Source organism: Delphinus delphis, chromosome 15 (genome assembly GCF_949987515.2).
Source record: "Delphinus delphis chromosome 15, mDelDel1.2, whole genome shotgun sequence".
Lineage (NCBI taxonomy): Eukaryota > Metazoa > Chordata > Mammalia > Artiodactyla > Delphinidae > Delphinus > Delphinus delphis.
This window is the reverse complement of record NC_082697.1, coordinates 4,089,756-4,158,541: the sequence shown is the minus strand read 5'-3', so window position 1 is coordinate 4,158,541 and position 68,786 is coordinate 4,089,756. Positions and strand designations below refer to the sequence as shown.

Sequence of the window (68,786 nt, the reverse complement as noted above, 5' to 3'; positions counted from 1 at the left end):
GGTGGATATGTAATTATAATTTGTCCAATTTGTCCTATAGAGTATACAATAGTACAAGTCAACCTAAGGTAAATTATGGACTTTGGATGATAATGATGTGTCTATGTAGGATCATTAGTTTTAACAAAGTACCACTTTAATGGGGAATGTTGATATTGGGGGAGTCTACAAAAGGTAGTAATTTTAGGGACTTTCCTGATGGTTCAGTGGCTAAGACTCTGTGCTCCCAGTGGAAGGGGCCTGGGTTCGATCCCTGGTCAGGGAACTAGATCTCACATGCTGCAACTAAGAGTTTGCATGTTGCAACTAAAGATCCCGCGTGCTGCAACTAAAAATATCCTGTGTGCTGCAACTAAGACCTGGTGTAGCCAAATAAATAAATTAATTAATTTTTTAAAAAATTCTGGGAAAAAAAAAGGTAGTACTTTAAAAAAAAAAGAAAATGTTGTCAGTGACCAGACCGTGAAAAGCCTTATAAACCTTTAAGGAGACTGGATCTTATCCTAACAGCATTAGGAAATGGCTGGTGAATGTTGTATTAGTTTCCTATAACTTCTGTAACGAATTATCACAAACTGGGGACTTAAAACAAGAGGAATTTATCCTCTCATAGTTCTAGAGGCTAAAAGTCCAAAATCGGGACTTCCCTGGTGGTCCAGTGGGTAAGACTCCGCGCTCCCAATGCAGGGGGCCCAGGTTTGATCCCCGGTTGGGGAACTAGATCCCGCATGCTGCAACGAATTTCCCGAGTGCAGCAACTAAGACACGGGGCAGCCAAAATAAATAAATTAATTAATTTAAAAAAATAAAAAAATAAAAGTCCAAAATCAAGGTGTCAGCAGTCCCCTGCTTCCTTTGAAAGCTCTAGGGGATTTTTTTTTTTTTCCTCTTCTGTCTTCACCTGGCTCCAATGTTCCTTGGCTGTGTCTGCCAAGGAATCCCTCCAATCTCTGCTTCTATCTTCACAGGGCCTTCTTCTCTGTGTATAAGGAGACTGGCCATTGGATTTAGGGCCCACCCAGCTAATCCAGGATGATCTCCTGGATTAAGTTAAGATCCTTAACTTAGTTATATCTGCAAAGACCTCTTTTGCAAATAGGGTCACATTCACAGATTCCAGGGATTAGAACATGGACATAGCTTTTTGGGGACCACCATTCAACCTACTGCGATATTAAACTACGTAACACACATCCGTAGGGTTGCTGAGTTAGTTAAGACTCTTTAAGTGATGTTTGAAACCTCCTCTGGCTAAACCAAGCAAAGAAAGGGGGTAGGGGAAAGAGGGTTACTGGAATATTACTGGGAAGGTCACAGAATTGAAGAAAAGTGAACAAGCTGGCCTTAGAGAGGCCCAGGGCAGCGCCAAGGATCTCATCAGTGAGAATTCATGAATTATGCTTTAGATCAGGCATTGGCAAGCATTACTTTCTATGAATGACCATGGTCTATGTTAATATTTTCGGCTTTGCAGGCTATACAGTCTCTGTTGCAATTCCTCAACTCTGCTGTTGTTTGTGAAAGCAGCCATAGAGAAGATGTAGGTGAACGAGGATGGCTGTTTTCCAATATTTATTCCATGTTCATTAACAAAATTTTCCAACTTGATTTTTAAAAACAGGAAACGGTCTGATTAGTCTACTGCAAGCCATATGCCCACAGTACTGCGATAGAGGCACCCACCAAGACCAGATGAAATGCAGTTGTTGCCCACAGGAAAATCAAGATGCCCCTACCAAAAAGAGAGGGGAAGATACTTCCCTGTATCCTTGTATCTGGATCAGCAAATGAGTGTAGGGATGTGCCAGGCATGGAGGACCCCATAAGAGTGAGAACCACCATAGTTGCAGCTCTCATGAGGCTCACAGTCAAACTGAGATGTACACCAATCAAAGATGTATACCGTGAGTGTACAGTAATAACTGAGACACACACTCCAAAGGAGAGAACATAGGTTGACATTAGGGTTTCTCAACCTCAGCACTATTGACATTTGGGACTGGATAATTCTTTGTTTTGGGGGCTGTCCTGTGCCTTGTAGGATGTCAAGTAGCGCCTTGGACTATATCCACTAGATGCCAGGATCAAGCCCCACCCTACTTTTCAGTTGTGACAACTAAAAATATCTCAAGACACTACCAAATGTCCCCTCAGTCCCCTCAGAAGGGCATAATTGCTCCTGGTAGAGAACCACTGGTCTACAAGGAAATGCGGTAGGGCAACCTACCTTCTTCTGGCGAATCAGGAGGGCTACTCCAGGGGAATGATGTATGAGTTGAGGTCTGAAGCGTGAATAAAGGTCACCTAAACAAAGGAGAGGAGACAATCACAAACCAGATGAGACAACAGCAAGTGCAAAGGTGTCTGTGGCTGGAGAGAGCATATGGCGTGCTGAGGAATTCAAAGAAGGGTTACAAGAGTGGACCCGAGCATGTGTAGTTTGGAGTTCTGTGAAGCCACTGAGAGGTTTTAGCAGAGCAGTGACAGTAACATAGCTAAAACAAACAAAACGAGAGAGCTGAAAGCAACAAAAAAACAAAACACTTGTGGCAGTGGAACCAAAGAGAAGAAGAGAAGATATTTGGGAGGCTATAGCTACAAACTTGGTGAGAGGTGAAGACAGAGAAAAGTAAAAAGATTCAATATTAGAGGCATTAGGTGATGGATTGGAAATGAGCTAAAGGGGACAAGTTTCAGATGTGACTTTCAGGTTTCTGACTTGGGCAGAACTGGTGGTACCATCCACCAAGGTCAAGAGCATAGAAAAAGGACCAGGGATGGGTAAGGATGGGTGAGGGAGCCAATGATATCAACCTTGCACAGGTTGTGTCTGAAATGCCTTCAAGACAGACAAGGGGAATTGTCGATTGGGAGGTGGCTATAAAGACCTTGAGCCCAGAGGAGAAATCACGGCTGGGGGAGATATACTTGGGAGTCCTCAGGACAAAATGATCACTAAATCTGTGGGTGCAAATATAGAGTGAGAGAGAAGGTCTAGAACCAAGCCCTAAGATCTCCAACATTTAATGGCCAAGAGGAGGAGACAGCACTGGCGAGAGAGACCAGAGACCAAGGAGTGAGACAGAAGGGCAGCCAGCGGAGCATGGGGAAGCGTGTGTCCTATGAAGGAAGGCATGGTCAACAATATCAAAGGCTGCTGATGTCAGAGAAGAGGCAAAAGACTGAGAATGGACCCCTGGTCAGTGACCTTAGAGGCCTGGGTGACCTCAGCAAGAGCTTTTCCGTGAGTGATGAGAGTAAAAGCCAGACTGGAGGTGACTGAGGAACGAAGGGGAGGTGAGCCAGTGTAGACTTCACTGGGGAGGAAAGAGAGGTGGAGAGAGAGATTAGTGCTGGGGCTGCTGGTGGGAATGTAAACTGGGGCAGCCTCTGTGGAGAACAGTATGGAGGTTCCTCAGAAAACTAGAAATAGAACTGCCATGTGACCCAGCAATTCCACTCCTGGGTAGAGATCCAAAAAAACCCAAAAACACTAATTCAGAAAGATATTAATACCTGCACCTCAGTGTTCACTGCAGCATTATTTACAATAGCCAAGATATGGAAGCAACCTAAGTGTCCATCAACAGATGAATGGATAAAGATGACATGGTATATATATATATCTGTGTGTGTGTGTGTGTGTGTGTGTGTGTGTGTGTGTGTGTGTAATGGAATACTACTCAGCCATAAAAAAGAACAAAAATTCTGGTGGGGGAGATAAATTAGGAGTTTGGGATTAGCAGATACACACTACTATATATAAAATAGTTATACAACAAGGACCTACAGTTTGCACGGGGAACTACATTCAATATCTTGTAATAACCTATAATGGAAAAGAACCTGAAAATGAACATAGATCTATCTATCTAGATATGTATATTCTTTACACATATATATGTATAAATATATACATCCCATTGCTGTATGCTTGAAACTAACACAACACTGTAAATTAACTATACTTCAATTTAAAACTATTTTTTGAAAAAGGACAGAATTTTGCCATTTGCAGCAACATGGTTGGATTTGGAGGGTGTTATGCTAAGTGAAATAAGTCACACAGAGAAAAGACAAATACTGTATATCACTTATACGGTGAATCTGAAAAATACAACAAACGTTCGAATATAACAAAAAAGAAGCAGACTCACAGACACAGAGGACAAACTAGTGGTTCCCTGTGGGGAGAGGGAAGTGGGGAAGGGCAATATAGAGGTAGAGATTTAAGTCATACAAACTATCATGTATAAAATAAGCTACAAGGATGTATTGTACAACACAGGGAATACAGCCAATATTCGATAACAACTATAAATGGAGTATAACTTTAAAAAATTGTATATAAATAAAGTTAAGTGCTGAAGTTGGGTGAGGCTGGGGAGGGTTGGGGAGTTCAAGTCGTGGGTATTGGGGCATTTAGAAATGTCAGTGGGAAGGATCCAGCTGAGAGGCAGAAAATGATCATGAAGAAGGGAGGGGTACGGTGGATGGTGTGAGACCTCTGAGAAGGAAGGAGGCCATGGAACCCAAAGTTCTGCTGGAGGAATTCTCGTGAGACAGGGGAGCTCCCTCTCGGATAACGGGTGAAAGGAGAGAACAATAGTGAGGCTGGCCTGGTTGGCAGGAAGTTAATGAGAAGAAAAGGATGGGTAGACAGGGGTGGAATACAGTGGACCCATTTTGGGGAATGGCTACTCAGTCTCTTTTTTTCCCCTCTGGAAATTGCCCCTTCTTCAGGTCTACATGGGAAACAAAAATGGCGGAAAGCTGAATGCCACTTTGTCCAACACAATACTGTCCCCTGGCCACTTTTGATTAGTCCAGGAATAGACACTGCATGCAAACTGGGTCAATCAGAATCCCTGTAAACATGGTGGGACCCTGGCAGCCAGTTTGCATCATACCATAGCCATCTCTTGGCCCAGGCAAAATAATTTTCTTGATTCACGGATAGACACCTCATCCAGTCCATGAAATTGGACGTGAAGCTAGGATATTCAGTCTTATCCCGGACAAATTTTTGCATAGTGGGGATGGAAATTTAGGAGATTTTGATGGTTGCAGTTTCTCATATGTAATGCACAGGGCATGGAAATGCATACGGCATTATTTTGTTGAGAGGGAGATCGAAGCAGAGGCAGAGGAGAAGCATTTATGAGAAGGAGGGTCCTGAGAGCTCTCCAGACCCTAGTTCCAGTCTTTCCCTGCCTATATGTTCTTGCTTCCACAAGACTTCTCATAGCCTTATGATAAATTCCCTCTCTTTCTTAAGCTACCTTCTAGTTCTTGCATCCAAGTGTCCTTACCAATTCAGCAGGGGAGTAACAAGTTGAAAATTTTATTTGAAGGAGTCCCTGAGTCATTTAGTCATATGTATCCATAAGATTAGGGAAAACTCAAATAGCGTGAAATTATGAATAATTCATTTCCGCCAACAAAGCTGAATGTAAGGGTAATATACCTTGACATGATAATATTAAGAATAAAATAACTGGGCTTTTTCTAAAAGTTTCTTAGGCTCTTAGGGTACATTTGATCATAAGGAGGCACTCGTTCAAGCTAAGTCAAGCAAAAAGAGGAATTCATTGGAAGGACACAGAGATGGGGACCTCATAGCAGCAATGGTTGCAAGTACAGCTGGTACTTGTGAAGAATCGGGGCTGGTCCATCAGAAGTAGAGCGTACTGTCTCTCAGGAGCCGAAGCCACTAGCTGGATCCCTCACCTCTGCTGTTCCCCTGTATCTGATTCCCCAGCTCTAGCCCTACACCACCTCTTGCCTGCAGCAACCAACACCCTTGAACTAGTGTCTCTGGTCCTAGTTCCAACACCTGGAAAACAGAATTAATGGCCCCATCTTGGCGCGTGTCTACTCCACTCCAATCTACCGTGGACAGGTGAAATTGGGGCTAACACAGAAGCTGCCACTGTCCCTTCAGAAAGGGCTAGGGGGATGAGCAGTTCTCAGCGAGGGCATGAGCTGGGCCGTTCCCCCAAGAGGGACCCTCTGCACCCACGTGCAGCACGTGGCAGCACCCACGTGCAGAAACTCTAGGGGCTGCCATGCCCAAGTCTCCCTTCAGAGCGACACTTCTCGGGGTGCTTTTGTCCAGAGAAGCTGCCTTACTTTCTGTTGTGTGACCCTCGCTCCCAAACCACACCTGATTGGAGCAAAAGGTGGTCCCTGTGATGGTCAGGACAGTGGCAAGAAATTCAAACGACCCGAAGCAAAAGAGACAAAGGGCGACTGGGAGGAAATTAACAAGCTCACTCAATGAGGAAGGACAGAAGTCATGGTGGCCTTGAGGACAAGTGGACCCAGGGACTCGGGGTACTCTGTCTGGACCTCTGTCTCTCCACCTGTCCCTTTTGCTTCTTCCTATGGGGTGTTTTCATTCTTACCTACGGCAGACGTCATCTGTGTTCACACAGGGAGCACGGTAGCCGGTTCCACCAGCCCCACAACTACGAAATAGCAGCCTTTCTCCAATTTGAGCTTGAAAAATCTTCCATAAGGACCCACTGTAGTGTACACCACATTCTGTTTATCCAGCCATCCATCAGTGGACACTTGGGCTGCGTGCACTTCTATTCTTTACTATTGTGAATAACGCTGCTATGAACATGAGTGTACAAATATCTCTTTGAGACCCTGTTTTCAATTCTTTCAGATATATACTCAGAAGTGGAACTGCTGAATCATATGGTAATTCTATTTTTAATTTTTTGAGGAACTGCCATACTGTTTTCCATACTGTGCTCCATTTGACAATCCTACTTTTGCTGACTTTTTCTGTCCAGTAGTCCATCAATTGTCAAGAGTGAGGTACTGAATTTTCCAACAATTGTTGTCAAATTGTCTATTTTTCCTTTCAATTCAGTCGATCTTTCCTTCACTCACTTTGGGTTAACCAACAGAGGTTGACACGTACATATATACATTTATAATTGTTATATCTAACTTTTCTATTGACCCATTTATCATTACGATTTATCTTTTGACCCATTTATCATTATGATTTACCTTTAAGTCTTAAAGTCTCTTTGTCTGATATTGATAAAGAAACCCTAGCTCTCTTATGGTTGCTGTTTGCATGGTGTATTTTTTTTCTATCCTTTTGCTTTCAACCTATTTGCGTCTTCGAATCTAGGGTGTTTCTGTTAAAGACAGCACACAGCTGGGTCTGACGTTTTGATCCAGTCTGACAGTCCCTGTCTTTTGAAGTTTTTAGTCTTTGCACATTTAATGACATTCCTGATATGGCTGGATTTATGCCTATAATTTTGCTATTTGTTTTCTGTTTGTCTTATGTCTCTTTTGTTCTCCTTTCCTGGGTATTTGACATTAAATATGTTTTCATAAACCACTTTAATTTATCTGTTGATTTTTTCTACGTTTTAAAAGTTATTTTATTAGTGATTGCTATGAGGGATTACAATATGCATCTTAATTTAGCACCATCTGCTTCAAAATGATATCAACTTAATTTCAGTAAAATCCGGAAACTTTGCTCCATTATGGTCTCATCCCCCCCACCAATCCTTTGTGCTATTACAAACCCAACCAGACAGTGTTACAATTATCACTTTGTCCAATCTTATATATTTTTTAAAAGGCAAGAGAAGAAATGGGACTTCCCTGGTGGCGCAGTGGTTAAGAATCCACCTTCCAATGCAGGGGACACGGGTTTGATCCCTGGTCTGGGAAGATCCCATGTGCCACAGAGTGGCTGGGCCCGTGAGCCATGGCCGCTGGGCCTGCGCGTCCGGAGCCTGCGCTCCGCAACGGGAGAGGCCACAACAGTGAGAGGCCCGCGTACCGCAAAAAAAAAAGAAAAAAAAAAGAAGGCCAGAGCTGCCTGTGCATTTACTCTCGACAGATCAAACAGACTGAAGACCCAGCGGTGTTCTTTGGGTACAAAAGAAAGGTTGACATTGGCAAGTGTAGTTCAGTGGCATGAAGGAGACGGAAGACAGAGAGGAGTGGGCTGAAGCACGACTAGAAACTAACTATATGATGAGGAATTTAAATATTGGTGTGTTTATTATACACTCACCGGATAAGACCCTTCAGACTCTATCTGTCCAGCCTCCTAAGCCTCTCCCAAATGTACTCACCTCATCCCCACACCTGCCTCAGTCTCAGTTACCATCAAGTCTCACCTGGATGTCTCATCCACAGCATCCTAACTGGTCTCCCAACCTCCACTTTGCACCCTTCAAACCCTTTCTCTATGGCGGCCAGAATGACCTTCCGAAGACCCTACATCTGACATGTCACTCTTGTGTTTAGAAGCTTTCAACGCTACCCATTACCCCAGGGATAAAGTCCAAACCACTTGTAAGTTTCTAGGGCATAGGGTTCCTGCTTGGATCTCTGTCTCTCTGTCTCTCCCTCCCCATTTCATCTTTGCTCTCCAGTCATTTTCTTTCACTGTCATCTTGGATTTTCTCTACTGTGCCCTCTTTGTATTGTTGTCCTCCAGGTTCAAGTCTGAAGTCTCAGATTAAACATCATTTCCCTAGAAAGGCTTCCCTTGACCTCTCTCTCTGAGGTCAAGCCCTCTCCTCTCCGCACTTTCCCTATCATCAGAGACATTTCTTTTCTCTTTTCTGCCATCAGCACTAGATAAACAGCGTCTATGGTTTACAGCCCATAACCCCGAGTAGGCACCCAGTAAGTATTTCTTGAACGGATTAAGTGAAACCAACTTCTCATTTCCAAGGAAATTCTCCACCAGAATTTTTCTGAAATAGGAAAATATCTTAAAAGACTTTAGAGTCCTTGTTTTCAGTAATGCAAGCTAATTTGGACATTTTAGATGAGGCTTTTCAAAAACAACAGGTCAATGATATCTCAGGAGGCAAGACCTATAGATTCAATTATTCTCAATCATTGCTACTTACAGACGGAATGTAATGCTTTCACTAGGGATTGTTTGTTAATCCATTTAATAATAAGTAACTTTTTGGTTGAGAGAGAGGTGAGTTAAATAATCCCTGATTCCATAGAAGCAATTAGTTATACATACATTAATTTGCCTGCTTTCAATTCAGGTACTGTTAAAAAAAAATTCCAAGAGGAAAAGTAGTGGGAGTTTAACAGCCATCCATTCTTTGCAACATTTTCAGAAAGCAAATGAAAATGAACCCTGAAACAAGCCAACAGCAGGGACACTCATTAACTTAATACACTTTAATCTCGTGAACAGAAGCTGGAGCCGAGTCACTTAATCCAGAGCCGCGGACTCCCACCTCTGGACACCTGCAAGACATCCAGGCATGGGTGTTCCCATGGCACCTCCAATCAGCACGACCCAATCTGAACTCATTATCGAACTCATTAGGGTCCCGTGCAGAAACCAGCCCGCCCCCTGGGCTCTCCGTCTCCGTGGTGCTCCACCCCTGGCACACAGGCTGCAAGTCTCAGGAACATCTTCCCGGGCTGTCTCCCTAGCCGTCCCCAAGTCTGCTGCATCCTCGGGACTTAACCTCAATCTCGCAGCAGCCGCCCCGGCCCCTTCTTAGCCCCCGTTAACTCTCACCGAGGCCTCTTCACTTGCATTCCCAACTCCAAGTTCCCTCATCCTTATCATAATGACTAATACTTGCTGAGCACCTACTGTGTGCAAGCTCCGCGCTTGGTGCTCTACCTATGTTAATGCATTACATCTTTCCGAAGAGTCCTCAGTGAAAAACCCAACTCCCCACCACCACCTCCCCAAGCCTACCTCTCCCACTTCATCCAGGATTCTCGCTGGCCTGCCAGGTGCCAGTCTCAGTGGCCTTTGGGTTCCAAGGACACACGCCCAGCCTCTGTCCAGCAGCTCTGTTCTGCTGGTGTTCTCTCCTTGGTCCGGCTTGCTTTGCTCCTTTTGCCATATGGCTCTCAGCTCAAATATAAGTTTCTTAGAGACTGTCAAAGTTGGGCTCTCCTATTATCACAGAATACCAACCGGCACTTGTCACGCTCTGTTATTGTCTCATTTGTTTGTTCCCTCAAGTGAATACAGGCTCCCCCAGGGCGAGGGTGATGTTCGATTTGTTCACCAATGAGCTCCAGGAGTAGCATAGTGCCAGGCACTTAGGGACACACAATAAGCAGTAGTCAGATGAGGAAAGAAGGGATGCATGAAAGCACAGTGCTGATGAGCCCTCTGTAAGTGGTGGCTGCGATCTATATATCTATACCTGTATATACATATATATTCTTTTTCAGATCCAGAATATATATATACTTTTTCAGATTCTTTTCCATTATAGGTTATTACAAGATATTGAATATAGTTCCCTGTGCTGTACAGTAGTAGGTCCTTGTTGGTTGTCTATTTTATATACAGTGGTGTGTATCTGTTAATCCCAACTCCTAATTTATTCCTCCCCCTTCCCTTTTGGTAACCATAAGTTTGTTTTCCATGTCTGTGAGTCTATATATATTTTTTTTTTTTGTAAATAAGTTCATTTGTATTATTATTTTAGATTCCACATATAAGTGATATCATAAACCCCGTGCCCAATAAGTTGGCCCTGCCCTTGTGCCCAGGTGTCAGATGAGGAAACTGATGCTCAGAGGACCAAAATTCCCAGTGAAAAAGACCCAGAGCTGGCACCGGAAACCAGGCCACGTGTGAGTCTAGTTCCAAACTTCTATCCCGATCCAATATCCCTGGGGCCCAAACAGGTTGCGCTTCTGGATCAGTACGGGTGGTTCCCTCTGCCGCGTGCAGGCTGCCCGCTGCGCCCCACCCCTCCGCGCCGGCCCCGCCCCTCCGCCCCGGCCCTGCTCTTCCCGCCTGGGATGAGGCGCGCGTCCGCAGGGGGCGGGGCCGCGGGGCCGCGCGCGCGCTCGCCCGTCCGCCGTGCGCATGCGCCGTGCTCGCGCGCGCGCTCGCGGGAGAGGATGGCGGGGGCCGCGCCGGGCGCCATCATGGACGAGGACTACTTCGGGAGCGCGGCCGAGTGGGGCGACGAGGCGGACGGCGGCCAGGTGAGGGGGGCACCGGGCGCCCCCGACGAGGACTGCTGGTCTCCGTCGCCGGCGGGCCGGCCCCGCCCCCGCCGCGTGGCCCAAGCACAGCTCGCCCCGCCCCCTCCCGCCGCTCGACCACCCCCCCCCGGGCGCGCGGCCTCTCGGGGGGCACTGGACGGTGATGCGTGGCGAGGACCCGGTCCCCCCCAGTGACGGTCTCCGGCCGCAGGGGCACCGCCTCCCAGTCGTGACCCGATCTGACCTTCCGATCACCCTGGGGCGGCCTCGGGGCCGGGTCCTGGGACTTCCTAGCCCCGCCGGGAGGGTCAGACAGCACCTCGAAGGTGGAGGATTGGGCCCAGACACACACTGCGAAAAGTAGCCATAATCTTTAAAACAATCCAACTCAGCATCATGAGGGCGGAAAAGTGGAAGTTGGACTTCCGCACATGTGCTTTACTGTTTGTAAACCATACTCTTGGGCGCTCTGGCTGATGTAATCAGTCCTTGGCCTGAGTGAGGAGGAAAGGATCGTCCACCCTTGACCTTCAAGGGTTTGCTGTGGAAGCTGAGGGAGGCTCAGAACCTTCTCCCCAGAAGCCAGGGGTTGCACAGTAGGAACTGGGCGCAGTCGCTCGGCCAGGGGACCCCAACCTGATTCTCATCTGAAGACCCACCCGCAGTGATGTTTGAAACCCAGCTTCCCGGGCTCCTCCCCTGGGGCCTGGGAGGAGTTGGTCTGGAGCGGAGCCTAGGAACCTGCCTTTTAACAAGAGTCAAGGTTAGGTGTTTTGGGAACATACTGAAGTGATATTTTGAAGGAAGAAAGCCTGGAGTGGGGCGTGCCCCGTTGAAAGGGGCTGGCGGGGCACTGAGGGCATTGAAGCCGGGGTACAGGGATGCAAAGGTGGGCGCTGTGTTCCAGGAGCTGAAAGGAGGCCTGTGTGGTTAGTTGCCTGGTGGAAGCAGTGGGTTCTGAAGGGCCTTTGAGAGCTGCTGAAAAGCATGACTTGTTCAAGAGTTGGGGGCAGGGAGTGACACTCTAAGCTTCACGTGTTGGATCATTCCAGGGTGTTGGAGGCTTAGAGTGGAGAGATAGAGTCAGATGTAGCTGATTGAAAATCTGTGCCGACTAGGTGCTTTCATGCATCATCTCATTCCACACTCAAGATACTGAGTTGGGTGTTAACTCTGCTCATGTTGAAAATGAAGAAAGTGGGACGGGAGGACCGAGTGACCTGCCCAAGGTCATGAAACTCATACATGAAGGAATGGGGATCCCACTTAGGTCTTGTCTCCATCTCCACTCGAGCAAACAGCCGGACCACCGAAGCCTTCCGGTCACAGCGCGCTACAACTAGGGCATATCTAAGGGCCGTCTAGTCACTTAACCCCATGGTGGGTGGATCTGGGGGAGGCCGGAAGATGTGTAAGGAGGCTGCTGTGACATTCAGTCCAGACGACAGAAGCTAAGGGGTACTGAAGTGCAGAGAGATCTAGGCTACATTCGCATTTTATAAACTGAGCACTCCAGTTGTTGGCCTTTGCTTAAGCAGTTAGGGATGGCAGAGCCAGGCCTAGACGCCCACAGACAGGAGGCTGGGGAGTCTCAGGTTTGCGGAACTTTAAGCATGATCCCGATTTGGCCCACTGACTCTGATAGGCTCTCCCTGATGAGAGGGGTGGACTAGATGTTCATTTCACGTTCATTCTAACTCTGACTTCATGGAGGAAAGAAAGTCAAGAAAGGTAACAGGAAGGGTGGCATGAGCTGGATTTTGAGACAGTGGAAGATCAATTTCTGTGACCCAAATTCTGTTCACTTAACCCCATGGTGGGTGGATCTGGGGGAGGCCGGAAGATGTGTAAGGAGGCTGCTGTGACATTCAGTCCAGACGACAGAAGCTAAGGGTACTGAAGTGCAGAGAGCTTACTCCGGCTGCGGCTTGCCAGTGGGGAGTGCCGAGGGACGACACTGCGGAGGCAAGCGAGTGGGAGGGTGAAGTCCTGCTGTCTTTTCTGAGGGAGATAGGAAACTTTAAGCAAGAAAGAGACATCAGATTTGTGGCTTATTAAGGTCATGGTGGCATCAGTGTGAAAGGTGACTGAAAGGAAGGAATGAGACCACGCCACTGGGGGACCATTGCAACTGCGAGCGTGCCCCAAATAAGGAAGGGCAGAGGGAAAGAGGGAAGGAAGGGCCAAGCTGGTTAGACATGTGGGAGGGAGAATTGATGGGTCTTTGGGCAGGATGTGGGAGCAGAAATTGAAGACCTCTTCTAGGTTTTTGAGTTTAAGGTAACAGGTAGAGATGATGGAGTCCTTTACAAAAACATGGGTTGTGGGAAGCAGATATGTTTAGAGGGAAAAGAGGAGGTCAGTTTGGAATCTCATGAGTTTGCCGTACTAGTGGGACATGTGAATGGAAGTGAGAATAGACAGTTGAATGCTTGAGTCTAGAGCTTGAGAGAGAGAGAGATCTAGGCTAGATTCTAGATTCATGAGCAGGGAAGTGGCACGACCCAGGAGAAGATGTAGTAGAGAAGATGAGTGCCCAGGGCAGAAGCCCGAGAATCCAGACACCCAAGGATGCCTCTTGGGGCAAAGGCCGGCCTTCCTTCAGAAGCCTTGCTCGAGGCTCCCACTCAAATAAGGTCCAAGAGAAGACTCCCCGGTCTCCATAGTGAAGGAATCGTGTTCCTTCTCCCAGAGCACTGCTTTCAGGATGTAAGTCTGCATCAGGGGTGGGCAAGCTTTTCTGGAAAGGGCCAGACAGTAAATATTGTTGGCTCTGCAGGTCTCTGTCACAGCTCCACTCTGCCCATTTTATAGGGGAGAAGCAGGCATAGACAATATGTTTTTAAAAAGGGGGCTGTGTGGCTGTGTTCCAATAAAGCTTTATTTACAAAGACAAAAGGAGGATGGATTTGGCCCTGGGCGTAGTTTGCTGATCTCTGGCCTAGCTCTTACCCCATTATGTTAGGGGCAGTTACTGGTTTGTAAACTCCTTCAGCAGAAAAAGCCATCTCTTGTCTTACAGTTTCTTGGGTTTCCTGTACAGTGCTCAGTATAGTGAGTGTTCAAAGACCATCTGCTTGTTGGTAACAGCGTTAAAGCTGGACAGACCCTGGGGTCATTCAGTCCTCTGTCATCACATCATCATCCTGTTGTGCCCTTAGATTCAGCGACTTGCCTGAGGTCGCTGCCGTGTAGGACAGGGACTAGTATCCAGGCAGGCCTGCTGATCGGAGGCGAGCCAGTGAGCTTCACTTTCTGACAGCAAACGGACAGCAAATGGCCTTCGAGAATCACTTCCTCAGTCTTTGTTGGAAAGCCTTCCATGCGTGGCACATATGAAATAGTAATAGTGAAGACAGTAGCTAACACCTACTGAACTCATACCAAATGTCAGGTGCTGTGCTTGGCTCTTCTGAAAATTAGCTCCTGGAATCCTCACAGCAGCCAAATGGGAGTAGGTCCCGTTGTTGTCCTTGTTCAGTAGAACAGAAATGGATGCCCAGGTGAGGTGTCTTGCATGAGATGCGGTAACTTGTATGACTGCATACACAAGTTTGCCAGCGTGGAGTCGCCATACAATCTCACTTGGTATGATTCTGGATTCCGTTTTCTTAGCCACTCGTTACTTGTCCAGCGTACTTCATGAGATTGTCATGAAAGTCAAATGAAATGACATACGTTAAACTTTTTTAAAAAATTAATTAATTTTTGGCTGCATTGGGTCTTTGTTGCTGTGTGTGGGCTTTCTCTAGTTGCAGCGAGTGGGGGCTACTCTTCGTTGTGGTGCGCGGGTTTCTCATTGTGGTGGCTTCTCTTGTTGTGGAGCATGGGCTTCAGTAGTTGTGGCCTGTGGGCTCTAGAGCGCAGGCTCAGTAGTTGTGGCGCACGGGCTCAGTTGCTCCGCGGCATGTGGGATCTTCCCGGACCGGGGCACGAACCCGTGTCCCCTGCATTGGCAGGCGGATTCTTAACCACTGCGCCACCAGGGAAGTCCGTGGAACACTTTTGACATGGACAGCGTTATACGGGTTTAAGGTGAGATAGCAGGATATTTGTAGTAATGAAGAATAGCCTGGCTCTTTTTGCCAACAGCAGGAGGATGATTATGGAGAGGGAGAAGATGATGCCGAGGTCCAGCAAGAATGCCTACATAAATTTTCTACCCGGGATTATATAATGGAACCCTCCATCTTTAACACTCTAAAGAGGTATGTGAGAAAAGTTGTTTGCACTGGGAGGAGAAAGTTGTGTAATAGACCCAAAAGCTGATACGTGAAATTCAGAAGAATGCGGTACGGGAATGGAAGGCCTCTAGGGGTCCCCCCACTTTAGAAGCCTGAATAACCTGTCTTCCCCCTCACCCTGCCACGGCTGTCCATCCCCATGCCCATCTGCGTCCATTTGAGTGTCACAGCTTGTTTGTTCCTCTTTTCTAGGTATTTTCAGGCGGGAGGGTCTCCAGAGAACGTTATCCAGCTCTTGTCAGAGAACTACACTGCTGTGGCCCAGACCGTCAACCTGCTGGCCGAGTGGCTCATTCAGACAGGTGCCCTGTGGGGGTGGGGTCCTGGCCCTTCCCCCAACACAGTACAGAGCCGCTGGGTCATCATCATGCTGATACACTGGAAAGGCCTTCTTTGTCTTCCTGGTTCTTTCTGTTTGTTTGTTTTCCTGGTTTTTAACACCTCTGTCAGTAAGAAGTGAACTTCTTACCCATTTTCATCGGCTTGGTTTTTATCTTTGACTTAACAATTGAGGTTCACAGATAACCCGCAAATGTGATTCTCATTGAGCTGTTTTCCCTACCGTGTTGTAGAAGTAGAGGATTATATGGCGTATGTTCAGTGTGTCATCCTTAAGAGGTCTATTATAGCAAGCAGAAATCATGGCTAATTTAGGACTGGGCATGATTATGGCTTTTAGCTACTATGATCCAAGTAGCGCCTCACTGTAAATCCTCTGTGCTGAGTACAGATGGCATCGTGGGGTGGGTGCTGCCCGTAAACGAGTTGACTCCCTGCTGTCACAGTCATCACACACGAGTGTGCCCCCTGGCTGGCATCTGCTCTGTTCTACCGTGGGGGAGGGGGGTGTTTTTCCATTTTGGCAATTTGTCCTTGTTCCTAGTGAGGCTTCGAAGATGTCACTGTCCTTTCCACGTAAACAAGCATCCTTGTGTGTTTCGCCCTGGACTCTTTTTTGGGTCTTACCATCGAATATGAGTAATATTAATTTTTATAAGAGGCCCCAGATCCTAAGTGGTCAGAAGCAGTTCTGTGATATCTGATTTGCACGTAAACTTTTGATCTGTCGACTTTTTCTAAAATAACACAGTGAATTGAGAGATTGCCATTTTCCATCTCGTGGCTTGCATTTTCTTTCAGGTGTTGAACCAGTGCAGGTTCAGGAAACTGTGGAAAATCATCTGAAGAGTTTACTGATCAAACATTTCGACCCCCGCAAAGCAGATTCTATCTTTACTGAAGAAGGAGAGGTGAGGAACCTTTTTCCCTTTTTTAATTCCAGCTCCTAGAGTCCTCTGCTGATTCCACCTCACGGTGGAGTGTGGCGCGTTGTGTCAGTCAGGGCTGGAGCTTCCACACGCTGCGGGGGTGTTCGGGGCTTGGGCTCGGCCGCCCGGCCACCAAGCAGCCTCAGCAGCCCGCGGCCTGCTTCTTCCTGTGTCGGGGACCGCGGCAGAGCCAGGAGCCCAGGGGCTCTTGCTGTGTCTGCTGCCACGACGTCACCTTCACTTAGGCGAAAGCTAGGCCTCTTACCTTGCTTTTTGTTTGTTTGCTTGTTGTCAGACCCCCGCTTGGCTTGAACAAATGATCGCACACACCACGTGGAGAGACCTTTTCTACAAACTGGCTGAAGCCCACCCAGACTGCTTGATGCTCAACTTCACTGTTAAGGTAGGAGGAGTCCTAGAGTCTGAGAAAAGATGAAAGTATTTATGAATGAGGGTGATTCTGCCCTGGTTGGTTGTTGGTCTGTGTCCTTTGAAAGACCCCACGTGCTTTCTTTGTAAAGGTTTTCGTCATTTCCCTTTAGTAAGTCATAAACATCGAGAAAGAGAAGCATAGACTTTGTATGTTTGGGGATCGAGTGGACTGTGTTTTAGGATTGGGCAGGAACAGGGGACAGAGCCTTGCGTTCGGAGAGGAGCCTCTAACAGCGCCTGGTCCATCGCCTCCGTCTCACACACGAAGACTCAAGGGTGGGGGGCTTGACTGGGACCACCAACCTAGTTAGTGGTGAAGCGGGGACCCGAGCAGAAGTTTGAGACCCGCGCCCAGCGCCCGTCCCTCCTCACCCCGGGCTCGGCCAGCGGCCGCCTTCCTGTGGGCGCCGGGCACGGCTCGCCAGCACCGTGTGCGCTTACTTCCGTGTTGCAGCTTATCTCCGACGCAGGGTACCAAGGGGAGATCACCAGCGTGTCCACAGCCTGCCAGCAGCTGGAGGTGTTTTCTAGAGTGCTTCGTACCTCTCTAGCTACGATTTTGGACGGAGGCGAAGAAAACCTCGAAAAAAATCTCCCCGAGTTTGCTGTAAGCGCTTTACTTGACGTGGCTCAGATCAGGAGGAGGCCGTTCGCATGGGGCCATGCATCTTCTAACGGGAAATGCTCTTTACTGTGGAGAGTGTGTGGGGCGCAGGGCACCTTCCCAGCTGGGGACTTGCGTGCAGAACTGTCGGAGTCCGACTCTTCTGTCTGCCTTTGTCATTGCTGTGGTCCTGAAACCCCACACACTGTCTCCCTGCCGTCTTCCAGAAGATGGTGTGTCACGGGGAGCACACGTATCTGTTCGCCCAGGCCCTGATGTCCGTGCTGGCCCAGGAGGAGCAGGGGGGCTCGGCCGTGCGCAGGGCCGCACAGGAGGTCCAGCGCTTCGCCCAGGAGAGGTGAGAGGCTGCCTGTCAGCTCGCTCTCGCCCCTACCACATTGCCCTGTGTCCACAACCGAAGACTCTAGGTCCTCCTGTTTTTGACAGATAGGTAAACTTGCTTTTATGCAGTAGAGCTGAAAAAGTCGGGCTAATATTAAATACGTGAAGAGAGCTTGCTTCGTAAAGTTTTGCTTCGATGAATATTTGGTAAACGATTTGCTTATCGTTGAATTCACTGTACTTATGAACCTAAGTGTATTTATGAACCTAAATTCCCAATATATTGGGATTCATCAGTGGCACATGGCAGCAGTCCTGAAATAGCTCTTCAGTAGTCTGATGGTTAGATCGTGGTCCATATCTTACAGAACAAAACTAGCCCCTGTTAGCTTCATTGCCTGCTAATGGAGGCTTAAGATACTTACGAAGTGCGTGGTTCCTTTTAGGAAGCCTCTGAGCTGTACTGAACCATTCTTCCCCAGTTAGCTCTAAATGTTGCTTTCATGGGTCAGTTAGTAAACGTACCAGTGGATGAGAGAAATATGAAAAAACAAAGGGACCTCAACAGTTCAAAGCATAAATCTGAAAGAAGGAAGGAAGGAAAAGGAGAGAGAAGGAAGGAGAGGGCAGGACAGGGCGCCACCTCATCAATGATGGGATGTACGATTTTTTTTCATCAAGAGGCCATGACGCCAGTCAGATCACGCTCGCACTGGGCACAGCTGCCTCCTACCCCCGGGCGTGTCAGGCCCTTGGGGCTATGTTGTCCAAGGGAGCCCTGAATCCGGCCGACATCACAGTCCTGTTCAAGATGTTTACAAGCATGGACCCGCCTCCTGTTGAACTCGTGAGTTGCTTTTCATTTTAACCTTAAGATGGGACACCCTCAGTGCCTATCGGAAGTATATTCCTTTGGAAAGTTGTTCCTTTTAATTCTCTGAAGTCAGCGAGTGCACATTCCTATTGAAATGTTTCTGTCCTCTCCCTGGTCCTTCCTCATCACATCCTCGGCCCTCACACACCCTGAAGCACATGCAGTGGTGGACGTGAGTGGGCCCTCCTGCCATGGGTGCGTGTGGACTTACCTGCCATCTCACTCCTGTGTTCCTTTTCAGTGTGTTTGTGTGTTTCTCTTCAGATCCGGGTGCCGGCCTTCCTGGACCTGTTCATGCAGTCACTCTTTAAACCAGGGGCCAGGATCAACCAGGACCACAAGCATAAGTACATCCACATCTTAGCATATGCAGCGAGCGTGGTGGAGACCTGGAAGAAGGTACTGTCAGTTCTGAGAACTCATGGACTTTTTTACGGAGCCAGAAACCTCCTCTCTGTGGTGTAATTTGGGAATTTTGGCTGCAGGGAATCACGGGCCCAACTAGTGTCAGAAATGTCTTTTCTAGTGTTTCTGCATAAAATAAGTCAAAGTGCTAAATGTCTCAAGGAAAGGTGCACAGCATCTACGATACTAATTTAAACTGTAATTTGAAGTGTGGCTAAAGATACGAAACCGATTCCCTAAGCCACTGACGGACGCCGGTCTCCCTGGCGGACGGTCTCACTGTGTGACGGGGACACTTCAGAGACAGGGACGGGGGTTTGCAGAGAGAAGGGCTGAGGCCAGGTTACCCCAACTGCAAGGACGCGGGCACCGTCGGGATTCACCGCCTTCATGTGTTTTCAGAACAAGCGAGTCAGCATCAATAAAGACGAGCTGAAGTCAACATCGAAAGCTGTTGAGACTGTTCACAACTTGTGTTGCAATGAGAACAAAGGGGCGTCTGAGCTTGTGGCCGAGCTGAGCACCCTCTACCAGTGTATCAGGTGAGCACGTGGAGCTTCTAACCCTGACTCTCCGGGGAGGACGGGTTTGAGCTTTCATATTAAAAGCTCAAAAAATAAAACAGATTCAGAGATACTTATTCATCGTATTTATTTTCTCTTTCGTAAATAGAGGGAGAGCACTTTCAACTGTTCTAGCAGCATGAGTAATTTTCAGGTGTTTACTTGCCAGAAGTCTGTTTGCAAATTAGACTCAGAAAAAGGAAGACCAACCAGAATTACAACAATTGACTTGAAGAAGAGGCTCTATTTACAGTAAAAGTTAGACCAACAAAGTATCACCTAGACAGAAATGGTGGGTGTCATGCCAATTATTTAAATAAGCATTCACTAGAAAAGCTGACACACAGGGTGGCCTCTTAGGCATTTGAATCTTCCTCCGTTAATTTGTCCTAGTGACAAAGAGAGGCTTTGCTAAATAAAAGTAAGCTTCAGCCCAGCCCACCAGGCTCGTGGAGTGTTGCGTGAATGGTCTTTTCCTTTCAAACCAGCAAAGTTGGTCCAAAGTCAGCTGAGCGTGGGATTCGGGTTCTCGAGCTGCGCGTTTGAGAGGACGCTGGTCTCGTCAGCCTGTTCTTAGCTCATCGTGTCTCCCTGGCAGAGCACGTCGTAGAGTGACGTGATGGGCTGGCTTGCGTTGGTGTTGTTCTGGGGTTTGCCCTTTAGAAAACTTTGTGTAAAGGAAGCGTTCTGCCTTGTTTACCTGTAGGTTTCCAGTGGTGGCCATGGGTGTGCTGAAGTGGGTGGACTGGACTGTGTCAGAGCCGAGGTACTTCCAGCTGCAGACGGACCACACCCCGGTGCACCTGGCACTGCTGGACGAGGTAGGGGCTGCGGACCTCCCAGCTCCGGTCCGAGGCTCTCGCACGTCTGTTCCCCGCCTTCAGAAGGCAGTCCTTCCGGAGCTGGTTATTTCTGTTCTAAATGAGGAGTTTCCTTTTAAGGAGCTAGTTTCGTTGACTCCACAGATCTCTCCGTTTTTATCAAGTGTCCCTGAAAGGATGAGGAATGGGTCAGAGGCTGGCCGGCCCTGGGCCGAGTGCTGGGCCCGCCGTCCTCAGCCGCGAGCTGTCTTTGGTGACGGTTCTCTGGGGCCGGCAGGGAGCCCAGAGGCCTGGCCATAGCGCTCAGGGTGGCTCCCTTTGGCCTCTTTGTAGATCAGCACCTGCCACCAGCTCCTCCACCCGCAGGTCCTGCAGCTGCTGGTGAAGCTCTTCGAGACAGAGCATTCCCAGCTGGACGTGATGGAGCAGGTGAGCGGGCAGCCCGAGGGCTGGGCTGCACAGCGGGAAGGCGGCCCCTTTCTCAGCCTTGTCGCCCCACCCGTGCAGCTCGAGTTGAAGAAGACCCTCCTGGACAGGATGGTGCACCTGCTGAGCCGGGGCTACGTGCTCCCCGTGGTCAGTTACATCCGCAAGTGTCTGGAGAAGCTGGACACCGACATCTCCCTCATTCGCCACTTTGTGACTGAGGTCAGCGCGCGCCGGTTACCGCTTCCCCCGGCAGCGCCCTTCTTGGCTTGATGTAGTCATCTGGTACCGCACTCCGGAGCCGTGCCGTCGGAGAGTCACGGTGATGACAGTGACACGGATGCCAGTCTACCAGGCACCTCCTACCTGCAGGAACAGTGTTTTACCTGCCTGGCCCCTGGGCGTCTTAATGTCGGAGATTGTCGGCAGGAAGCAGAATGGCGGGGGTTGGGGGAGGGGTCTCGCCGCACTGTTGCCGTCTGACTGGTAGTCGGAGCCGCTCACAGGCTGTGCTCCCCGTAGGTGCTCGACGTCATCGCGCCCCCCTACACCTCTGACTTCGTGCAGCTTTTCCTTCCTATCCTGGAGAACGACAGCATCGCCGGCACCATTAAAACAGAAGGTGAACACGACCCTGTGACAGAGTTTATAGGTAGGGTTGGCGTGAGCGTCTCTTGGCTGCAGTTTTCGATGTCATTGTTTCCCTCCTGCTTCTAACCCAGTGCCTGTTTTCCTTCCGTTTGCTAAAGCTCACTGCAAGTCTAACTTCATCTTGGTGAACTGATTCAGCGCATCCTCCAGAGCTGGAGCAGAACATTCCAGGAGACCCGCTGTGGAAAAACCCTTTCCAGAAGCTATTGTTGAAGAGGCCCAGTCAGCGTCTTGGAAGTGGGCTGTGGTGGGAGGAGGTGGATAACTTTTTTAAAAAGGAAGATGTCAGCAGTGTAACGGCTACTAGGAACAGTCCCGTCTCCTCGTGAGTCCAGGGCTGCCCCCAAGTCCTGTTTACAGTATTTCCCCAGTAGCGGAACTAGGTTCCCGTCACCTCTTGGGATGTAGCCAACTGTCAGCCCCGGGGCGGGGGGTGGAAATTCAGAAACTGAGACACTTAGATGAACTATTTTCAGAGTTGATTGATTTAAGTTTTCTCACAAGGCTCCATTGGTTAGTTCTTATCATTGCAATTGCTTTCATTTTCCGAGAACAAATAAAAAGCCCTTCTGCGGTTGGAAGGTGTAGGTCCCGGTGTTAATGTTGCTTTCGTGTGTAAATAAAACACTCAGATTCAGTTCTGCTGTGAAGTGTGCATTTTATTCATCCCTTGGGCAACTTGAGATCGCCATCCCCCCTCGGCCCCACCATTGACTGCAGGGTGACAGAGGAACTGGTGATGACAAGTCTGAAATGTTCCACCTCTTAAATACATCACAGACCACAGTCGCCAGATCATTTATTGAAGAAAACGGAGGTCACATCATTCGCTGCCTGGTGGCTCACGCTTCTTCAGGTAGATGGTGCGCTGCCGTCCTCCCGGCAGGAAGCCGTCCTGTGCAGGTGCTGGGTCGTCCCCCCGCCGCGACTCCCCGCCCCACCCCAGAACGCGTTCAGCCCGTGCGGCATCGCGGCGGCCGTCCCTCCTGGGCGCCCAGGGCCATCACCGGCCATCACGTATGTGACCGCCAACCCCCAGTTCCTTCAAACCACGGCAGTACCACCCCAGTGCCCGTGAAGGTGGGATCCCCTCTGGTTACGGCTCATGCGATCATCTCTTTAAGAGCCGCTCCTCTGGAGACGTCTGCCTTAAACGATGGGGTCCCCGAATGTGCAGCTCTCCTCGATGGCGAGGTTGTAGTCGGCACCCTTGCCACCTTTGTAGGCGCTGGTCACTATGCGCATCCAGCCCCGCTCACCCTGTGAGGAGTGGGACCACGCATCAGCTCAGCTCCCGTCTGCGCTCCGAGTAGACGGACCCCCTCCCCTCCTCACTCAGCCTCAGGCTCGGGGGTCTGCAGCGTCCCAGCCACCCGCTCGGCTGACCCTTCCCTTTTCTGGGACCCCTGTTCGGAAATAGCTTTTGTGAAATATTCAACTTGGTTAATATTCAACACGAGGGGTGCGTGGCCCTGTTATGCCGAGAGCTAATTAACTAAAATGTTGATCGACTCTTTAGACCAGATGACTCGACTACCTATTAATATCCCCATTTATAGTCGTTTAATAAAAAATATTGACATTTCATCACTTCGACATAAATCACCATCCCTGGGCTTCCCTGGTGGCGCAGTGGTTGAGAGTCCGCCTGCCAATGCAGGGGACACGGGTTCGTGCCCCGGTCCGGGAGGATCCCACATGCTGCGGAGCAGCTGGGCCCGTGAGCCATGGCCGCTGAGCCTGCGCGTCCGGAGCCTGTGCTCCGCAACGGGAGAGGCCACAACAGTGAGAGGCCCGCGTACCGCAAAAAAAAAAAAAAAAAAAAAATCACCATCCCTGATTTCATAACAATGAATTTGTGTCTTCAGCTGTTAATGGTTAATACTAGGTCTTAGAAACGAAAATTCTGCCAGTTAATTTAATTCCCCTGGGTTTTCGACTCAACTCAAAAAGTATTTTTGAAGAAACTCCACGGTATTACTTAGGAGAGCCGAAAGTATGGCAAGAAAAAGAATGAGATGGTTGTAAAGGCATAAAAGCTAGCTAAATGGAAACTTCTAAAGCAGCACTTCTCAGCCCCCATCCCCCTCGGGAGACATTTGTCAATGTCTGCAGCCGTTTTCTGGATGTCACAGCTGGGGAGCGGGGAGGAGCATCTGGCGTCTACCGGGTAGGGGCCGGGGAAGCTGCAAACGCGCTACGAGGCACAGGACGGGGACAGCCCCCGTGCAGCGCAGGAGGACCTCACCCCACGTGTCTGCAGCCTGGAGCCCCTCTGCTCAGGGCCACGGTTCTCAGCTACGAAACCCCCAGAACCATCCAAGTGAGAGGAGTCGCAGTGGAAATGTCTTACCCATGGTTCGCCCCACGAATTCCGGACGATCCAGTACTCCGTCCCATGGCTGACACCCCAGCCGGCCACGGAGACTATGTGGTTTATGTAGGCCCTGTTGCGGTATTCAGCATAGATGCCGCCGGTGTAGTTAGACATCTTCTCCGTTGCCATTATACCGCAGCTGAGAGCAAGCAGGGAGAGAATGAGCGCTTTCAATAGCCATCGTTGACCATTGTTAGGAAGAGCCGTGTGGATCCAACTGAAATAACACGCACCTGATGATTCTGCCCAAACTTCTGTAGTTACTCACCTGGCATCCTCCCTACCAAAGCTGTACCAGCCGCCCCAGAGCACTGGCTACACTCTGGGAGCTGTCCATGGATGTGTCCTTCCCTCACAATAATCCTACGAGGGGCACATGGGCTACTGAGCTTTACTTTTGAGAAAACTCACGTGGCAGCTGTCTCCAGCCCTGTGGGTAAAGTTGGCCAGAAGGAAAGGGGTGAAAATCACCTGGGTCCCGTTTACTAGAAGCGTGCACGCCCTCTGCGGGCAGGGGTCTCAAAGCTCACCTGATGGGCCCCTTCGCATAGATTTCTGCCATCATCTTTTCCCTCCCGGAGACGGAGCCGTAGTCGCCAACTTTCCAGAGGGTATAGTTCTTGATGACGTGGCACTCTCCGAATTCAGTGCATGTTCCACACTGGTTAAACTTGTCACACTCTGGGGACAGCACGGAAAGTCAGCGTGAGGCCATTTCCCCGTTAATCCCTGAACAAAGTAGCACGCCCAGACCCAAACTCCACTTTTCTAACTGAAGGCTCCATCCATCAGCTAATAATGGAAATCTTCTTGCCCTCGGGTGTTTAATTACCCTCTGCTTTCAGCTGCAGGAGTTACAAAAAGCCTTTCCCCGGGCCTCAGTGGAAAGAAACGTTAATTAGCACACAGTAGGTGCTCAAAAGCTCCACTTTTCCTTTAAAGCCGGGACAAAGGCCTTTGCACAATACTCTACAGCTGAGAATAGAGTGTAATTAAATTATTCACTTTTAATAAGATTGTATTGTTTCCCCACGTTTGGGGAAAAAATAAGCATTTTCTTATTCTTTCGGTCTGAGAAGGTATAATAATTAGGCCTCAAAAAACAGTGCAGCTATTAGATCTGGAAGACTCCACACCGTCTCCTGCATCCTTCCTGGGCCCTAGACAGTATTACTTCTCACCTTGTCCATCCTGCCTTGGCCCACAGCACCACTTTCTACTGCTTTCACATTACCTATTTCTGTTATAGTTTTGTATCTATCCAGACTCCTTCCCCAAGACATTAAACTCCTTGAGGATTAAACTGTTGGTTTAATTTGTCCCTTGGACACCAAATGCCCAGGACAACCTGAAAAAAGGTGGATCTGTGGCCACATTTGCTAATACAAAGACAGGACTACTGGAACTTGCCTGGTGGCGCAATGGTTAAGAATCCGCCTGTCAGTGCAGGGGACATGGGTTCGGTCCCTGGTCGGGGAAAATCCTGCATGCCACGGAGCAACTAAGCCCGTGCACCACAACTACAGAGCCTGCAGTCTAGAGCCCACGAGCCACAACTACTGAGCCCACGAGCCACAACTACTGAAGCCCACGCGCCTGCAGCCTGTGCTCTGCAACAAGAGAAGCCACCGCGATGAGAAGCCCGCACACCGCAACAAAGAGTAGCCCCCGCTCGCTGCAACTAGAGAAAGTCCGCGTGCAGCAACGAAGACCCAACACAGCCAAAAAAAAAAAAAAAAAAGACAGGACTACTTATTGCAAACAATCAGGTGCCGATGAGTTCCATCTGGCCCTGATGTCCCAGGTGGGCTGGAGGGGCCTGGCCGAGGACAGACGAGACCAGCTCTGGGTGGATCAGGGCTCCGAGGACCACGGGGCCCTCCCTGCTCCCCTTCACCCTGGACTCTTCTTCTTGGTTCTCTGACGCCTGCTGCATCTATCACTTCAACAACTCACTGGACCAGTTTGGGGAGATGCTTGCTGGCCGGGCAATACGGCCTGGGAGGCAAGGCGGGGGCAGCCTGTGGGCGTGGGATGGCGCCTTCAGAAGGTACAGGGGCCTGAGCACACCTTTTACAGATGGAAGGGGGGGCAGAAAAGCCCCCCGGTCTCCCCACACACACCCCCGTCCTCCCCACTCCTGTCTCAAAAGGCCTTTTGAGTTGGTCTCAGCTCTCTGCTCTGGTTACGAGGGAGCTCAGACAGGTGACTTAAAACTACCCACTGTGGGGTTAGGGTTTGGGCTTTTTCTTTCCTTGGGTTTCCAAGGCGAGCACCCTGAAAGGACCGTGCCGACTCCAGGGCCCCAGGCCAGCTTGCATCCGCTGGTCCGTGCAGCACCCTCGGCTCCAAATCCACCCAGACGCAGGCGGCCGGGACCAGGGTCTCGAAGCAGGCCAGGCCCGCCTGCTCCCTGCCTGCTCGCCACTCCCAGCTCCTGGAAAACACTCTTCCCTTGATGAGCGATCCCCTTACAAAGGGCCATGAAACCACCAAAATGCCAACACGTCAAAACCCAAACACCAGGGCCCGGCCTGGCTGCCGGGCACACAGGCTGGAGATCCCAAGTCCTTTTTTTGTTGGTCTTCCCACCAAGGATGCCAGGCCCCACCTTTCCCGTCCCACTAGACACACAGCGGCAGGGGGCTCCCAGCTCCGTCCCACCCTTCCCAGGGCCCCGGCCACGAGAGAGAGAGAGAGAGAGAGAGAGAGAGAGAGAGAGAGAGAGAAAGAGAGAGAGAGAGAGAGAGAGAGAGAGAGAGAGAGAGAGAGAGAGAGAGAGAGAGAGAGAGAGAGAGAGAGAGAGGGAGAGAGAGAGAGGGAGGGAGGGAGGGAGGGAGGGAGGGAGAGAGAGAGAGAGAGAGAGAGAGAGAGAGAGAGAGAGATGAGCAGGCCCTACCTTGGTCCTTGGCCTGGTAGTTGTTACAGGTCTCATCGGGGATGCCGTGCCGGTGGGCGTACTCCCACACCGGCAGGTCATTGCCCCCCTCGCACGAGCCAGCATTGCCGCAGTCGATCACGTGCTGCACGGACAGCAGTACGGAGGGCCACGCTCCCTTCCTCTTGATGTTGATCCGGTCTGCGGGGGCAGCACCCATGCTGGTCAGCACCCACCCCACTGCCTGCCGCCCCGGGGGCCACGCATCCCTCTCTGGAGGGCCCTCCCCTGCTCCCTGGGGTCCCTGCTCTCCAGAGAGGCCTCCCGGGCCCTTCCTGGTACCGATGCCCACCCTCCCCCCACTACGAATGTCATCTGGGCAGGGCCGGGCATGTCCTGCCTGAAGGCTGGTAGATCCCCGAGGGCACCGGGGAGCCAGACTAGGGGGCCAGTCGGCGACCCCACTCTCACTCCCCACGCGCCTGGGCCCACACACCCCACGGGGCAGCTGGGGACGGCTGAGGGCAGCCACGGGCCCCCGCTCCTTGCCCCCCTTTCCCTGTACAGACAGCATCCTGTGGGGCCCTGCAGCCAACCATACCACGGGCCCGCCACCTTGCTTTCCGCCCTCCTGGAGCGAAGATTCCGCAGCCGCCCACCTCGTGGCCACATCCCGAGTTCCCACCTCCAGGTCAGAACTCACCACAGCTGCTCCTGTTCCTTCCCTGATGACGGCGAGCAAGCGGCCAGGCCCTCCACCCACCAGCAGCCCCCTCCAGGCGCCCCCTTCCATCCTTCCCTCCTGCAGCCCCAGGCCCCCTACACCCCTGGGGTCACCTCCTAGGCCCTTGGGCCCCCAGGGCTCTACATGCGGCCCCACAGGGCTTGTGGAACCCACGGCCGGTCACCAGCACGTGCCCCAGCCCTTCCCCCAGCGCCCCTGGACGCACCGCCCAGTGCTCCTCCGCGGACCCCCTTGTGCGGGTGAGCACCGCCCTCCAGCCCCCGCAGGTCTCCCCAAGCTCCTCAGCAGCCTCCCGCCGTGCCCGCCCTGGGCGCTCGAGCCTCCTCCCCGGCCTCGCTGACCCTGCAGCTGACACTGCTTCACCCAATAACCCCTCCCGCCTGAGGGTACCGGCCCGTTCTTCAGCTCTTGGTGTCCAAACTGGGTCCCAACACGGAACAGGGAGCCAGCTGACACAGGCTCTGCGGGCAGGTCAGGGTTTTGTTCTATCTGCCTGAAACCTCGCAGGGCTTCAAGCGGAACAGAAAAGGGACCCGGCCTGGGTCTGAGCTGCTCCACCAGGAGAGCAGCAGGCGGACCAGGCGGCAGCTCCGCAGCGGTGCTTGGAAGGTAGAGCGCAGCCCTGCGGCCCGATGTTCTGAGGGTGGAAAGCAGGAGGCCGGCTGCCTCTGGGCCTGGGCCTGAGCGAGGGAGGGATAGCATTCTCCTGGAGTGATCAGGGAGGCCGGGGAAGAACCGGTTTGGGGGTGAGGGTGGTGGCAGAAAGGAGGAGCACGTGAGGTTTGAGGTGTCCCGCGGGGGAGCGTGAAGGCCGAGTCCAGGTGCAGGGTCCCAGGGAGTCCAATGTCCAGAAGTTAAGCGGGGTGGGGGTGGGGGATGAAGTTGGGGCCGGTGAGACAGAGACTGGGGGCCTGTGGCTAAAGGCGAGGAAAGCATTTCGGGGAGGGGCTGATCGAGCACAACAGGGCGGGGCGAGGCCCAGGGGCAACCACCAGACCTGCCCCTGACGCCCCGAGCCGGTGACCTTGGCGAGGAGCTGGCAGGCGACTGGAGGGGGTCGGGTTAGCAGGGAGAAGGTGGGGACTGCAGGCCCCTCCAGGAGCCCAGAAGTGGGGTGGCGGCTGGAGACGGGGTGGGGTTCAGCGCTGGCCAGGTCTGAGCATCGGCAGGGATGGCCTTGTCCAGGGGCTCAGACGCTGGACGGCCGGGGACAGGAGGGAAGGTGGCAGCTGGGCCGGGCACCGTGGAAGTCCCCTTCTGGGGCTTCTGTTTTCTCAGTGAAAGAGGAAGAGGACGCCTGCTGCTAGGGAGGCCGTTAGGGGCTGGAGAGCAAGAGGGGAGAAGCAGTCATCTGCCCAGGAGACTCCACTCCAGCAGGTGGAGGGCGGACCTCTGAGCAGGGACACGCCGTCGCCTCCAGGCCCCGCCCTCCTCTACAGACGCGAATCTTGGCATGTGATTCCCTCCCTAAGATCCCTCAGGCTTCTGCCGGGCCCCTCCCCTGGGGGTAGGGCCCCTGGTGACCTTCTCAGCTTCCCCCACCCACCCTTAGGCCCCTGCCACAAAGGCCCTCTCAATTCCTCCAGGCCAGGGAGTGCGCCATTCCTGCCAGGCCTTCGCCCTGAGCCTCTGGCTCGAGGCCCGCCTACACCCTGCCTGCCTGCCCGCCTTGGGCCCCTGAAGTCTCCCAGCGGCTCCAGGGGTTAAGCCTCTGCTCCACATTCTCCAGGGGCCCTGTCCCTCTCCATCCCGGTCAGGGACCTCCCCAGCTGCCCAGAAGAGCTCCTACAGCTTAAAATGGGGCTCAGGGGGTTCCCTGGTGGCCCCGTGGTTAGGACTCAGCGTGTTCACTGCTGTGGGCCGGGGTTCAACCCCTGGTTGGGGAACTGAGACCCTGCAAGCCGCGCGGTGCAGCCAAAACACACTTTTTAAAATAAAATAAAATAAAATGGGGCTCAGCCTAGCCGCCCCCACCCCCTCCTCCCTGAAGGGCCAGAAGTGCAACCCAGCCCCCAGGAGAGATGGGGCGGGGCCCCCACGAGGCCCTGCCTGATGCCCCCAGTGCAGCTGGCTGGCCCTGGGGTCCAGACGCCAGCCCCACCCCTCATCCTACAGACAGCCCAGCTTCCGTGCCCTGCTCCCAGCTGTCACTCCCATAAAGGCCTAGTCTCCTGACCTCCCTGCCGGAGCCTCAGTTTCCTCATCTGCAAAGTGGGAGCAATCACAGGGCAGCCAGGAGGCTTACATGGGATGAGCCGTCCAGCATAGGCCAGGGGCGTAGCCACACACTGGCTTAACACAGTGCCACAGGGCAGGAGTTCGAAAGATTCCGGCGTGACTGCAGGCTCCCGGAACCCCGAGCTGAATGAAGGCCCAGGCTGGTGTGAAGTCCCCCTCCCTCCCCTACCAAGGCAGGCCCAGCAGCCTTCTGGAGCGGCGCCGATTTCGGATCCCTCCCCGCCCCCCAATCCCGGCCTCGAGGTTTCCCGGCCTCGAGGTTTCCCGCCCTCGCTGCAGCCAGGCGGATAAGGCCCAGATGAGGAGAAACAGCCAGCTTGCTCAATGTTCCAAGCCAGGGCTGGCATTCATTTCAAATATTACTACGCTGAAAAGCAGCTTCTCTTCCGCATACCCAAACACCAGCAGGGTGTTCGTGAGTTTGTGGTTTGAGCCCCAAGAGCCTAGCTCACAAGCTTCGGGACAGATAAGCCTCCTGGGAGCCGTTTGTCACAGGTCTTCAGTCCTGTGACTGCCGGGCATCCGCTCCCTTAGGCCTGACGCAGACACCGCCCCATGCCAGGCTGAGTCCTGGCACAGAACTGCAGGCCCCCAGGACCCTGGGCTGCAGCTGCCGGTACTGACAAAGAAGGCAGCTGGACGGGCCCTCCTGGCCCACAGTCAAGAGGGGCCGAAGTCCCCGACCTTACCCGCCATGGCACTGGTGCTGCCGTGGGCCCAGCAGGAGCCACAGTACTGGGGGATGTGCTGGTTCCTGGTGACACTGGCGTAGTTGACCCCATTCACGTTGCGCCAGTCCCAGCTCTTGGGCAGATCCGATAGGGACAGGTACTCGTGAGGCCGGGGATATGTCCTGGGAACAGACCACCACCACCGGAATCAGCACTGGGGCCCCTGGGGGTCGGGCGCGCAGGCACCTTCCCCAGCGCCCTCTCCCCTCCCCAAACTGAGAGCGAGCGGGAGAGGGCCATCTCAGCCAGGAGACGCCCCTGCCCGCTCGGAATCTCAAGTGGGCAGGGCACACACGCGCCCCCGCAGTGCAGGAACCAGACCGCTCCGCCAGCGAGGCTCCAAATGCCAGGGCGGCGAGGCTAGCCTGCCTCCTGCACCGGTGCGCCTCGTCCAACCCTGCAAATGTGAAAGGGCGCGCCCCCAAAGCAACGGGGCTGGCCTTGACCCTCAGAGGTCAAGGGAGGCTGGGCGTCCTGGTTCCTGGCACCCCAAGGAGGCGGCAGGGTCCCCCAGGCGGGAGAGGGCGCGAAGCCCCGGGAGATGGGCAGCCCCTGACCACCCCCCAGCCGCCCCGACCTGCGCCCCAGCTGGGTGAGCTGGTCCCCCCGCAGGGGCCGGTAGCAGCCGCGGCCCGGGCGGAAGTGGAGGCCGGCCCGCGCCGCGCCCGCCGGCAGCACGAGCAGCAGTAGCACCAGCTGCGCCGGCCCGGACGACGCCATGGCTCCCTCGCCGGCGCGATCTGACCCCGACTCGAATCCCAACTCGGATCCTAACTCGGATCCCGCGCCGGTAGCTCCTCCGCCAGCCTTCGCCCCGGCCGCCCCGCCCGGCCCTTAAGGTGGCTGCGCGCGGGCGGGACACTCCCCCGGGGCGGGGCGCGCGGCTGCCCCCGGTGACCCGGCCCCGCCCCGCCCGGCCGCACGGCCCGCCGCCCGGACTCGGGTCACGCGCCAGGCCTCGGCTGACCCCAGACCCGACCCGGCCACCAGCCACGAGCCTCCCATCCGTCAGACCTCATTCACTCTCGGGCATCCCCACCTTGGATTCTTGGGACCCTTGGCCCTGGAGAGGTGCCCCTGTCCCCGCATCCCACGTGGGCCCAGGCCTCCGGGGATGGGCAGGGGGTCTCCCCGCAGGACTGTGCCCTGGTCTCGCTTTCTGAAGGCCACTTCCCGAAGGCCCAGGCCCTTTCTGGAGAGACACTTTCCCTACATAGTGAAGAAAGACAGGATCCTTCCAGAAACTGCCCCTCGAGGAGAGTTTCACGTGGGCCTGAATCATTAATTCTACTTTCCAACTTCCAAAGCTGCTGGCTGAGGTTTCTGCTGACAAAGTGCTTCATCTTCAAACAGAGAAACAAAAGCAGAAGTGGGACCCTGGGGGCCTTGGTTTCGTAACTCAAGAATTTCCCCTCCCCCCCCCCCCCCCCCCCCCCCCCCCCCCCCCGCTCCTCCTGAGTGGCGGTCACCTGAGCTGAGCACAGAATGGCCTCCCTGGTCCTGGGAGAAGAGGGTCCAGGCTTTTTGCTTTAGGGCCCACAGCCTTGGCTATAGGGTCCTCAGATGCAGGGACCCTGCTCTTCCCTGGACGACATGGGCATCCCCACACACCCACCCCCTCTTTCCCTCTGCCGACACCAAACCTGCAATCAGAAACCACGGTGGCTGCCCCGTGGACTTCCAGCCATTTCTGTGACGACCCTTGGAAGCCCTGGGGCACCCACGGAATCCCAGCAGGGCTTAGTCCCTGCTCCTGACACGCTATTGCTGAGGCAATGTATAGACACGGCCTCTACCTATTGAGGTCTATGTGTTGAGGTCTCTCTCTTTTTTTTTTTTTTTGCGGTACGCGGGCCCCTCACCGCTGCGGCCCCTCCCGCTGCGGAGCACAGGCTCCGGACACGCAGGCCCAGCGGCCACGGCTCATGGGCCCAGCCGCTCCGCGTCACGTGGGATCCTCCCAGACCGGGGCACGAACCCGCGCCCCCCGCATCGGCAGGCGGACTCTCAACCACTGCGCCACCAGGGAAGCCCGAGGTGTCTTTTATCTTCCTGGAAAGTGGGCTCCTCCGAACCCTTACTGTGAGTCAGTTCCTGGTTAGGAGGTGGGATGGAGCTGCCCACCCTCCACCCCGATCCCGTGAGAAAACGTCCAGGTTTGAGCAGTGGGGATGGGGGCACAGAAACCACGTCTGCAGAGGCTGATTTGCCCGAACAGGTGTCCTGGCCCTGGCGCCAAAGCCTTTCCCTTCCCTCGGGTGTAGCGGGTGTGGGAAGGGAGTTGCCAGCCAGGACTTCCCCTTCCTACCCCTCTTTCCTCCACGGCCAAGGTGAGTCAGCCAATCTGTCCTCCATCCACGTGAGGAAACAAGCCGGCATGGTTGTCCCCGTGACCCCCGTGACATCTGTCATCCAGGTGGGGTCTTCCTAAGAGGTGGGTGTTTGGTCTCCTCCAAAGAACAAGCTAAAACCTCCTAGTTGCTGAAGAACGATCAGAATGGTCCCAATATTGCAGGGTGACAAATATTTTGGGGACCCCCAAGTCCCCATAAGCGGTCAGGGCCCAAGAGGTGCAAAGTCCAACCACAAGTTTTATAACATGGGACACAGACGGTCCCTAGGCCCAGCCTCTGATGACTGCTGTGAGGTCTGGGGCTGCATCCCTAACGTTGGGTGAAAATCATGTGCCGGGTTACAAGCTCTTCGGTACCTGCCGTGTTGGGAGACCTGGATGTTCTGAAGGCGCCCTGGGATTCTCCAAGGAGGTCCACGTGCGTCAGTGTTATGACAGGCAGGGCCGGCGTCATGGGCTTGTGACCTCTGCCGTCAACAGGGCCCAGAGCACTTGGTGTGATGCCGGGTTGCCCAAGGTGCCCTGTTTTCGTTTTGAGCCTTAGGTTGCAGAGCTGGGCCTGCCAGATGACTCAGCCTCCGTAGGCCAGGGCCTGCAGCAAGGGTCAGAGCGGGGCTTGAGGGTCAGGGAGCATTCAGCCCTGGAGAATGCAGGTTAAAGGGAGGGACGGTGACATTTTCAGGCTGGAAACGAATAGGACATCCAGTGTTGACAGGTGGTGATACAGCAGGGTTTTCCTGCCCTAGAAGCAGCTCAAACTCAGAGAGTGACAGGAAAATCGGCAGGAGGAGGGGGAGGGAGGCCAGACATTTGAAACCACAACTTTCAAGGCAAGAAGAAGTAAATGAGTTCTCCTGTGACCCACTCTGCTTCTTCAGAACCTGTGACGGGTCCAACGCGGAGCCAAGCCCCTGGACCCTTTCTTCCCCTCTGAACCTGGCTGTGGTCCGCCGATGCACGTCCACCTGGCCCACGGCTCTGAGGGGTGAGCTAGCCGCGTCACTTTAGGGGTCACTGAAACCGCACTGGGTCCCTTAGAGCTGTGTTCTGTTGAGGGAGGGGGCCACAGCCCTGACCGCCTCTGTTAGCCGAAGGCATTTGGCCCTAGGAGGTCTCTGAAGGCGCACAGGTGAAATTCAAAGGCCGCGGGAACGGAGGGAGAGGAGTACCTGCTGGACTGGCCGCCCAGCTCTCCCCGAAGCAGGTGCACCTGAGCGGCAGGTTGTGCGGTCCCTTCCTGGCACCGCTCTGCATGCCTGTGAGGGCAATGTGCAGATCATGACTGTCTCATCCTCCTGGAACAGAGGAGACTCGGCAGGGCCCCAAGGTCGGCTGCCCTCAGGCCATCATCACCTGTGTGTCCCCGAGCGGAGCACAGCTAACGCATACTTGGGACTCAGACCCTTCCCTGAAACCAGGACAAAGGCCTCTCCCTGGGAACCCGCCGGCATCCCTGCACTCCCGCCCCCTGGGCTGTGTCCACAGGCAGATACAAATGACAGTCTAGAAGGCTCTCCCGTCTGGGAAACTCTTTTCTCATTTGATCCTCCGCACAACGCTGTGAGGTGGGAATCCGATGCTGTCACCTATTTTATAGGTGGGAAGACTGAGGCTCCAGAGAGGTTGAGAGACCGGTACTCTGCCCAAGGCTCACGGGTGGCGGGTTTGAGTCTAGTCCCTTTTTTCTTTTTTAATGCCCCGTAAAGTCTCCTGGCGAACATGTGATCCAAGGCCACGACGCAAAAGCCTATTTGCTTCTAAAAATAAGGTTGACTTGTCCCCTCGTCCCAGTAAAGAAATCACACGCTTTACAGGTAGGCCAGGGCCGGCCCAGTCTCCCAACGGGCAGCAGAAGAACAAAGGTGAGTTTTTGTTTACCGTGGAATCGCCTCGAAGTCCTCTCCTCTCCTTCCTTCGTGCCGTGTTGCTTGCCCGCACCCGGTAGGCTGCAGACATTTCCTATGTCTCCACATTCCTGAGCTGAGCCACATCCTGGATACCGCATCTGTCATTAAAGATGCTGGCGGTGACAGAAGGCAAGTCTGGCTCGTAGGGCACCGTGGTCCCCTCGCCAGCTGCAGGCTCGCCTCCATCCACGTGGCCACTGGGTCAGATGCTCACGCTGACCCTCTGCAGCGAATGTGGGTCAAGTTCGTGGTCCCCAAATGCCATCGCCACCACACCCTCTGCTGGCCGCACAGCCTCACTTGGGGGGGAGCTCGGCTCCTGGGGGTCCCATTCCTGAGTATGTCACACCTGTCAGTAACACCTCAGAACACGCTGGCCACCGCCCACCGGCCAGGTCACGTCCAGCCCACCCAGGTGCTGGCCCAGGAGCCCTTGCAGAGCGGCCCGGGCCTTTCACCTGGTCCAGTCTGCTGGCGCTCTAAAGGACAGTCGGCAAACATTGCTGACCACCTAGGATGCGCCACGCCACTGACCCAGCCCTGGGGGCACAGGAGTGTCAGTCCCCGCCTGCCCAGGGCGAATATTCTAGCAAGGGGCCACGTGGAAACAGAGGCTCGATGAAGAATGTGCTGGCTACAGAGCAAATGGGGCCTGGTAGAGACAGGGCCTCGCGTATCTGCTCTGGGACGTTCTCTTAGCCATCCAGTGAGTTGGGATTGACTGATGAGGACGTAGCCATGGAAAGTGCTGGACCTTTCAAGCAGAAGGGAGAGTGTGTGCAAAGGCCTTGGAAGGCCGGCACCCGTGGTAGGGGCGACCAAGTGGCAGCAGAGGTGGTTGGAGGAGAAGGCGGCAGGGCGAGGTCCCAGGGCTGTAAACGCGCCTCTCAGCTGCTGGCGCTCTGGGATCTAAGACCATGCTGCCCGCTGCCCGAAGGCCGCTGCCCTCGAGGTGCAGGGCTCCTCGTCATGCACCGGTTCCCACCCAGCCCTCCCCGTCCCTCCCTCCCGCTCGGCCTCCTTCGGCTCCCTCCCTGCTTCCGACCGTGGGCTTTTCCCATCAATCTGAACAACATATCAGCTGCGGTAAGAGCAACGGTTTTACCCTGGTGGCCGCTCGTTTCCCTGGAGAGCAGTGGGCGCGACCTTTTGTGTTCTATGAGCTCGCTCTGGGAGGATGGATGGAAGGTCAGGTAGAGGCCATTGTGGTCGTGGACAGGTGAGCTGGTGGTGATAGGTGAGGGATCCTGCTGAGAGATCGTGAGCATGGGCACGTCTGTCTGGGTGGCAGGGCTGACAGGACCCAGTTATGGACCAGAGGTGAGGAGAAAGGCCCAGCTGGAGGCTGTCTGGCCGGTCCGCCTCTTGACACCTGGAGTCATCCCTAGATGTAGAGGTCCGCAGACCTGCGACCCACCTCTGGTTCTGCCGCATCATCCTGGGACTTGAGCTGTCGGGTCCGTCTCCAAGCCTTAGTCTCTTCTACCAGATGGAGAGGAACCATCCCCTTGCCCAGAGGTGGGCTAAAAGAGGTATCAAGAGAGATGGGTGGCAGAGAACTTGGTAACGGCCAGAGAGAGGGAACTCGGCAGGTGTGTCTCTCATTCCTGGAGGGGATTTCCTACTTCGCCGAGGTCCCTCGAGCCCCCCAAATAGTAATCAGCCAATATTTGTTGGATAAACGAGTGGATTTCTGAGACAGACAAAATGGAGATTTCTTGGACAAACACGGAGCTGGAAGAAGTATATATTTGTGCTTGATTTCACATGTTATGTTTATCTCTCTTTCTGCCACTGAACATTATGAATCGGGAGCTGCACACCTTGGGAGACGGGAGAGATACAACCGAGAAGGTTAACGTCTCCATACACCCTCAGAATCACGTCAACTCACGGGAAGTGAGTGTGTGTGTGTGTGTGTATGTGTTTCTGTGTGTGTGTTTCCTCCTGCAAGTCAGAGATGCCACAGCCCAGGACGCTGATTCTCAATGGACCCAGAGAGACGGCACTGGACCATCTCGGGTCCAGTGGACCACCTGATGGGCAGAAGGTCTCAAACTCCTCCGTGGACCTGGGCAGCCTGGCTTAGTGAAAAACAGTGACTAGTTTTTTAGTTAGTCCCTTTCTTCTTGCAGTTACTTATTCATCCTCCCCGAACTTTCTTTTACAGTAAGAGAACGCACGACGAAGCAGAGTACAGGCAAGTGGAACTCAGTTCATCTGATGATCTGCCCACACCCGGCTGAGTCACTCCTAATGGCTCCTCAGATGTCATTTTCTCGCTAAGACATTTGGAAAAATTTCTACCTCTGAATCACAAGCAAACACTATAATTCACCCATCTTCTCTAAGTTATGCAAGGAAGTATGATGCCCTAGGAAGTGGAAGATCAGGGGCGGATGAAATCAATGAATTCTCTGAGAACTTTGTTTTTCTCCTAATCATTCATTTGCCGAATGCAGGGCTGGGGGAGCCCCACCCGGCCACTGGGGTCATCTCCAGGGGAAGTGTGGCAGCAGCCGATGTGGCGTTTCTGGATGACGCTTGGTTTTCCTTATCGTCTTGGTCCTGTTCCCATAATAGACCCGAGTGTCATCCAGGAAGGGGCTTGCTGTCACCCCATCTTATTGAGGACGGCTCCTCGCGACGAAGGGCTGGCCACTGGTACTTAATGATTTCAGTGTCCTTGGGCGAGCGGGGTCACCCCTGGTGCACAGGGCAGTTTCGCTCCTGCCCTCTGCCCCGCTGAAGCTCCGCTCAGGGTCCGTCACCATCACCTGCCTTTGTCACAGCCCTTCTCAGGGGAGATCCAGATGATTTTGTCATTCATCACACATGGCCGCTTTTAATCACTTGCTGTGCTTCAGGGCAAGGGGTCACCTTCAGCCTGACAGGAGAGCAGACCTTGGGTCTCCCCCCGCGTGAACTGTCACACACTCACCTGTGTGGCGGGAAGGGGCCACTTCTCGGGGACTGAAAAAGGCACTGTGTCTTCAGCTCCTCACTGGCTCTCGCTAACCTGGCAGCCAGAGGGGCGCACGTTCCCCAGGGGGCAGGTCCCTTCATGAATAAGGACAGGGGAGCAGAGACAGGCTGGCGTCAGACCTGCTGCGTGTCCAGCCACCCTGTGCTACCCGGACGTGTCAAGTCCAGATGGAGGGCTCTGCGTGCCACAGCTAGCTTAGGCCAGATACACGGTAGGTGCTCAGGACCCAGGGTGCTGCTGCGTCTACGCAGTCAGCTGCATCGCCGCCTTCCATCCTGTGAAGCTGCCTTGGAAAACACTGCCTGCCCAGGGGTGTTGAGGGCTGCTCAGTCCTCAGCGCAGACCTGGGCCTCGGGACCGTCATCCCGCTTTCCAGCTGAGACGGCTCAGGTCTGGGGAGAGGTGGGCCCTGCTGAGCCGCAGCCTCTCTGCCTGGCATCCGCCCCCTGCCCCCAACCCCCGCCCCTGGCAGCACCCCAAGCTCAGCACATGCCGCCCAGGCTGAGTAAACACTGCTGGCCGCGCTGGAATCAAAGCAAACAGGGTTCCTCTTCTTCCGCCGTTTTGCCAGCTGCCCCATTAACAGAAAAACCTTTTAAGCGCTCATCTGGAAACCTGGCAAACTGAGGTGACCAAGAGAGGCGTGCTCCAGGGTGGAGGCTGGCGTGCCCAGCCCGCTGCGCCCTGCTCCTCTGGCCTGCAGTGAACACATGGAGATCAAGGGTGTCCCTCAGGCCAGCCCCTGGGCCCTCCCAGCAGCTCTGCCCCCCACCGTGTCCTGCAGCGTCCCAAAATAGCTCGTGTGCTGACTCCACGTTCGATCCTGACATCCTTGTTCTTTGGAACAGTTTACGCTTTCAGCCTGGACCACCTCTTAGGGGACGGAGGAAAGCGCCCTCGGCACCGAGCCCCACCCATGAGGGCACACTCGAGGATAAATACGTTCTCGGCTCTAAGAAAACGCCCTTCTGAGCAGGGCTGCTCAAACTCGCCCAGCTGTTGGTCTGCCCTCAACAAACATTGACTGAGGCCCTGTTATGTATCAGGCACTTTGGGGACTCAAAAGGTGAAACGACACAGCAGCTCCCATGCTGGTGAGGAGATAAGGCAGGAGTAGAAGGAATGAGCAAACACAACCGTATGTGGAAACTGTCACTAAAGCTCTGGGGCCACCAAAAGGGGGGGGTGTCCCTGACCCCCCAGGGTCTGATCTCGTGCTCCAGCCTCGGAGTCTGCTGGGCAGGGGAGGGCGGGCTGGGCAGGTGGGGACACAGAGGGAAGAGGAAGGGGCGAAGGCACTGGGGTAGGGAGAGTGGGGTGACTTCCTTGGACACCGAAAGGTTCATTCTGTGTATGTATGTATTTGCTTTAATTAAAGTATAGTTGATTTACAATATTGTGTTAGTTTCAGGTGTACAGCACTAGATCTATATACTATATATATATATACTTTTCTTTTTCAGACTCTTTTCCCTCATAGGTTATTACGAAATATTGAGTATGGTTCCCTGTGCTCTACAGGAGGTCCTTGTTGGTTGTCTATTTTATATATAGTAGTGTGTATCTGTTAACCCTAACCTCCGAATTTATCCCTCCCCTCTGCATATTTTTTAATTTGTGAAAAATACTGCTAAGCACATGCAGATTTCTTCCTCTTGGATGTACACAGTCTCCTCGTCTCTTTACCTTGGGGAGAGGCCAAGTTTGGACCAGAAGCAGGTGTGGGTCATGTGGTCATTCAGCTTTGAGTAGGAAGAAATTTCTGAACTAAGAAATGTTGCCAGAGTCCTCACCTTGTTCTAAGCTTGGAAAGGTTCACCCGTTGTTAACATCTCCCCGCGTTTGCTTAACCTCTCTCCACGTATCACGTTGTTATTGTTGCCCGGCTGTTTCGGAGAAAGTTGCATGGTGACCCTGAATACCTGGCAATATCTCCTGAAAACAAGGATTCGCATTTGCATAGCCCCTGGGCTAAGATGGAGTTCAGAGATTATAACATGGCTACACTGTTATTATCCAATCTACACAGTCTGTATTCAAATGTCCATAATTGTCCCAGTTGTGTCCCTTACAGCAACTCCTCCTCTGGTCCAGGACCTGACCCAGAGTCACACGGGGCTCTTAGTCAGCACATGGCCGGTGAGGTCACCAGACAACGGACAGGAGAGGTCCTGCTGCTGACTCCGCGGGACAAAGTCCTTCTTCCCCACCTGTGGGTTTCCTTCCCAGTGTTCAGCTCAGGTCTTTGCTCTGTGGTTGAACTCCTGGGAGTACTAGAGGCTATCTTCCCCAGAAAGTCCTTTGGCAGTAACTTCCCTGCCCATGTCACTGACCTCATGTCATGGGCCCCCAGAGGCCTCTAGAAAGGCACGGGGTTTAGGAGTTGACAGTCAGGCTGGGGCGTGCGGGGTGAGAGGTGATGGGCCGGGGGCTGCTGGTGGGCGTGGTTTGCTGGGAGCGCTGGGCTGAGCACCTCCTGTGTGGCTGGCCCTTGCTGGGCATCAGGGAGATGTGGCTGGGAGTCCGTTTGGGTCTACGGGACTTCATCGTCTGGTAAAGGACCCAACAGCAAACAGTGAGCCCCCCGTGACAAGAGCGAAGGGGCAATAAAGCACAGAGCTGGGGGTCGAGGGGGCAGCCAGGCCCTGGTCTGGGCAGAAGGCCCGACAGAGCAGCTGCAGCCTCTGCAAGAAGAGTGGCCTTGGCATGTCAGGGAGGGGCTAGTGAACACCAGTGTGAACACTGGGCTGGGCGAGAGCAGTCGTGGGCTGAGAACCTGAGGGCCCGGCGTCGAGGGAGCTGGCTTCCAGAGCCCTCACCATACAGGCTTTCTCAGGACCAGAGTTTGGAGGCGGTGCTGGGAAGGAAGCTTGGGGCCAGGTTAGCAAAGGCTTTGATGGCAAGCAGGGGAGTATATTTTCTTTACTTATTTTTTAGAAGTATCTTTTTAAGTTTTATTTTATTTTATTTTTTTTTACTTTTATGGCCACACCTCGCGGCATGTGGGATCTTGGTTCCCCCACCAGTGATCAGACCCACATCCCCTGCATTGGAAGCGTGGAGTCTTAACCACCGGGCCGCCAGGGAAGTCCCAAGCCAGGGAGTTCAGATTCTACGTCTTGACTGTGGTTTCCCAAACTCCCAAGAATCCCATGTCACCCAGACAAATTTGGCCAAGTTCAAAAAGCAAACTTTCTCTTATTATCATTTTACTACTACACATACTAGTTATTTTTTTCTACTAACATCCAAGTATACAACATAAAAACTGTCCACCCGTGTTCCCCTGACGGTCACCTCAGCGCCACCAGTGGCTTTCAGACGAAGCACGGCTGCAGGCGAGGGAGTCATGGCAGGTTCTTGAGGGAGGGTGGGGAGACGTCTTAGTGGTCGTATGTATGACTGTGGTGAAGCCACTTCATGCTCTGGGATTCGTGGCCTCATCTGTCAAGCGATGTGTTTAGACAACAGGATTCCTAATAATACAACTGGCTTGGATGGGAAAGTTCTCTGGAGGTGGTCCTGGTCACCCCAGTGAGCTAGGAGTCTCACCAACTTGGGGCCCGGAGCCAGCGCTGGTGCCCAGAGTCCACCATGGAAGGCCTAGGCCTGGTGCCAGACTTCCACGCACCTTGAACGATGGCAGCCTTTGGTCTTGAACTCTAGGAAATGACCAGGCAATATTCTGTGTTGGGAGAGGAAAAAACTCCCCCTCCACAAGGATGATAGGGGGAGGGCTGGGGCTGGGCCTCTGGGCTGGACACACCCTCGGGTCACCCTGGGAGGTAGCCTGGTCAGCTGGTCCCATCGCTGCGATGACCAGAGCTGTGTGGGGCTCACAGCGGTGACGGGCGGCTCTCCCAGAGACTGGGGACCCTGTGAAGATCTTGCCCTTGGGCACAAAGCAAGGATGCGTGAGATCGTACACATTCAGATCGGCCAGTGTGGCAACCAGATCGGAGCCAAGGTAAGGAAAGTTCGATGACTAGTGCTGGCCTTTCCATGGTCCACAGTGCAGCCAACTCAGAAGATCCCCTAAGTTAGCAGGACGGACGGGGAGCCCAGCAGATGGAGACGCTTGGTGGGTATCTGACTTATTAAACGACACCTGTAGCTCAGGAGACCCAGGAAATAGTAAAGGCTTAAAGGGTTAATTTAATTCATGTTAATTCTGTTGACAGTTACATGTGTATAATATACCTGTCAACCATTTTTACTCTGATCACTTTAGCAATGAACTTTTCATATCTAAAACCAGGAATTTGTCTCAAAACAGTTTCCCAAAGTTTCTTGGGAAAATTTTTACACCGTATTACTAAGATATCTTTCCCTCCCTCCCATGTTTATGTTATAAAGTTAAAAAAGATCAACTACTATTTTATTTCAAATGCAACAGAAAATGAAAGCGGTAAACCTAAAAGTTTTTTGGGTCCAGCAGCAGAAATAATTAAAATATATCCTCTGGAATATAGAAGTTTTTCTCCTTCCCCCTTAAATTTTTCTAAAAAATACCTGGTACTGTTGGCCAATGCTAAAAAACAGATGCCACAGCCCAAGGTCTCCAACCCTAATTTTAAGATGATCAGTTCTACTATATAACAACTGTCTCTTTGCTATTTCGAAATTACTTTTACTAGTACGAATTGCATTAAAAATTTAATTGCATTAAAACTTTAAAAAGTTTAAATGTGATAAAATGGTATAAAATGTACCATCGTAACCATGTTTAAGTGTACAGCTCAGTAATGTTAAGTATATTCACACTGTCGTGCCTCCAATCTCCTAAATGCTTTTCTTCTTGCAAAACTGAAACTCGGTACCATGAAACACTAACTCCCCATTTCCCCTCCCCCTGCCCCTGGCAACCGCTATTCGCCTTTCTGTCTCTATGAATTTGACAGCTCTTGGTGTCTCATATTAACAGTATTCGTCCTTTTGTGAGTGGCTTATTTCACTCAGCATAGTGTCCTCAGTGTCTATCCCTGTTGTAGCCTGTGTCAGAATTTCCTTCCTTTTTAAGGCTGAATAATAGTCCATCCTATAGAGAGACTGCATTCTGTTTATCCAGTCATCTGTCAATGGACACTTGGATTGTTTCCAACTTTTGGCTACTGGAACTAGTGCAGCTATGAAAAAATGAAAGTCTTTAATACAGGTGTTTAAAACCCGGGGCAAAGAAAAGGACCGCTTGCAAAGGAGGTGTCACCCTTCCTTGCCGAGTGATAAGACGTTCAAAACTGAAACACACAGAGACGTGGGAGGCATGGGCCCCAACTGCGCTGAAGTTGGAAGACTGGATGGAGAAAGGACCCCAGGAGGGAGAGGAGGGTCTAGACAGGGTCTCAGCTCTGAATCCAGAACTGTGTTGTCTAGTGGTTAGAGGCCCAGCAACTACTTATTATTTGGGGCCATAAGAGCTTTAAGACATACATTTAATTTGTGCTGTGAGAGAACTTAAATTTCTTTCTTTTCCCACACCCTGAAGAGTGCTGATAATTTACTATAAAGTAATCTTGTTCATAAGACCAAGGCCACATCAGAGCCATCATTTACAAGATGTGGTTGGGAAAACACCCCAGGGGATTTTAACATAAATGAATGTATTTTCATTGCGCTTTACTATGTGCTCCTTCAGGTAACGAAAAGGGGTTATTATCTCAGTAACTGTTTCCATTCCATATAAAGAGCTTGGCACCTACCTATATTCATAGATACTGTAATGCGATTGGAAGTATAGTATGTCTCAGGTAGTTACAAGAGAACAGCTACGCATAATTCTGAATTGAGCGAATACCTGATCATCCAACTGCACACAGTTTAAAAGCGCGCATAGGCGTCTTAGTGGGGGGCTTTTGGGAAAACTGCATGAAAATAAATCCGCAAAGTGAAAGGGGATATTATTGTGAAATCAGATAAGAATTCAGTTTATTTTCACGTAATGGGATCTATACTTTACTAGCTGGAAGCACTGTAAGGCCAAACTAGAGATACACTTCTGATGAGAAACTCTAAAAGAACAGCATTAATGTACACAAGGGCCTGAATTTAATTAAATTGGATTTTGGAGCAAAATCCAATTTAATATTTTATGTGTTGACATTTTATTGAAGCAGTTCAGGCTGACATAAAAAATCTTCACTTCATGGTGAGCAGAGGTGAAGAGTACGTTACGGCATGGGGTGGGCAGTTAGGAAAAGGGCCCCCAAGACCATGCTGGGGACGGAAGCGGGCCCAGGAGCCCTCACTTCCTGTCTTTCTGCTCAATGTGCTGTCGCCGACCTGGTGCTTGTCGGGGTCCCTCTGGACACTGACCTCCCCTCCTTCTGCTTTCAGTTCTGGGAGGTGATTGGCGAGGAGCATGGGATCGACTGGGCCGGAAGCTACCGCGGGGACAGCGCCCTGCAGCTGGAGAGGGTCAGCGTGTACTACAACGAGGCCCATGGTAGGACCTCGCTGTCGGCCCCCGTCACCAGCCCCAGGGACGCGGCAGAGAGAGGAGGTCCCGTGAGACGGGAACGCCAGATGGGGGATGTCCCGAGTGACCGAGGGCAGGACTGGCCACTAGAGGGTCACTGGTCTCTGGTCACTGGAGGGGGGCACACTCAACACAAGCAGTTTAGGCCCCGACCTTCCTTTCTGGGTTTTATTTTATTTAATGAATTGATTTATTTTTTAATTTTTTAAAACTTTTATTTCAGCTGTGCTGCACAGCTTGTGGGATCTTAGTTCCCCAACCGGGGACTGAACGCGTGCCCTCGGCAGTGGGAGCGCGGCAGTCCTAACCACTGGATCACTGGGGAATTCTCCCTTTCTGGATTTTAAATAAAAAGTAGAATCATTTCCAATAGGAACAAAATCCCTGTCGCTGGCAAGACAACAAACAAAATGGACAACGATGGAGAAAGTTATTTCTGCAGCGTTCTACAGATCTGTGTGATCGCTGCTGCAGTCCCAGATACGATTTCCAGTCTTTCTATCACAGACACCTTCAGGGAGGGCTCTTTTCTTCTGGACCCGTGTCACAGGGTTCTACTCTGATGAAACATTAACCTTTAGAAAAACAGCAGTTGGCTGACTTCTTCCTATTTTTCCACGCAGGTAAGAAATACGTGCCCCGAGCAGTTCTGGTGGACCTGGAACCTGGGACCATGGACAGCATCCGATCCAGCCGACTGGGGGCCCTCTTCCAACCAGACAGCTTTGTCCACGGTAGGTTTTCCTGGAAGGTTCCAGCGGGAAGAGAGGAGCGCTTCCTGGTGTGTTGCTGCCGACACCCTTCCCCCGACCCCAGCGGGCTAACCGAGTTCCTTGTGCCGCAGGTAACTCTGGGGCCGGCAACAACTGGGCCAAGGGCCACTACACGGAGGGGGCCGAGCTGGTGGAGAGCGTGCTGGACGCGGTGCGCGCCGAGGCCGAGGGCTGCGACTGCCTGCAGGGCTTCCAGCTCGTACACTCGCTGGGCGGGGGCACGGGCTCGGGGATGGGCACGCTGCTCCTGGGCAAGATCCGCGAGGAGTACCCCGACCGCATCCTCAACTCCTTCAGCGTGATGCCCTCGCCCAAGGTGTCGGACACGGTGGTGGAGCCCTACAACGCCGTGCTGTCCGTGCACCAGCTCCTGCAGAACTCGGACGCCTGCTTCTGCATCGACAACGAGGCCCTCTATGACATCTGCTTCCGCACCCTCCGGCTGGCCACGCCCACCTACGGCGACCTCAACCACCTGGTGTCCCTGACCATGAGCGGCGTCACCACGTCGCTGCGCTTCCCAGGCCAGCTCAACGCCGACCTGCGCAAGCTGGCCGTGAACATGGTGCCCTTCCCGCGCCTGCACTTCTTCATGCCCGGCTTCGCGCCGCTCATGGCCCAGGGCAGCCAGCAGTACCGCGCGCTCTCAGTGGCCGAGCTCACCCAGCAGATGTTCGACGCCCGCAACACCATGGCCGCCTGCGACCCCCGCCGCGGCCGCTACCTGACCGTGGCCTGCATCTTCCGGGGGAGGATGTCCACCAAGGAGGTGGACGCGCAGCTGCTCGCCGTGCAGACCAGGAGCAGCGGCTGCTTCGTGGAGTGGATCCCCAACAACGTCAAGGTGGCCGTGTGCGACATCCCGCCCCGGGGGCTGAGCATGGCGGCCACCTTCATCGGCAACAGCACGGCCATCCAGGAGCTCTTCAGCAGGATTTCTGAGCACTTCTCGGCCATGTTCAAGAGGAAGGCCTTCGTGCACTGGTACACGGGCGAGGGGATGGACATCAATGAGTTTGCCGAAGCCGAGAGTAATATCCAGGATTTGGTGTCCGAGTACCAACAGCTTCAAGATGCCGAAGCAGTTCCGGAGGAGGAGGAGGAGGTCGGGGGCGAGGCAGAAAGGGAACCAGGAGATAAGGGACATTAACCATGAGAGAAGCTGCGCGAGGCTGGCTGCGGCGTGGAGTCACGTCCAGTGTTCTCACCTAGGATGAGTGAGTCCCCACGGCCGTCCCCGGCCAGTTCTGCACCGTAGCACCGCGACCCACACGCAGCCACCCAGTATTAGCTTCAACACAGGACTGCGCGGGTGGGGAAGTACTGATGGGCAGTAGGGTCTTCTGCTGGCACCGACTAGCCTTGAAGAGCTTCATATCCCCTGCCCACTCTAGTCGCTTCTTTTAATAGCCAGGTGAACTTATGGTAAAGCGCTCCCTCTGTTTAAAGATCTGGATTGGCTATTTGCTGTATGCCTAGCACTGCGCCAGGCATCAGGGCTCCACACGTGAACGCGCGGGGAGCCACGGCAGTTGAGGTTAAATTGTAGATGCTTTAGCTACGCTGGTAAGCGTCCCGGAATCTGTACTCGGCATCCCGGGCTGCTAAGGCTCTTCCTGCAGGTTCTCTCTTAACTCGCTGCCCGCAGCCCACCTGTTCACACCTGCCGTCCTCCAGAAATGCCAGGTGACTGCTTGGTGTGCAGGAGGTTCGCAGAGGTAAATGGGCTTCAGCGTCCACTAGTAAATAGTGGAGACTGTGTGTACGTTTCAACGTACCAACTGCAAAGGGCAAAAGGGAGGAAAGGAGAGTGGCATTCCTTCCCACAAATACCCGGGCAAAAAAAAATAAAAACCAAAAAAACAAAAAACGACAAGCAAAACTCGAGAACTTCAATCCTCTGACCTTTATGTCTGAAGAGCTAGCTTTTAACATAGGTGTATTTACATACTTTTAAGTTTCTTATTAATGTTTGATTCTGAGAATTCATTAATCATCATCTTTGGTTTTCCTTGTAAAGGCTATCTCGAAATGCCCTTTTCACTTTCACGCGGCGATCACCTCCTGAAAGCTCCCTGTAGCCGCTCTGTTCTTTAAAAGGGCACAGGCGCGCTCAGCAACCATTCAAACGGAGGAATTGAGCAGCGGTGGCTGCAGTGTCCTTCGCAGTTACGGAGGACATCGTCTCATTAGGGAACTTTTACAGTTCAAATTAATTTGCGGAAGTTGCCATAATGTTTGCATGATCATGCAGCTTTAACCATTACATGATTTTAATCTGCTCACATTACAACAGGACCAGATACACAAAAGCGTAATCAGATCATCCATAACTTCTTAATTACAGTTTACCTATTCCTGACATACAGCACTGCCATCCCTTCCAGCGCCGCAAGGGTTTTAATGGCCTTCTAGAATTACCACGGAGCTGTCCTATTTGATCCATGGGTAGCTGGCGACAGGAGGAAATATTTACTTGCAGGCAACCGGATTTGCTCTGTAATCTGCAGTAATGAGGTAGCCGGTGAATGGGTGACAGCAGCTCATTTTGAGAAACTTCACTCTTTTCATGTAGTCTTATGAGGAAAGAACTAAAACATGTACCAAGAGAAAATTCTCTCGCTGTTGGTATCATGACAAGTCTTCTATTTCCAGAATTACAAAAAAAAAAAAAAAAAAAATTTAAATACTTTCTACTTGTGGTTCAAAAAGCACTAAAAACAAAAGTAGATTTAAAAGTAGATTTAAGGAACTGCACCTAAACGACTCCTAGTTTGAAGTTCATAACTTCCTTAGATGCTAAAAAGACTTATAACCTGCGATTACATAAGAATTTACACACGATTCCTCTAGCACTTTTTTTCACTTTCTCAAACCTGAAAAGGCAATTAAATAGATGCAAGAAAGGATAAAGATCTAAATTTAAAAAAACCCTGCTGATTTATATTACTGTAAAGATTTTTGTTTGCTCAACAGTAATCATTAAAATAAAAGAAATACAATTTTAAATGGCTAAATTGCTTTATTTCAGACTAAATAAATTCCTTTTCTTGGAATTCTAACCGTCCAGACTGATTAATGTGAGTAGTTAAAAATATTTTCAGAATGCATCTCACCATCCTACTCTTTCGTATGGTAGAAATAGATTAAAAAAAAAACAACCAAAAACCCCACTAGAAACCGAAAGAAATCTGTCCCCTGTGATTTTGAAGAGCCTATTCCTTTAGCTGTATGGTTGCTACAGCGACATTGGTCTCTCGGAGACCAAGACGGTGGAATCAGAATTTCAGAGCTTGTCTGATTCCTTCACTTCACACACGAGAACACTGCGTGAGTGAAGAGACTGAATCCCTCACAAATCACTCAGGTGGTTAGTGAAATACCCACAACAAGATCTGACCAGGGCCCCCTGGTCGTCTGGACACAGTGGTCCTGCCACCTCCCAGCAGGGCATCACAGTATCGGTTCAGGATTTTTTAATCACAGAGAAAGAGCCTCAAAGAATCTTTACTGAGCAGTGAATCTGTCCTTTACTCAGTTGACTTTTAATCCTTTCCATACCACAAGCCCTGTCCCTAAGTCTCTTTTCTAATTATCCCATTTGCCTCCCGAATGAATGACTTATCTCTAATTGAATTGGTTGGGAAGAATTTAGCCCTTTGCCTATCAGTTACTTTTATTTGCCCGGTACCAAGAAGGCCCCACGGCCTTGTGATCCATTTATTCCTGTCCCTGTAATGAAAGATGCCTCCTGGTACCTTAACTGTGGGGACCGGAAGCATGACAACTGAGGGGCCTTGACTTCAAAAGAGCAGGACAACAGCCTGAGGCACAGGGCACAAGGGGCTCGTAGGCTGCTTCTGTCCAGCCCTGCAGCTCCTCGCGTGCCCCATGCCAAGAATGAGATAAAGCCTGTAGGTCAAGTGTCCAGGGCAGGAAGTCCTCTCCAGAAGCCAACAGCAAAGGCGTTTTCTTGCCCTCATCCTTGGCATGGCGGAGTGGCCGTGATAAATTATTGTTAGCTTAAGTACCAAGCTGAGAACCTGTCCTGGGGCAGAAGCTAAACCGGTGTTTCAACATTTCCTGTCCAAGTGTCTCTCTCCATGTCCAGAAGTGGGTAAAAATCAAGCAGTTAACTTTGCAACTTTGTAAGCTTTGGGGTTTTACTTGGCTGAGTGCCTTCAAGTTTCAAAGAAAGAGAAAAACACCCTGCTGGCAACAATTCTTCAACCCTAAATATTTAATAGGTAAACGAATCGCCGTGAAAACACCATGGACCTGCTGTCATGACCATGCCCTAGACCTGCAGTCCAGAAGCTTAGATTTTCACATCAGCTCGGCCATCAGCTCGGTAAGCATGTTGCTGAGCGGCTTTGCCTCGTTTCCTATGAGAAGTGCTCCCAGAATATAAAGATTCACTTATAAGACAATGTGAAAAGTATCTCGTGCTTAGCGAATTTCGACAATAGTACTTCTCTATAGCTTTGAAGTGCACGATAGAAAATGAATACTACAATTTAGCATTTCTTCTCATCTACGCTTTCCATAATTATTCGCACTCAGCCTGCTGAATCGCACCACCTGGATACGGCTGCCGGTGCAGAAGGACGAGGCCAGCAGACAACCCGGCCCACCCCTGACCCCAACCCACTGCTCTGACATGACGTCTGCAATTCAAAGATGAGGGGCAAGACAGCCTCAATGACGGAGCCCAATTCTGTCAATTACGTCACGAAAAAGAGAACCTTTTCTTTTGAGACATTTTCAAAATGTCTCCTGGATCCCTCTGGTCACTAGATATGATATCTGTTCTCCCTTTAACTTTTTTTTTCTTTTTTTCAGCTGTACGTCTTACAGGACCTTAGTTCACCGACCAGGGATTGAACCCGTGCCCCGTGCAGTGGAAGCTCGGAGTCCTAACCACTGGACCACCAGGGAATTCACTGTTCTCCTTTAAAAAGCCCTGGTTCATATGATCATAATCCTGCAGTGGTGTGGTAGTTCCCAAACAGAAAAAGTCCGAGAGAAACCAAAAACCAACAGCAAGAGTGAACTGTACTTTAATTTATTGGCATTGTCAATCTATGAACAAGACAGGTTTTTTTTTTCCCCCACGAAGGGGGATCGTTTTCAATCTGCCATAACACGTGCCCACACATCTTCACCATGAACATGCAGCATTTCAAGCTGTAGTCAGGGTCTAGGAAGAAAAGAGAAACAGCAAGTTGCCAGTCCTTCATGTTTTCTTAAAAATCCAACACGAATAGGGAAAGTAACTTCCTTATAATGAGCAGTATAATATGACTGCAGATCTCCTTCACTCGGTTGGTGATAAACCCTGGCTCTCAGCTGTAAAAAGCGCAGGTTCATGTGCACTGCCTTAGCCGAAGAGGCACTTCCCTGCTAAGGAAAACCAAACACTCTCCCTGCAATAAAGAAACACTCTGCCTTTAAAAGACGCTAAATCCCCTATGCTGAGGCGGTGAGGCTGCGTCCCCAGCACGATGGATAGAGAATGGTCACTGTTCTGCTTACCGGAGCTGGACACTACTACTTCCTGGCCCAAAGGACATTACAAGGTGGAGGGAGTTCGATGCGGAGTCTGGCTCGGCCATGCTGCAGGCACAGGCTGGGTGATTTTTCTCAGTTTGCTCGTTGTTAAAACAAAACAACCCAACCTAAAACCAGGTCTCATTCCTCAGAATTATGAGATCAGACAGAGAGCCCCAGAAAAAGGGCTCAACACCGCATCTCCAGACTTGTAATAAAATATTTACTAATTCAAAATGAAAATGAAAAGTGCTTAGGGGAGACAGTTCCAATAAGTACAATCGCTCATAACCACAAGCTGCCAGAGGATTACTATTTATCACATTTCCCTGCAACTGCGGGTCTGAAGCTTTTTTAAAGCTAAACAAGAAAATTAAATCTGAAAAACAGCTTTCCGGTAATTTGCCTCGCTTGATCTTCGAAATAATAATGTCAAGAAAGCAGTTTAGAGATCAAATCACTTTAATAGTTTGGAACACAAAAGTCTGAACTTATCAACTGTACGAAACTGCCTTACTTTGCATCGCCAACATCAGAAGTAAAATGAACCAAACTCTGAAAACATAAATTTAGCAAAACAGTATTCACTGCAGGGTCTTGCCGATTTTATTGCTTGATAAAATAGAAGGACCCTTGCCTGTACCTGTAGCCCTACATTCGGGAAGTAGTGATTTGTGAGAACATGAGCAGATGTGGGGGAAATAAAAACTCAAAGAACTGTAATTTTTCATGCTCCTGAACTGTTACGTAACTCCAGTAACAATTATAAAAGTGGGGAGTTTATCCTCCGAATTATTTGATTTTGTGCAGACACATGAAACAGGTTTAATTAAAATAAGATGGCTTTCTACCTAGCATTGCTCAATGAACTGAAAATCAACGTGGCAGGTTACTTCTGCTTGTCAGGGCCTCGAAATGACATTCTTTGATGATGCCATGGGGCTTCCACAACCTGTATGCGTGACATTACCATCCCACTAACTTACTTCTAGACGTGCTGATGGACCAAATGTGGACAGAAGGCAGAACTAAAATTATTTTGATTTTTAAAAGCTCTCTAAATACTTAAGATGCAACTCTTTCTCTAAATCCACCAACAACTTACAGATTATTCCTTTTTCACTTTCACAATTTTTATGCTGCTGCCAGAAGTCTTCTCGGTGTTTGCTTTGAATCCCGTCTTCAGTGCATCCCTCACTGCTTTTGCACAGATCTGGGAGTATCGGATGTAGCTGGAGGAACACGAGAGACAATATAAAGCTAATTATCAATGATCCAGCCAGACTTGCTGTGTGACTGTGCTTTTGTTTTTCTTCCTGTACTTTTCATTTTGGTTGGATTGTACATCATTGTAGAACTGAACTTAAAAATGACTAATGCGGGGCTTCCCTGGTGGTGCAGTGGTTAAGAATCCGCCTGCCAATGCAGGGGACTTGGGTTCGAACCCTGGTCCGGGAAGATCCCACATGCCGCGGAGCAATTAAGCCCATGTGCTCCAACTACTGAGCCTGCGCTCTAGAGCCCACGAGCCACAACTACTGAGCCCGTGCGCCCTAGAGCCCGTGCCCCACAACGAGAAGCCACCACAATGAAAAGCCTGTGCGCAGAAACAAAGACCCAACATAGCCAAAAAAAAAAAAAAAAGTTAATTAATTTAAAAAAAAATGACTAATGCAAAAGGAATCTATACAAAGAAAAAGAAGAGCAGAAAGAAATGTATCAAAGTCTTAATTGGGGTTAGGTGATTTTTGGTTTTTCTTCTTTGCAGTGTTTTCTCTTTAATACATATTAATTTGAAATAAAAGATGCATATATTAGAGAAAAAAACCCCACAGCACAGTAAACAGTCCTAAATGTTAACAGAGGGTATGAGTGGTTTTTTTCCATTTCTCTAGTTAAAATTTTTTCTTTTATTATTCTTACAAGGTAAAGTATACATAATTAAAAGAAGGGAAAAAAACTATTTTGAATTAAAACAGCTCTACTTCTGATTATTTAAAGGTTTTCCTGCGAATATTGGATTCTGCTTGTCAGGCCTGCCACTGAAAATACTTCCCAAGCAAGGTTTCTAAATTAAACGGAGAAGTCCTTAGAGAACATCATCAATTCCAGCAAAATATCTAACAGCCAGCTTCCTGTTTTGTAGATGGACTCCCATCAACATCTTATTTTCCAAAAGATGTCAGCTCACTTTTTACACTGTTTGAAAACAGGAAGGACAGAGGGGAGGGAGCTGCTGACTATTTTCTCATGTTTCAGGTTTGTTTTTTTGGGCCAGAGATAGGAGTTCCAATTCTTGCTCCCACTCCTACTAACTGGTGAATTTTACGCTGTTCCATCTTTTGGGCTAATTTATTCTGTAAAAACAATGGAACAAAGCAGAAGGATAACAGTATTTGCCTCACTGGTGGCAGGGAGGAGGAAAGACAAAGTGTGGAGAGCAGGATTGCCCCACCTGTCTCGTAGGAGGTGCTTAATACATGGTCCCTCTGACTGGGGCCATCATCCTTCCAACTGTACAAAACTTTGCTTGACCTTGGAAGTCAGGACACACTTGGGTTGCCCACAGTCACATACCCACAGACGGTCACTACTAGGAGGTGCTACTTAATCTAGTCAAGCAACAAGGTGTGTTAACCTGAGCCAGGTGAGCGGCTCAACTGGGTGCACAGGCAAAGAAACCAGGTGTGACACCTAGATCCATGGTATCTCCATTTCACCAGAAGCCATGTCCTCCAGTGGGTTCCATAGTTTGGCTTCCCAAGAGCCACCACTCACCTTGTGGCAGAGCTTTGTACACCTTACCGAGGGCTCAGCCGTTTTACCAATAAGGAAACCTGAGAGCAACAGGAGCTAATTTAATAAAAGATGGATATGCCATTTTAAAAGGCCCCACCTTAATGCTGGAACGGCCAGGTATGGTGACCGTGGTTACCTCCAGAGACCTCTCTCCTCTCCTTCAAGTTCTCAAGTTGTATGTGGCTCTGTTACTTCTAGAACGTCAACCGAGTGTAATTTAAAGGACAAAGGCCCCGCGGGTGAGAAGCGCCGTCCACGGGAAGACACGGCACTTGTCGAGCGCGTTCAAGGCGGCGCACAGGTGCTCGGCGGCGCCCCCGGCAGGTGCGGACAGGTGCTCGGCCCCGGCACGCCCGCATCCCACGGCCGTGAACCCGGCCTCCCCGCCCGCAGGCCGCCATCTTGGGGCCGCACTCGCCGGGACCACCCCCACCCCCGTCGCGCCCGGCGTGACCTCCGACCCCGGTTCGCCCCGGACCTCCCCGCGCCCCAGCTGTCCGGCCCTCCCGATGTCCGGCCCTACCTGAGTCCAGCTTGTCGCCAGTACGCCACCATGATGTCGCAAGAGGGGGCGCGTCGGGCCGAATCCCGAGGACCCGTCAAGGGCGGCTCAGCGTGCAGGCCGGCTGCCGGAAGGTCAGGCCTCAGAAGCGGAAGGGGCGGAGCTCCGGGCCTGCCAATCCCACCGCCCCTTGCCCCGCCCCGCCTTCCCTAACGGCCTCTGCCGTCTCGTCGCAGAATCCTCCAGGCTCCGCGAGCCAATGGGGGCGCGCGGCCCGGGCCGCGGGTGCCAATCCCCGGGCGGGCGGGCCGGTCGGCCGCGCGTTCCTATTGGCTCCGCGGGCTTTCGTAGTGGCTCAGGCGGCGGCGGCGGCCGGGGCGGCGGGGCAAGAGGGGAGTTGGAGGGAGCGCGGGGCCGCGTAGCTTCGGGAGCGCGAGACTCGGGGCCGCGTAGAGGTCGGTGTCGGGGCGCACCCCCGCCCCGACCCCGGACCCGACGGCCGCGTCCAGACCTTCATGTTGACAACACTCAAGCATGTCCGCCCCGAGTTAACAGTTAAAACGAGCCGCCCTCCGACAATCCCTAGGGTTTCAGGCCGGCCCGGGGCACCAGAACCTGGCCGGGGAGAATGAACTGGACATCGGAGGGAGGAGGGGAGGAGGCCCAGCGCGTCCAGCTTAAGAGACTCAACCTCGCGGCGCAGAGCCGGCTCGAGCGCGCGGCAATTAGGTGAATTCTTACAAGGAAAAGCATTTCTTTTGCTCCTTAGTTACTAAAAAGAAATTATAATCAGGAAAAACATCATAGTTAAAAGGAACTTTTTATTAACAGGAAGGTTTTTCTTAATTCATATAAGATTCATCTTTAACATTAAACAGGATAATATGCTCCATAATCCGAGAGTCTAATTCTAACCCATGAACACTCTACTCCAGTTTAGTCCTCTCGAATGCCTGCTGTTATTTATATTTTAACAGGTAAAAGCCATTACCTACGAGCTACTTAACGAAAAGTAACTACACTGGAAGATGAAAATCTATAGAATTTTGTCATTAGATCAGAGTAAAAAAAAAACAGGATAAAATTTTGTTTAGAAATCTTTTTATCATTAGGGTATTCTTATACTTTTCAGAACAAGTATAATTTTCAGAAGTTATACAAGGCAACTTATTATTAAATATCATTATTCAGCAATGGTTTGTTCAGTTGAAATGTTATTTTAATTGTAAAAACCATCTCCGGTTACAAAAAATAATCAAAAACCTTATTGGCTTTAACTTGCTTTTACAAATGTCCTAAGAAGTCGCAAGCTAAACAATATTTTAAATAGAAAAACAATAATTTTCAAATAGCCTGGTATACTATTTTTGTGGTTTAGGTACATATATTAATTGGTTTCTTTTATAGGAAACCTGACTAGAAGTTTATCACTTTAAGTACTGTGAAATAAAGGCAAGAGCTCATCACCTTTTAACAAAAATATTCTGTATGCAACAATTCCCAGTATCAAAGGTATTCTTATTTAACGGTTGATAATTGCTTGCCTGCTACAAAATACAAAACAACACAACATTTACTGGATTGTTTTCCAGATTGCAGCTGCCCACTGGCATCCAAAGCAAGGATTTCCCATAAATAAAAGCTGCAAAGCAATTCACATACTGGTTAGTTTAGGTCAATGCTTTTTTTTCACGCTATTATTCTTTTTTCTTCTCCACCGCCCCCATCCCCTGCAGTGACACAGTATTATTTAAAAACATTAAGTCCCTGGGATTTATGCTTCAGATCAAGACATCATTCGAGTAATTTCAAATGATGTACAGCTCTTCACGTAAAGAAGATGTTTTGTGGTCACAGTTACTTCAAAAAGGAATTATATTCAAATAACCTGACATATCATGCTTTAGCAATTACAGAACCACAATTTTGACACATGGCAATTGATAAGTTAGGCAAATGTGAAATGCTAAAAGATGTGAACAGCTGTTCTTCTGTTTAAGTTTAGAGTAGTGCAAAATTCTGGTAATGACTTTATTTTTTCAGTTAACATAACCAGCCCACAACACAGCATACTAAGTCATAAAGTACAGATCCAAGGAAGGTAATACATTTACTAAGTTACAAAACTTTGGCAAATCAATACAGTACTCTTTAACACAATAAAATATATTTTTGTTGGAGTCAGTTATTACTTTCATGATAATTTTTACTCCAAAAATGTTGAGTACCAAATTAAAACACTGTGATTTTTAATGGTGGTTTATAGCAGAGCAAGTTATTTTATACAATTAATGTCTTTTTAAAACTATACAGTTTCTCCTTTAAACGTGAGTTCCCTCATGCAAGTTCTCCAAGTTTATTGCAGGGCAGTGGTGGGTATGTAAGAGGTGGCTCTGCTTGGTTCTGGGGTTGGTCCAAAGACAGGTAGAGTTCCAATGCATGAAAAGCTTTAAAACTCTACCTTAAGGAGGTTTGATCAGCCAATACCAATTTTCAAGTACTTTTCAAAAATTGTTACATTTTTACATAAATACTGGAATCCTCAAAATCAGACAGTCATTTCAGACAACACTAATTTCAGCCAATCCCTTTGATTTAGAAACACTGCACCTCTTTGTTTTGATCAAGTCACACAGTCCTTCTTCAGCTTATTAAAAAAACAATTCTACCGAAAATATAGTTGTATTTTTTAAATAACAAATAAATATACTGCCAGCTCGTAGAGACCTGGGGAACTGGGTGTTATCAACTTTCATTATCATTTCTCCACAAATGCTGCTGCTGCCATTGGTGTCCTTATGCTCCCTCTTGCCGAAGCCGTCAATTCCTCAATTTCAGCATTTAATTTATGTATTACCCACTCCATTGCTTCTCGGCCCTTAAAAAAAAATCCAACATGTTTATTCTTACCAAGTGAGAGCAAAGGCACCTGTCAAATAAACGGCACATCAGGAAGTAACAAGAAGCGGTACAAGCATAACTAAACCTCACCAGGACAGGTTGTTTTTACCTTTGCTTTTTTCTCTCTAACGTTATTTACCAAATATCAAATGCCTTGAGAAACTGGCTTGATCTATATACTGATTTTAATTTATATTTTTGCAAAAGATGTTCTCGAATCTACAATTAAATGACAGTGGTGTTTTACTTATTTATGATTAGAATGGTTCCCCTTTCGGGGTGAGATCAAACTCCTTTTTTTTCTTTTTATGTCCATATTTTAAACCAAAATCCTGTATGAGGCTCTGAAGGCTCTGGTCCCTGACTTCCACTTCAACCACTCTCTTGGACCCTATGCAGTTCCTTGAGGGACAGAACAGGAGCATTTCCTGCTTCCGGTCTCAGGGCCTCCTTTGCACACGCAGCTCCTCTGCCTGGAATGCTTCCTAGCAGGCCCCTCACGGCCTACCCACCCCTCATTCAGAACTCAGCAGAAACATCACTTACTGAACACTCATTAAACACTGTCATACCTTTCTGTACTTTTCCTTTCCTAATGACGTTTTGTATGATTAATGTCGCCTTCCTCTTAGTTCCACGAGGGCAGGGGCCACGTTTGTTTTGCTCCCCACTGTATCCCCAGTCTAGCCTAGCACTCTGCCTGACACAGAGAAGGCATCTATGAATATCTTTTGACTGCTGAACGATTATATTAAACATGTGTTATAAAACAGTACATTAGGCATCTCTTTCTCTGAACTTACTTTATTTTAAATCATTCTCAATCAGGCAAAAATTAGTTGGGGGGCAGTGGAGAAAAATCTCACTTTTTTCACGTATAAAGCACAGACATATATCCATTTATCTATATCTATAATCTGTAGTATTAAACAATTTCATGGGGTGGGGGTAATTAGGGGAAAAATATCTACAGTGGACCTGGGCGTGAAGGGAGCTAATGAAAAAAAGGTTGGGAATCTATGCTTTCAACAGTGACGCACTGCTACATGGCTCCCCCCCTTCCCCCATGCTGGGCCCAGGGCTACAGTCTTCCCATATTATCTCATTCACTCTTCGCACCCAACCCTGTAGGGTGGGTGATTAATCTCCACTTCGCAGACAGGAAACTGAAGCAGAGAGAGGTTCACTTAATTAATTGCCCAAGGTGAAAGGCTGGTCAGAGTTACAGCTGGCACGTGAAGGCAGGTGGGCTGGACCCCAGAGCCCGTGCCAGCAACTGCCCACATCACCTCGCACTGCAGTGGCTCAGAGTCAGCTCACAAGGACAGCGCTTCCAAGAAACAAGACCCAGGAGTAAGAGCAAGCAGGGAGGGGCTTCCCTGGTGGTCCAGTGGTTAAGACTCCACGCTTCCACCGCAGGGGGTGTGGGGAACTGAGATCCTGCAAGCCTGCGCTGCACCCCCCAAAGAAAAAACAGAAAACAAAACAAAGAGCAAGCGGGGAGCAGCCTTCCTTACTTTATTGGCGTTTGACGATATCGTGCTGGCCATCAGGCCTTCGAGGTAACTGCCGAGACTGACCCCTTTCACGGTAATTATGGCTTCCTGAGTCAAAACAGTTCTGGAACAAAACACATTTACACAGCTTCAGGATGACCTAATTCTCATTTTTCAAAGAAATATTTGATTAAAAAATTAAAACACACTGTAAAATAGGTTTGTTAAAATATTTTTCACTTACTTTTCTGGGTCTTGAGGATGTGGTTTGTATATAAGTCTCTCATCTACTGAAACCATATTTGTAAATGAAATCTATAGAATTAAAAAAAAAGTCAAATCATCTTGGAAACCAAAAATATTTCCAAAATTAATTCACAAACCAAAACCTTGCTAGCTAAATATACAAAACAGCAGCAAGTAAACCACTTTGATATTAGTGTAAAAAGAAGTTTTCACTATTCATTGATTCCTTTTTATTAAAAAAATAATAAATTTGACAAAAGCATCATAATAGTAATAACATGCACACGATGCCAAGTGCACTTTACTGAGTGCCGTCTCCTAGAAATAACAGGCAGGCTCATTAGAGCGCTGAGGCTAAGCGCAAACAGGCAGAGACGATGCAGCATCTCAGTACTGATTTCCTAAGCCAGGCTGAAGAGCATACATTCATTTGTGTACCAACTACAAAAGAGAGGAAAAAACGAAGCCAAACAGTTTAAAATTAAAACAAAAGGGAGTCCAGACTTACATTAGTAGATTTAAGTTCCATTGTTTTCTCTACGGGATCCACTACAGAATGTTCTTGCACATATGTTTTGGTTCTTGCTGCACCAATAAGCTAAGTAAAACATTCAGAATTAGTAATCAGAGGAAGAAGGATTTCTTAACAAGTGTATCAATATTTTATTTGAAGGTAAAAATGTGTTAATATTTTGAACCAAAAATCTGTTTTCATAAAAAACATGAGAAAGCAACAAAGGTCAGAAAGGAGGCCCGTTTAATGGTAAGAGGACTTCATACACCACGAAGGCGATGAGACGCCCAAGACACAAGCAGAGGCGATTAGCAACCAGCCCGCGGAGAGCGAACGGAGTACAAGGCAGGACTCGGCAGCTGCCGAGGTTGAGGGTGGAACAGTGAGCCTGAACATTCGGGAAGCAGGGCATGTAGAGAAAGGAGGGGTTTGGAGTGTCTGTCAGTGTTTTCCTAGCGCGGCCCAAGGGAGAGGACGCAGTGGCTCCGGTCTCCAGACAGAAAACCAGCCACCTCACGACGAAGATAACACAGCACATCCAGGGTCATTCCCTGTGCTCCGACCCCAAGCCAATCCCAGCCGTGCTCATTTCTGCGTCCGCACCATCTAGTGCAGTGGTGTGTGCAATGGAAGCAAATTGTTGGAAAATGTGTACTTTACTTTTCTGAGGTGGCCCACTTTCTAGAAAAAGAATCTCTACAGACAACTGGGTCCACTTATACCAGGGTTCTCTCCCATCACGATAAACTGGCAGCCCACTTTCTTGCTGGTTAAACTGGCTCACTAAAGCCTGCTCCCTTGAAAGGGCATAGAATTGCTTTTAAACGTACAGGTAGAAGCAACAGATCTTGGAACAAACACGGCAGCAGCAAAGTGAGACCATGCTCCTCACTTAACAGGCGCGGCCACCACTGACCACAGCAACTGTCAGCTAACAACCAGCACCAGACCACTGCTTCCACATCTTAAGTTGCTGGCAAAGTAGGAAAAGCAGAATAAAACTTTTAGATTACAGAGCATTAGCTGGCTTCCTTCAGGAGGTTTTATCGGGTGCCTTCATGAAGACTGTAATAATATTTCCAATTCATTATACACTCATAACTCAAGTTTATTATAATACAATTTGAACTGATGCAAAAATGACATTCAGAATCGGCTCCCACAACCTATTTGAAATTATAATGTGGTTTTGAAAACTTCTCTACAGCAGTCACATTGCTTCAGGAATAAAGACACACTTACAGATTTCACAATAGAAGGCAGTCCCCACTCTGTGCTGAGAAGTCTATGGCTGTGCAACTTTCCGGAGAGATCTACGTGTCTGTCCAGTACATCAACTCCAACCACACTTGGGTTCATAGGGTTTGGGTATTTCTGCATTGCAGCCGTTGTAACAGTTTCCCATGGGTGGCTGCCGACAGGAATAAAAAATCAAACATTAAAAAATACGCATATAAATGAAACCATTCTTATAACCCATCCAATTAGTCTTTACAATTAAACTTTAATTTACCTAGGGAAGACTACTTTCTGAAACGCTGACTGAAAGATGACTTGGGGAGGCTCAGTCTACATTTTGAACATGTGCAGATTTCAGTATGTCTTCAGCACACAGGTGATGCGGCAGAGCTGGCGCCCAGAAGGTTAAAATAGCCTACAGGGCGCTGCAGAGCCGTTCTTCAGTCACCTTGTCCACTTACCAGTGTCCACTCTCACATGTAAGTTTTGTTTCTAAGAATTACTGATTCATAAAAATGTGTTTTACAATTATGTTCTACAGAAACAAACAGCAAAAAATATTATTATACCATTTATTCTTCTGTCTGACCCCACTTCTGTGAAGCCATAAAGAAGTAACAAGAGCAAAAGAACTTATAGGCACTACAAATTCTCATAGGAATTACAAAAAGATCCAAAGCATTACTGATTTAAATATCATAATATTAAACATGTATTCTTCTCTAATAAGGTAATAAAGAATACTGGCCCCTCCAGTCAATCTTTATCCATTACTTTCCTCAAGAGTGATTCTGATTTCTGTTTTGAAAAGGTCACCCAATACAATAAAATGTTTTTTTTAGGTGCTCCTAATGTGCCACTCTCTAATATTCTCTCTTAATAAGCATTTGCTTGTCATCTAGGATCGAGATGGTAATAATATCATGGAACTCGCAGCATCTTTATATTCGTCAAAAAGCACATGTACTTGGGTGATTCAAAATGCGATGTACATTTGTTCTCTTCACAACTTATCCGGACAACATGCTTGTACCAAAGATAGCCATTTCAAATGAGCTTCCTATTAACTACAATGAGCCTTAAAAGTGACTGATTTTACACGTCTTCACTGAAAGGAAAGACAAGATCTGGAGACGGTGTTTCAAACTACACTTACCGATAAACCACACAGCATGACTTCTTATTTTTCGAAAAGCAAAACACCAACATTGTAAAGCAATTATACTCCAATAAAGATGTTAAAAAAAACAAAAGCAAAACAAGTAGGCAGTAATCTACTTCAACTTTTCAGAGAACTAAGCCTGACAACTTTTCGTGGACAAAAGGAAAATCTCAGCCTCACTCATTTTGCAAAATCCTGGACAACCAGTAACATTGCTCGTAATGCCTTCACTTTTGCTCTAACATTATACAGAAATGAACCCCATTCTGGTTTTAATCTCAAGCCTTATTCAGCAAACACTGCAGGTATATAAGCGGAGCTACTTCATAAAGCTAAACAGTCCCCACAAATAGAAGTGATAGGGGCCAAGCACTCTCATTGCTACCACGAAAACTACCTAAAATGAGAATCGGATGAACACCTCCCTGTCTCCATCTAGTCATATACCATGGGGAGGTGGCTTCCACGCACTTATCTCTTCCCCCACCTCCTTGAAAAAATTAATAATTGCAAGGCTTCGGGGTGGTTATGCATTATTTCTAAGTCAGTCATTCTCTCCTCTCTGAGCCAACTTGAAAACGTTGACGTTGACTTAGCTTGGACGAAGACTGCTTTATAAAACACGACTAGCTCAAAAATCACAAAGGATGCATATTACAATTAACAATCTTCCAGTAATTCACTTTAACTAAATTAATGAAATCATGTGAAAAGACTTCACACTGCAAGACATTCAAAGATGGCCCCAAAGGACAGTCAGTCAGTAGAACCTGGTCGTGCTTGGTGAGCTGTCCAATTTTTTCACCTATAAAATGAGGTGGGGAACACTGTTAACTCCACTGAGGCAGCAACAGTGTCTTGATTTATTTACCAAAGTGGAACCAATCCGAAGAACAGTGCCTGGCACTTAGTGGGCCTTCATATTTGTTGAAGGAATCAATGAATGACTTCAACTGATGCCAACTACATGCTAGGCCTCAGAAGGAAGCACTGGAAAATCAAAGATGGGAAAGACTCAGAATGATGACTTAGATGTTGTTAGTTAGTAACAGCCTTAAGATGGAAAACACAGGGAAAGCATAAAATTTGAGAGGGGAGATAAATGACTTCATTTTCGGGGATGCTGAGTCTGAAGAGCCTGCAGGACATGTGAGTAGAGATACCCTGCTAAGACCTGAAAATAAGGATTTTAAGAAAGACTGGAGCCCAAGGTACAGATTTGGGTGCCAGAAATGTGTGTATCAGCTGGGACCTTGATTAAAAAGTCCACATTATCTGGGGAGAATCAGGATCAGGGCTTCTTCTCCCAGGAAACGCAGAGCATTTATGTGAATATGTCTATTTTCTGCGAGGACAGTCCCAGAGCTTTCATCAAATTTCAGAGAAACGTGCAACAAAAAGAGAAAGACTAATAGTCCCTGATGAAATGCAAGAAGGCCAACAACAGAATTTCACTGAACATTTACACTGAAGGGTAAGAAGAGAGGAAAACATTAAAGAAGAGGGCCAAATGAGTGGGGAGGGGTAGGAAACAAGCTAGGGAGAAGAGTGTTAAGGAAGAAAATTCTAAGGAGTGCCAAGAACTTCTCAAGCATTTAAACCCAGAAGAGAACTGCAAAGAAGAAACCATCCATGATCCCAACGGCTGAAACAGAGTAGTGAAGAATGTGACCTGGTTAAAGAACACTGGAAAGTCTACAAACTTAGGCTCTTTCCCCCAGAAAGATTGTAAACATTAGGGAGAAAAGAAATCTGCCCCGATTCTAACATTCTCTACCTTCCAGGATCCAGTGGACTCCTGCATGTGTCTGATTCACTGAGTGTGTGAAAAGCCTACAACTTGTTTTAAACATTGCCCTGGAAATAAACTAAAACATACTGCCAAGCTAAAAAAATTAAAACAGTGTGGCAACAACAGCCAGACCACTGGGATAGAACAGATAGCTCAGAAATGGATTAAAATATAAATCACAAGCGTCTTAGGAGGAAGGCGGCATTTCAAATGGGTGAGAAGAAAAAAGATTAGTCAATAAAGAGTGATGAGACAAATGATCAACAATTTGTTCAGGCAAAAATGATACAGGCGAATAAATGCATGGTTCTTTTGTACAATGAATCATGGAACCAGAAGGGAATTTAATTCCCAACATCCAACTGGTGTAAGGCCTATTTTCCTTACCAAACATTTCTCCCTAACCAACAGATGTTAATGAACATGGCCTCAAAGACATCTCAGCGCTGTCAGGCCCTGACGACACCTCCGTCGTCGTCTTCCATGTCTCAGACGAAAATGCGTAAACCCAAGGTCACACAGCTTGTTGGAGCCAGTGCTGGACCTTGGACTCCAATTTCAAGGCCGTAAATTCTAACTCCTCAGGTCAACGGGCTGCCGGAAAAGGTCCGCTGTGCGGTCGCCTGAGCTCGCCCTAAGTCCACATTCCGAAGCAAGGAACTCCACCCGAAGATACTGGAGCGACCAGCCTCTCGACAGCCCACGATCCTCGGGGCCACGACTCACAGGTCTCTGCAAGGCCCCATGTGGCAACGGGGCGCCTGTCCCACCCCCAGTGCCGTCAGGGACCTCGTGCTCGACGACGCCCCCGCCCCGCAAAAGAGCGTCCACGGGAGGCAGGCCGCCAGGGCCCCTTCCCCAGCCCCCTCCCGGACGGGTCGTCTCTCCTGGGTACCCATTCCTGGGGCGTCCCCAGGGTCGTGACCTTCGTCCCCGCCCCCAGGACTCCGAGGCGCTCGGGCCCAGCTCCCCCCACCAGGCCCGACGCCTGGAAGCTTCCTGAGGGCCGCCCCGGCCTCGCCGCGACTCCGGGCCCGGGCTGCCCTCCCACCCCGCAGTTACCCCATGCCCCCCGCCGACCTGCCCCCGCCCCAAACGTACTCAAAGACGTGCTCCGAAGTCCAGATCTTCATGATGCCGGCGGCCCGCGCGGTGTCCGGGCGGCGATAGGGCACAGCGAGGCAGAGGAGCCACTCTTGCCCCGGCCCCGCCCCTCAGCCTCCCCGGCGGCCGCCCAATGCGCACGCGCCATCGGGCCCGACGCGAGGGACGTCCCGACGCGCTGCCCCACGCCCTATCCCGGCCTGGGTTTTGCCCCAGCCTTGAGCGCGGCGCAACGAAGCCCCGCCCCTTAGCGCCAGGCGCACCGCGCCGGCGCAGTTCCGAGGGCGACGCTCCAGGCCGCCGGCGCGGGAGCTGTGCTGCGCAGGCGCGGCACGCGACCTGCGGTCCGCCCCCTCGCGGGCGTCGGCGGGAACGCCGAGCTCTGGGCAGAGTTGGGCCGGGCCCAGCTGGGTCCTGTGCGCGCCGCCCGCCAGCCCGTCCGACCGCCTCGCCTCCTTGCCTCCTCGCCTCCTCGCTCCCGCCGGGCCCGAGCTCGCCTGGCGTTACGAGGACTGTTGACGGATCCAATCGGCCCTCTTACACTGACATCTCCTGTGTGTTCGGGGTTCACTTGAGCAAATGTTCATGGTGCCACGTTAGAAACTTCCTCCTACCTGCTGTCTCACCCCAGGCTGTGGAGGGTCCATAGTCAACCAGCTAAGCGATCAACCAAGCAAGCAACCAGCCAAGCAGGCAGTCAGCCCTGTGCTCGTGCCACCTGCCCTCCCGGAGGTTTTTGCCCCTCGGCGGGGAGAAGAGACACAGAGTACACCGGAGAAGCTAACATCAGACAGTGCGCTTAGTGCCCAGTGGAGGGTGTAGTTAGGAAGCACGAGTGCTCAATGGAACAGGTGGAAAGCCAGCTGGCCCGGGGTTTACAGGATGGCTCTCAGCTCAGCTGTCAGTGGCCCCCGCCCTTCCTTTATCACCCTTCCTTAGCAGCTCCTCTAAACTTTAGTTCCTCTGACACACATCCTGTTGCATTTTTCTTAGCACTTCTCACTCTTTGAGATCATCCTGTTCATTTGTTTAACTTCCGCTCAAATGTAAGCCCTTGAGGGCAAGGATCTTGCCTGCCTTGCTCAATAATGATTCTCAGTAAGGTCTCAATGGTTATTTATTGAAAAATGAAATAATAATTCTTCGTGGAATGAATGAATTACTGGAATCATACAGCCACTAGACTGTAAGCGCCTGACAGGGAGGGTCTTGCCAGACTTGTCCAGCAAAATCCCCCTGCACCTACATAATCTCTGGTTGTTGCGTAAATGAATGAATGAGAAGGACGTGAGGGGGCAGGATGGCATGGCATGCGGTTTCATCCACATCACGAGATGAACCTCGTCCAGTGGACAAACTGGCCTCGCTTTCAGGACAAGGCCTCTCTCTCTGGTACCCACCACACTCCACAACCTGTACCCCCTAACAGAAAAATTTGCCGTTTTAAATGATGGCTGTGGAGGAAAATTTTTACATCTAGTTACCTAGAAGCTAGTTCGAAGCACTGCCTCATTCTTGTTCTTAGCTCATTTGATTGTTAAAAACAAATAAAAGCCAGGTTAGTTTAGGAGGGAGGATAATTTTTTAAAATAGCTGAGGTCCTTTATATAAAGAAAGAGAAAAATTACATTGGACAGGAAGGAAATAATATGCTTGGGTAGTTGCTAAGTGCTGTTTGTGGTACCTAGGACTTTAAAAACAAAACCTACAGTACTTAGAGGGGATTCTTAGGGAGGTAATGCTCTACGGGCTGCTGAGAGAGCCTCAGCCTCGATTACTGAGAAGTTAATGTCATTAGCTTCAATTGAGAAGTTAATGTTGCTGGGTGTTAAAAACACTGGTTCAGGAACCGTCAGCACAGAACAGCCTGTCTCCGCTATTCCCGGAGCTCCGTGAAGCTGTTCACCATCCAGGATTCCTATTCTGTTTATTTTAGAGAATGTTATTCTGCCCTCTATTTCAATATTTCTGTTTTTTAAAGTTGTGAAAATGAGAGCTACCCCCCCCCCCAATCCTATATCAGTCTATCGACAGCTTGAGTGGTGGGGATGGGGGCATGGAAGGCTGGAGATCTAGGCCCAACTCTCTCTTCTGTGTGGAAGTCATACCACCGACCTTGTACTTGGGTTTGGAGAGCAGGACTTTACATAGATTTTCTCCTGGAGACTCACACAGGAACACACAGAGGAAACAAATGAATGGTTTTTACATACCTAAGCCTTGTGTCACTGACTGTGCCTCTCACAGAAACAGGCAAGTCATTAGCAGGTCATTAAATTGACTTGAAATTAAGTAGGTGACTGGCTCTTTTTTTTAAAAAAATTATTTATTTATTTGTTCTTATTTTTGGCTGTGTTGGGTCTTGGTTGCTGTGCACGGGCTTTCTCTATTTGCAGAGAGCGGGGGCTATTCTTTGTTGAGGTGCACGGGCTTCCCATTGCTGTGACTTGTTGCGGAGCCCGGGCTCTAGGCACGCAGGCTTCAGTAGTTGTGGCGCGCGGGCGCACGGGCGAACGGGCTTAGCTGCTCCGCGGCACGTGGGATCTTCCCGGACCAGGGCTTGAACCTGTGTCCCCTGCATTGGCAGGTGGATTCTTAACCACTGAGCCATCAAGGAAGCCCCGGTGACTGGCTGTTATGACACTTACTTACCAGGATGACACACAATCCCCAGAGCCTCACGCCCTTCCCTGTGCCTGGGGTGCGTGTTGGGGAGAATGCAGATGAGATTCCTACCATCGAGAAACTTCAAAACTGGCTGAGGAGCCAAAACACAAGGCGAACAACAACTAGAAGATGAACAACAAGGTCCTTCCGTGCAGCACAGGGAACTATGTTCCATACCTTGTAATAAACAAAATACCACAGGTTGGGCGGCTTATAAACAGCAGAAATTTATTTCTTTCAGTCCTGGAAGCTGGAAGCCCAAGATCAGGATGCCAGGAGGGTCGGGTTGCTGACTTCTCGTTGCGGCCTCACTTGGTGGAAGGGGCAAGAGGGCTGTCTCGGGCCTCTTCTGTGAGAGCATCGATCTCATCCATTTGGGAACCTCCCAAAGGCCCCATCCTCTTTTTAAAAAATATTTATTTATTAAAATATTTATTTATTTATTGCCTGCGTTGGGTCTTAGTTGCGGCATGTGGGCTCTTTGTTGCAGCGTGCAGGCTTCTCACTAGTTGTGGCATGGGCTCAGTTGCCTGGAGGCATGTGGGATCGTAGTTCCCCAACCAGGGATCGAACCTGTGTCCCCTGCATTGCAAGATGGATTCTTTTTTTTTTAGATGTTGGGGGTAGGAGTTTATTAATTTATTTTTGCTGTGTTGGGTCTTCGTTTCTGTGTGAGGGCTTTCTCTAGTTGTGGCGAGCGGGGGCCCCTCTTCATCGTGGTGCACGGGTCTCTCACTATCACGGCCTCTCTTGTTGCGGAGCACAGGCTCCAGAGGCACAGGCTCAGTAGTTGTGGCTCACGGGCCTAGTTGCTCCGTGCCATGTGGGATCTTCCCAGACCAGGGCTCGAACCTGTGTCCCCCTGCATTAGCAGGCAGATTCTCACCACTGCACCACCAGGGAAGCCCGCAAGATGGATTCTTAACCACTGGGCCACCAGGGAAGTCCCAAGCCCCCACCTTCTAATGTCATTGTGTTGGACATTAGGAATTCAATATGAATTTGGGGCGGGGGGAGAGGCACAAACATTCAGACAATAGCAACTTCTCTGTTAGAGGGATGAGAGGGCCTGTGGCCATTACTGGGAAGCAAGAATCGTCAAAACATGAACATATTTATTCCTGAGCCAAACGCTTGGAAACTTAGCACCTGCTGAGAACACTAGCCTAGACCTTGTTGAGCCCATGTGTCTTCTGGTTAGTCTCTCAGTGCTTGTCTATGGCGGAAAATGTACCACCGACTGTTGGAAAGTGAAGTGGCAACGCTGGGAAAAGATGCAGGATTTTATCAGGTTGAGCAGGTGACCCCCAAGACCTCCTACGTCACATGTGAAACCACCAGTGGATGACTTCCTGTGGAATCAAGGCAGCTAGCAACTGAGAAGAGAAAGTTGACAAGAGATGGTTCCCAAAGTCAAAGCACGTCATAAGACAATGCTTTGAATAGCTACGGAGTAGGAGGGACCCATGGGAAAGCTAAGCAAGTCCTTGAGTATTTCCGCAAAGATCTCCATCACTGTGATTGGGCTGTGAAACGCAAACATATTGTGTAGTGCTTTTTCCAGTTTGGTGGGGAAAATGATGGCAAAACCCAGCACTTGATTCATCCTATGCATAAGAATTTGCATGGAGTTACAATTTTAACCTAAACTGTGTGTGTGTGTGTGTGTGTGTGTGTGTGTCTCATAATATATATATGTTATAATATATATGTATCACTACATTTATGC

The 68,786-nt window shown here is 50.3% G+C and overlaps 4 protein-coding genes across 8 annotated transcripts; 2 read left to right on the top strand and 2 right to left on the bottom strand.

The window, feature by feature from the left end:
- Positions 1-10,890: 10,890 nt before the first annotated feature.
- On the top strand, positions 10,891-22,255 carry NELFCD (negative elongation factor complex member C/D). Of its 5 annotated transcripts, none has more exons than XM_060033348.1 (15): positions 10,891-10,992; positions 15,085-15,200; positions 15,429-15,538; positions 16,377-16,486; positions 16,800-16,907; positions 17,391-17,543; positions 17,768-17,898; positions 18,564-18,729; positions 19,021-19,155; positions 19,564-19,703; positions 20,431-20,545; positions 20,912-20,974; positions 21,053-21,193; positions 21,494-21,623; positions 21,721-22,254. In XM_060033348.1, exons 1-15 carry the CDS (start codon positions 10,906-10,908, stop codon positions 21,753-21,755), a joined length of 1,740 nt encoding a protein of 579 aa, XP_059889331.1. In that variant the 5' UTR covers positions 10,891-10,905; the 3' UTR covers positions 21,756-22,254. The 5 variants fall into 5 exon arrangements, with proteins under 5 accessions (XP_059889331.1, XP_059889330.1, XP_059889329.1 ...); XM_060033347.1 differs by having other exon boundaries at positions 20,879-20,974; positions 21,721-22,252; XM_060033346.1 differs by having other exon boundaries at positions 17,810-17,898; positions 20,879-21,193; positions 21,721-22,255.
- A 4-nt stretch (positions 22,256-22,259) lies between these two features.
- On the bottom strand, positions 22,260-31,430 carry CTSZ (cathepsin Z). The gene is made up of 6 exons (XM_060033350.1): positions 31,169-31,430; positions 30,550-30,713; positions 26,899-27,078; positions 24,530-24,680; positions 23,976-24,138; positions 22,260-22,882 (listed from the first exon to the last, which is right to left on the bottom strand). The coding sequence occupies exons 1-6, from the start codon at positions 31,309-31,311 to the stop codon at positions 22,772-22,774; spliced, it is 912 nt and encodes a 303-aa protein (XP_059889333.1). The 5' UTR covers positions 31,312-31,430; the 3' UTR covers positions 22,260-22,771.
- Positions 31,431-41,731: 10,301 nt separating this feature from the next.
- Positions 41,732-48,079, top strand: TUBB1 (tubulin beta 1 class VI). Its single transcript, XM_060033324.1, has 4 exons — positions 41,732-41,804; positions 44,171-44,279; positions 44,936-45,046; positions 45,157-48,079. Exons 1-4 carry the CDS (start codon positions 41,748-41,750, stop codon positions 46,233-46,235), a joined length of 1,356 nt encoding a protein of 451 aa, XP_059889307.1. The 5' UTR covers positions 41,732-41,747; the 3' UTR covers positions 46,236-48,079.
- Positions 48,080-54,743: 6,664 nt separating this feature from the next.
- Positions 54,744-64,526, bottom strand: PRELID3B (PRELI domain containing 3B). Its single transcript, XM_060033322.1, has 6 exons — positions 64,388-64,526; positions 60,336-60,504; positions 59,088-59,177; positions 58,578-58,648; positions 58,355-58,457; positions 54,744-56,814 (listed from the first exon to the last, which is right to left on the bottom strand). Exons 1-6 carry the CDS (start codon positions 64,417-64,419, stop codon positions 56,695-56,697), a joined length of 585 nt encoding a protein of 194 aa, XP_059889305.1. The 5' UTR covers positions 64,420-64,526; the 3' UTR covers positions 54,744-56,694.
- Positions 64,527-68,786: the final 4,260 nt, after the last annotated feature.

What these genes read in the sequence shown, in the direction of transcription:
- PRELID3B (XM_060033322.1), bottom strand. Translation starts at nt 64,419, where the DNA reads ATGAAGATCTGGACTTCGGAGCACGTCTTTGA. An exon ending in TGCCTTCTATTGTGAAATCT is followed by an intron (nt 59,178 to 60,335) that starts GTAAGTGTGTCT and finishes TGTTTTACTTAG; the next exon opens with CTTATTGGTGCAGCAAGAAC. An exon ending in TATCGTCAAACGCCAATAAA is followed by an intron (nt 56,815 to 58,354) that starts GTAAGGAAGGCT and finishes TTTTTTTTTAAG; the next exon opens with GGCCGAGAAGCAATGGAGTG.
- CTSZ (XM_060033350.1), bottom strand. Translation starts at nt 31,311, where the DNA reads ATGGCGTCGTCCGGGCCGGCGCAGCTGGTGCTACTGCTGCTCGTGCTG. An exon ending in CTCACCCAGCTGGGGCGCAG is followed by an intron (nt 30,714 to 31,168) that starts GTCGGGGCGGCT and finishes GTCTGTTCCCAG; the next exon opens with GACATATCCCCGGCCTCACG. An exon ending in ATTCGTGGGGCGAACCATGG is followed by an intron (nt 22,883 to 23,975) that starts GTAAGACATTTC and finishes CACTCCTCACAG; the next exon opens with GGTGAGCGGGGCTGGATGCG.
- NELFCD (XM_060033344.1), top strand. Translation starts at nt 10,906, where the DNA reads ATGGCGGGGGCCGCGCCGGGCGCCATCATGGACGAGGACTACTTCGGG. An exon ending in CGAGTGGCTCATTCAGACAG is followed by an intron (nt 15,539 to 16,376) that starts GTGCCCTGTGGG and finishes ATTTTCTTTCAG; the next exon opens with GTGTTGAACCAGTGCAGGTT. An exon ending in TTCGCCACTTTGTGACTGAG is followed by an intron (nt 21,194 to 21,493) that starts GTCAGCGCGCGC and finishes TGCTCCCCGTAG; the next exon opens with GTGCTCGACGTCATCGCGCC.
- TUBB1 (XM_060033324.1), top strand. Translation starts at nt 41,748, where the DNA reads ATGCGTGAGATCGTACACATTCAGATCGGCCAGTGTGGCAACCAGATC. An exon ending in GTACTACAACGAGGCCCATG is followed by an intron (nt 44,280 to 44,935) that starts GTAGGACCTCGC and finishes TTTTCCACGCAG; the next exon opens with GTAAGAAATACGTGCCCCGA. An exon ending in ACCAGACAGCTTTGTCCACG is followed by an intron (nt 45,047 to 45,156) that starts GTAGGTTTTCCT and finishes CTTGTGCCGCAG; the next exon opens with GTAACTCTGGGGCCGGCAAC.